A 72,089-nucleotide genomic window follows, 5' to 3' on the forward strand; every position below is an offset into this window, starting at 1 on the left:
CCATGTGTGGGCCAGCAAGGACTGGGGTTGGAGAGGGGCTGTGGCTCTGGCCTGAGCCACCACAGCATGATACGCAAGGGCTAGAACAGGGACAGCAAAGATGGGGATCCATTAATGTGTCTCATGCCCCAACCATGAGACCTTGGTGGCCTATAAATTGTGAATACTTATGTGAGTCTCTGTTGTGAAATTCCTGGATTGGGTTTCTTTTGTTGGCTTTTACTGGCTTCAGCAGTCAGCACGTATAGTTCCTCTTCTTTATGATGGATAAGTGGAAATAATTGATCGTCTTCTGCAAAATCTCATTTTTATCCATTCAGAATAAATTCTAGATGAATATTCTCCAACCAGTAACTCTAAAATTCACGTGTTTAATATTTGTCCTGAAACTCACTCATTGAAGGATTTGTGGTAATTCAGCTTAAAAAGCGTATCATTCCAGGAAGAGCAAATTCAGGGCTCTCAGGAAAAGTCTATTAGCCCCCCCACATCTGCATTATTACAACCCCAATATACAATGACTTAAATGGGGAAAAGAATATTGCAAATATTCTATTGGTATATATTCATTCAAGGCAAATTTCCCAGACACCTGTGAGCTGACGGAACAACCAGTGAGTGGAAATATTAGAAAAATTGGAATGGAAAATGTTACTTTTTTTTTTTTAATATTTTGTATTTAATTATTGGAAAACTGATGCTGAAGAAAGGCACTCAGTGCCCCTTACTAATAACACACTGAGACCCTGGCAGCTCCAAAGCTGTTACAGTAGATAGCCAGTGACTTCTGTAAACTCTTCCCCATCCATTGAGGCATCCTCCAACTCAGGTCTTTCCAGATTTTTTGCATTTTGCCGTCGTATTCCAGCCATTTCTGCCCATGGTTCCGTGGCATCTTTGTGTCCTGCCAGTCGTGTGTTGCCAGTGCCTGCACAGTGTGTCTGAAAACAATCAGAAGCCCATAAAGGGGCTGCCGAGAGCTGCATGCTGAGGAGCATCCTGGAATGCAACCCTGCCTCCAGCCACCTCCATCACAAACCCAACACTCACCTACCTACAGCCGCCAGCATAAAGCCAAAGTGCCCCTACAGGGGACCGTGTGGCCAACCGTGGGCAGATAGACCTCCTCTGGGGTTCTGCCTCCTTTGCCACGGAGCTAAACTCTGGATTCTGAGATGAGCCACACCACCTGCCCCATCCAAGGCTGTGCATCTGCTCAGCAAGCTTTGCTGGGCTTTGTTTAACACACACTGAGGTTGGGGTTATGAAAACTATACTGTCTGCTGCAGGCTAAGGAGAGCCATTGGAGTGCCCTTGATGACCACAGCACAGGACAAAAGCGATTTCCCTTGTTAGGCCATAGAGACTTCAGAGGTTAAAAGCTGTAATTTTGGTGTAACAGAATCACAGAATTGTCAGACTTGGAAGGACCCTCTAGAGATCATCTCGTCCAGCTCCCCTGCCAAAGCAGGGCTGCCCAGAGCGATCTCCAGAGAAGGGGACTCCACACCCTCCCTGGGCAGCCTGTTCCAGGGCTCTGCCACCCTCACCCCAAAGAAGTTCTTCCTCATATTTGAGTGGAACTTCCCATGTTCCAGCTTGTGCCCATTGCCCCTCATCCTGTCACTGGGAACCACTGAAACCTTGGTATTCTTTCACTGAATTTCACTGAATTTTTAGAGTTGGAAGGGACCATAGAGATCATCTAGTCCAACTCCCCTGCTGAAGCAGGATTGCCTAGAGCTTGTCAGAGCATGTTACTCAGGAGCATCCAGGCGGGTCTTGAAAATCTCCAAAGAAGGGGACTCCACCCCCTCCCTGGGCAGCCTGTTCCAGGGCTCTGTCACCCTCACTGTGAAGAAGTTTCTCCTCATATTTGAGTGGAACCTCTTATGTTCCAACTTGTGCCCGTTGCCCCTCGTCCTCTCACTGGGAACCACTGGAAAGAGTCTGGCTCCCTCCTCCTTCAACCCTCCCTTGAGATACTTGTAAGCATTAATAAGGTCTCCCCTCAGCCTTCTCTTCTCCAGACTAACGAGTCCCAGCTCTCTCAGTCTTTCTTCATAAGGGAGATGCTCCAATCTTTAGACATAAGAAGAATATTAGTCCAACTAAATAAATTTCCCTCACTAACAGAAAATGTGCATGGGCTGTTCAGAGATGTCAGCCTGCAGAACACAGCAAAACCATTCCCTGTGTCATGTGAGCAGTGTGACCTCCTGGCTCAGCAGTTCCTGCCCCTTTTGGGCAGGCCTTTGCTCCAGCATGTGGCTTATAACCAACCTTCACCTAAGACAACTGAATACGTGCAATTTTTGCCTTCTTCCAAGCTTCCCAGACTTACACTGCCTCCTTCAGCTGATCACCATTCGTTTAGAGCAATTCTTCCCATGCTACACTTCCAGCCAAGTTTACCCCAAATTGTGCAAGCACCAAAACCATGCTAAACCTGCAGTTCAAACACCTGCACCCCGTGCTTGAGCGTCCTGGCATTACATTTGTGAGATACACCTCATTGCTGGGAAGAGTGGTTTTGCTTTTCCGTAACGATAACCTGAACAGAATACTAAGAAAGGCAAAAAAATGCAGCAGTGTCACATCCAAGAATCAGTGCTAGAGATATGCAAATAAAAACAGTATTCCAAAAGGCTGGAAATGAGTAGCATCCAAAATGAGTGATCTTATAAACTGGGTTTAAAAAGCAGCAATTTTTCAGGAGCATTAGTTTACATGAATTAGATGCATAAATGGCTTTCAAGTTCAGCTGAAGTCAAGTCATTCTGGAGAGCGAATGTTGTATTTTCACTCCTTGGCTGTTTCAGCTGTTCGGGAAGGGTAGGTACCCACACTGGAACAGGAGAGCACCTAGGTGTTGCACAAGAATACAGGAGGCACGTGCTGACCAAGAAAATAGAGTCATAGAATCATAGAATGGTTTGGGTTGGAAGGGACCTCAAAGATCCAGTTCCAACCCCCCTGCCCTGGGCAGGGACACCTCCCACTAGAGCAGGTTGCTCAAGACCCCATCCAGCCTGGCCTTGAACCCCTCCAGGGATGGGGCAGCCACAGCTTCTCTGGGCAACCTGTTCCAGTGTCTCACCACCCTCATAATAAAAAATTTCTTCCTGATATCTAATCTGAATCTTTTTTCTTCCAATTTAAAACCGTTTCCCCTTGTTCTATCACTACTCTTCCTGGCAAAGAGTCATTCTCCAGCTCTTCTATAGGCACCCTTCAGGTATTGAAAGGTCGCTATAAGGTCTCCCCAGAGCCTTCTCTTCTCCAGGCTGAACAATCCCAGCTCCCTCAGCCTGTCTTCATAGGAGAGGTGCTCCATCCCTCTGATCATCTTTGTGGCCCTCTGCTGCACCTGTTCCAGCTGGTCCATGTCCTTTCTGTGTTGAGGACTCCAAAGCTGGACACAGTATTCCAGGTGGGGTCTCATGAGTGCAGAGTAGAGGGGCAGAATCACCTCCCGAGGCCTGCTAGCCACACTTCTCCTGATGCAGCCCAGGACAAAATAGTTGCGGAGAACATAATTCCTACACCCAAACTGGGGCTCACCCAAACGGAGCCCTTGCAATTAACTATTTAAGGTGCCACACGGTCAGAGTTACTGTCGCTAGCACTGGGGAAATGCTAAGAATTAACAAAAGTTTCCGTCTTCCCCTGGTTCCCATCCGAGGGGAGGGCAAGCAATACCACAAATAGTTCAGGAGGACAAAGAGTGTCACAGCCAGTGTCCCCTCTCTCAGCACAACAGCCCTTACTGGCCACGGCCCTAGGAGCTACTGCTGAACACCTCATGATTTCTCATTGAACAGCTAAACCCCACCATGCTCCAGCCTGAGCAACCACAACTCTAACCCATTCCTTCATTAAATGCTTTGCCATTCCTTGAGAATGAGAGGTGCTGTGGAAAATCACATTGTCCCATATTCCGTTGGTATTTATATTATTCCGTTGGTAAACAATATCGTATACATATTAAACTGGTTTATAGTAGTCATCTGTTCTTTTCGAGATGTGACAAGACTTGGAATGATTTGCTCTATCAGCAACCTCTGTGGTAAATTCCCTCGTGGGGAATGTGCAGGGCAGCCCTGCAGAAACACCCGTGACAATGAAGCCAGCAGAGAACTCACACATGACGGAATCCGCTGGGCTGACTGGATTTTGGGGACAGTTGGGCCTCAACAAACAATCCTTTCTTCTCGCTCTATAGAGGAGCTGCGCTGGGGCCTACTTTGGCCATTAGTCTAAGGAAGGCCTTTGTTGAACATATAGCTGCTTCTCACATTGAAAGAATAAATCACATTCTTATTCCGGGTATGTCTCCGCTGCATTCACTGATGTGAATGTTGTTCCGTGGCTGAAAAACCGGGTAAACAGCTTGCCCTGTGCTGGCTCTGTGCTGCTCTGGAGACATTACTAGCCCGGCAACCAAATTTCTAGCCAGCTTGGATGTGCCTGCAAGAGCAGCAGCCCCGGCACAGATCCGTACTGCAGAGAGGGAACACCCTCTTTTCAGGAATATATTGTTCTTCAGGCTGGATTATCTGGATATGAACCAATTTGGGACCCACTTTGCCCGAGGAGGAGGAGGAGGAGGGAGAATCCGATCTTTTCTATGAGCTTAAAGAAGCAAAACCCAGTCTAGGCATGTTTCAGGAATGGTTCTGAGTCCATAGGGTTTTTTAGGGTTATGCACACATATCTCAATTTCTCAAGCACACTCACTAGAAGCATATAGTGCATGCCCCCCCCCCCTTCAGTATTTAAAATCCACAATAATCAATGTTCCTAACTGCTTCAATATACTGCAATTCAATATTCAATCATCTTTACAATCAACATCACTCTCCACTCTTCAATTTGTTTCATCATGTAGTATTAACTTACATTTTTGCCCATCCTCATATCCTCACAGGAGAATGGAAGATCCAGGTTTTGGCAGACCGTAGGGACCTCTGCTGACAGCTTCTATACAGACGGTCATCTTTGGATGAATAGAAGTGGTCTTGCATGATACCTGAGCTTCAGTTATTCAAGATTAAGATTTCTATCTGACAGAGTGAAGCTGATGATCCATCATCACTCTGGCGGAAAGGCTCCCAGTATCCAGGCAGGACGCTACAGCCTCATCTGAGCTTCTGAGTGACCCTTAAGCATAACAACAAATACATCACGTTAGTCTGGGGCACCTACAGACAGAATTATCCATTTTGCCATTAAACAGGAGTTTGTTTGACTCTGGTAAAAAATTCACATATGTGTCCCATTTACTTCCCATTTCACTGAGCCCTTTCCACGAAGGGCTGTGCTACAGGAGAGGGCCATGGCTGCAGCATAAGGGGAGCTGCTGGTTGAACAGGGAGGCTCTTGGGGAGAACCCATCCCCAAAGGGCTCTCCTCATTTTCCCCATTTTTCTTCAGAGCTATAACAGGCAAATTCCTGTGTTGTGTTTTAGTCAATGTGTGCATTTGTGTACTTCTCTGCACAGTTATAAAATTAAATTTATTTTTCTAAGAAACAAATAACTCCTCTGATGACCCATACATCACGCAACCCCTTCTGCTATACCTGTTGCCAAAAAAGGTAAATGGTAGACGCAAAAATATATATAGTGAAATAATTTTTACTCCCTCTTTCCACACAACACACTTCTGCTGCCAGGGAATCACTGCAGAAAAATTTCCAATAACCAGAATTATGACCAACTCTAAATTAAAATTTCTATTTCAAAGTTTTTCTGCCTTATTTTATTATTTATTACATTAGAGCTGCCTTGCAAAAAGATTATGCATAATTATTTGCAACAAAAACAGCTCACTGTAAATGCTAATGCTAAATGTCTGTATGTTTTAAACCTTAGATACACTAACCCTTTAAATTATTGTTTCAATTATAATATTTCATACATGCACTCGCTCCCTATTTGTGTAAGAAATTCCAACTACAAATTTTTGCCATCTGTTTCTTTTAGTTCATGCTCCTTTGTTCTTGCATCTCAGAAGAGTCCAACTAACCTGGTAGCATTTATCCTGCCTATTCCCTTCAGAATTATCTCTGACTCAATGAGACGACCTCATAATTTAATCTCTTCTATGGACCTGCTTTCTCTAACTTTAACAAACAATTAAGTTCTCTCTGCCTTCGTACCACACTAGCATCACATTTGAACCTTGTCTGGTTGTGCAATAATGTGGTTTTTTTTAAAAACAAAACAAAACAAAACAAAACTAAAACCAGAGACTGGTCTTTTGAGCATTACCATAATATTGTCATCTCTTGCCAACATCAGATTACACGAATCCTCTGTATCTGCATTCTGCAGTTTGCCATGATTACCTTGTTATTTGTTCTTTGTTGTTGAAAACTCTTCAAGCCTTACTGCCATCCATGGGTTTGTACTGTCTTTGACAGCGTATTTTATACATTCTTTACGCGACTGCAAGCTTGTGGTCTTTTTTTATTCTCCAAAATACTGTTCACTGTGTCTTCTCAGATTTTTAAGTCAGCTTCTGAAAATTACCCCTACTTCCAGCTAAAAATGTCATTGTTTATCTTTATTTTCTTCTTCTAGGGAGGATTTACTTATACCTAGTGTTTGGAACTATATAAGATGATGATGAATAGGATACATATTCCTTAAAAGTATATACGACCCAAAATTGCCTGTACAGAAACTCCATATGTCTAATTTTTCTTACTGGGTTTATAATAGAAGAATTTGGGCTAGATTATATACGGTGTGATGAACACAAGCACTAGCAAAGCACTGGGAAACCTTGCTTTGGCAGATTCTTTCTCCTCTTCGACTGCTCTACTTGTTAAATTTACCATTAAATACCCTACTCAAATAGAACGAGGATGTGGCCTCTCATCTCTGCTCCTCCAGATCCGGCCTCAACTGGGTCCCAGTTTGGTGCCCTTTTCTCTACAGCAAACTAGGAAAAAAAGCACGTCGTACAGGAGGATAATAGAAACAGTTATGTGCAAAGCTGCCATTCACAGAACTATTCTCTTGTAACCACAGACTATCCAAAACATGTCATGACTTAAAAACTGCCAAGAATTAAAAGTCTCTACTACACTTGAAGTCACCAGGCATTTCCAGCCAGCCATTATTTCCCATGACACGTTCAGCATCTTCATGTCTCCTCCTCTGCGTTTTAAGTTCTCACAGAAATCTGAGTTGATTTTTTTTTTTAAGTCCTGGATTTTGTCAGTATTCAGAGTCTGTTTCTATGTCTCTTTTATTTGTATTATTCTTATCTTCATTGAGAACATTGAGTCAAAACGTTTAACACCTGGAAAATACATTTTTCTCAACCAAACGTAGGTTACCTTTGCAATGTCTCAAACTCTACTGCTTTCTCCAGTGACCTCCTTTCTTCTGTATTCAGAAAAAAAAATCTCTTATTTATCTTAGCCCTTTGCACAAACTTATTTTATTTTGGTCCTTTTGCTTACACTTATCCCTTTGTTCTGTAATCTTTCAATCTTCCCTACCAGCTTTATCTCACAAATGATTGATATATGCATCTCAGCAGTCTCAACTGCTATTTAATTTATCCCAAATAAATATCCACACTGGATGGCAGGTATAATTCTCTAGCTACAAAACTTCAGCTTTGAAAATCTCCTATTTTATTTTCCATCCATACCTTTCCATGATCCTCGTGCTTTTTAGAGATTTTTTTCTTTTCCTCATGCACTTTTTGATTTAATTATGAAGCTAACCTGGTTATAACACTTCATATCAAGATATTCTCTCATGCTTATGTCTCCACTCATGGTATATTTATTATGCACACCTATGAAAAGGATTGTTCCCTTTTTAATCCAACAAAATTGTGTAAAGAAGCAATTGGATAATGTTTAGTCTGTGACTTGAGCTACACACCCAGACTGAATTAAAGCTAGATGGAGGGGCAATCCAGGTAGGTTGTGTGTTTAAAGGCCTCTGTGTGAAAGAAAAAGAAATCTATAATGTTACCCTCAGGATTTCAGGCAATGATATTCCAAGTCTGAAAGAGAGGGAATAAAGAAACTGAAAAAGGATACACACCACTGACCAATCAATTGAAAAGTACGGTAAATGGAAAACAGAAAACTCCCTGGATTTGCCTTGTGGGCTGATCGCAGTGGCTTTGTATAAAAAGAGAGAGCACTTATGATCCACTTTCTACTTGAGACATATAAATTAGTTTTTCTGAAGGCGTAACCCACTGTAACAAATTCTAAAGTGGTGTGGAAACATCCCACCACTCCTCGAGACGAAGACTAAATGATGCTGTGTCTTCCACGTCTCCTGGCTCAGGCAAACCCTATCTCTGGAAACTCAAAAGCTGCCAAGAGGCACCAGCCTTTATTGCAAAGCTGAGGCACGCTGAGGATGACTGCAACCTTTATTAAGACTCAGGAGAGTCTTACTGTTTGGTTAGGCCTCACAGTAGACAAGTTACAAAGGCTTCTGTGCTTTGTGCTGTTATCTGAGGGAAAGAAACCTGCCTCCAGGCTTTCAATGAAGGAAAGAGCAGCTCTCTACAACCTAACTTCCAGAAGGAAACCTGGTTTCCAGGCTCCTTTCCAACACACAGTGTCTCACCACCACCCGCACATCTCCTTTTATTGACACAAAGCCCACCTCATTATTTCTGGACTTTAAGTAGATCATGAGGAGCAAATTAGTGAAAACTCAGCATGTGAGGGAGAAACTATCCGAGGCAGGATTCCTCAAGTACTTATCACATGGCTGGAAAGAGGAGAAGTTCCAAAAGGATCAATGTGTGGCACGTAGTGTCAGACCACAGCAAGGGAGAAAGAACCTCTCAGAAGATCAGCCATTTTAGAGCCAGGAGGCGATGCAGGGAGCATTCTCTGACACCTTTTTAAATACACATAACACTGTTTATTTCCCCTGTCCTGAATCTAATTTTCTCTCAGCTCCAGGATTATTGTACTGGCATCTCTCCTAATATATTTGGCTTCATGACAATGTTCAATAATCAATAGCAAAAGAAGAAAAGAATGACACACCAGAAGCAAAAAAAACCCAAAATGTGAAGGCTTGTCAGTCAGGCCTACTGTCTCCTTCAAGAACTTCCTCTGGAAACGTGGTAGAGAATGAAAGAAGCCTGTGCAGGAAACCTGGAGGACTCCACACTCCCTGTCAGCTCTCTCCAACTAGACCAACAGACACATTTAACCTCATCACAACTTCTTCTCTAAAACGTGAATTGTGATTAATCTGCAGTAGATTCCTTGCACAAGAAAGATCACAAAAGGCTCTGCAAGCTCAGTCCTAAAAGACAGTAAGTGAAATACTCTCCTCTAGAACACTTTTCTCAAACAAGTTGAACTTACTTTGCAAGCCCACAACTCACCTTTTTAATACAGGGACACTTCAGGCCATAAAAGTAAATAGGCAAATATTAAGTGAGGTGACTCAAACATTTACGCAAGCAAAGCCACTCTTATTTTGTCAGAAAACAAATAAAGTTCAGCGTTGGCAGAGTTTTATAAGCCATCACACTTCACTTTGTTTTTCCACTTCTTTTTCATGACCCAAACTTGAAAGGCAAGGTAACCTTGGTGACTGGTCGCACACAACTGCTCAGGAGTGTCCCACAGTTCTCAGGACTTCATTTGGTCAGGACATAAGGAGGCCAACTCCTCAGCAGGTACTAAATACAGGAACCTAAATACTACAAGTGCGTGTTGGGCAAGTGATTGGGATAAAGAAAAGATCAAATGGAAGCTCAGCCTTTCTTTTTGCTCTTGTAGAACATGCACAAATGATACTCTCTGTTTCTTAAATAACTCCAATATACATAAAAATGTGAAAAGTGAAGCCTGAGGTAACTTTGTTTATATTACAGGCATTGAAAAGTCCTACCTTGATGTCTCAGTCACGTCATGTTTTTGCTACTCAGGTCAATTGCTACCAGGTTTCTCAGAAGCTGGAAAAAGACAATGGAAAGATAAATCCTAATGGACTGGATAAACATCTTCCTTTGAAACAACGCAAGAATTGCACAGGGTCTATATAAAAACTACTTAATTTTAATGACAGATTTATGTCATAACAAATAATGTTTTAGCTTGTGACTCTTGCTTGTTTTGAGTACAACTTAAGTGATATAACTGGATAGGGAAGACATTGAAGCAGAGAGCTCTGTTCCAAAATAAGGCATGTAAAGGTTGTATGAACGTTCAGTGGAGAGAGCCCTAATTCATTACAGAATGGGATTCATATACTTACACAGTGAAAAGCTTGGATTAGGCACACAACATAATTTCCATTATGTTAATGTTGCTTTAAAATATATTGCACGGAGTGCTGCAACAATCAAATTATCAATTATAATGTCTACTCAGAGTAGAAAAGTGTTGCAAACAGAGGGCTGATTACTGCTTCAGTACTTCCAATCTGCATACTCATTGTTTAGTACAGGGAAAACAAATTATCTTGTGTTGGCCCTAGTTCAAATTTAATTAAATGAGTGCAAAGCAATTATAATAAAGTACAATAGTATAGTAATGAAAGGAAAATAACTCATTAACCTATTAATCTTTATTTATGTTCCTCTCAAATAAGTATGTAATTTCTTTATCACTGCATCCCATAAGAAATAGCAGGCTCTCACTGCTCATGGTCTGCTTCAGCAGGGCTTATTTTGCTAAAGATCATTGTATGACTTCACTGTTACTATTTATATAGATTTTATTTAATGTGTCTGATTTTTCTCCTCTCCCTTACACAGTATATTTTAAAACCCTTTCCCACATATCCGTGATGTAGATTATAAACCTGTTCTCACCCCTCTTTTCTTTTAACACTTGTCAGTTCTGAAAGGTAAACCTCTCTAGGAGCATTGGTATGCTTCTGTCATTGCGTAAGGGAGGGAGCGCTCCCAGAACATCTGCTATAAAAGACGGTCTTACATTAAGACATAAGATGAAAGCATATTATTTTTAAGAGGACCTGACACAGCTAGTGCTTTCCAGTGTTTATGGGTATAACAACATACCCCATCTTTGCAAATGTGCTTTTTTTGGTCCTTCATTCCAAGTTTTATCTAGGTTGCTGGGTTGTTTTATTATTCTGACAAATCTCAACTTCCAGGAAAAACAATATTTTTAGACGATTAGTCAAATATTATACTGTGGTGTATTATAATCACGCTAGCTGTATGCTAGCTACCATTATTACCTTATCTCTCCACAACTGGTTTTGTTTTCCTTGACGTTTTACATTCTAGTGTGTACATTTAATGTCACACACCAGTGCTTGGCTTATTGCAGCCAGTCAGGGTTGACTCTGTCCTTTCACCGAGCTGAGCCACTCACAAAAAAAAACCAAACCCAACCAAACAACAAAAAAAAAACCAACCACCATCAAAACTAAGCTGTGAGGGAGCAGCAAGATTATGAGCAAAAACACATTTCAAAATTATTTGCTAAACAGCACTTTCTCCTTTTTTAGGCTGAGGAAACTAATACCATCAAATTTTTTTCTACTAAATAAAACACAGGAGAGATGGTACTGTAAGCAGTGACTGAATATTATCCTGGAAAATAGGCAAAAATGGTAACTGCCATATAAACTGTAAGAAAATTAAATTAGAAGAACTACAGTTTTAAAATACAGTCTCCACATCCGCATGCACAAGTGTAATTACACTTACAGAAGACCAGAGGTACCTGTGTAAAATATATAATCAACAGAAATATAATTCTGAATATGCATAAAGGATGAATGAAGGTTCTTTTTGAAAACTGGGAAGTAAAACCTGCACAAAAGAGTTTGCAAAAAGTCAGACGTCCCTTGGTTTTTTCCTTTCCACGCACGGACGCTGTGCAGGCAGGGTCCAATCTTAACTGCCTCCTAAGAGTCAGGCAGAACAGCTTCCAAAAAGTTATTAACAGATTCTCTGAGAGGATTGTAGAGGTGCAAATTTACAGCTCAGATGGCTGAGAAACATACAAGTTCACCATATCTTTCCTCTTCACACATAGCAAAAAACTTCTGCCTTGTAGAGTATATTTCTGGTTTCACAATCTGCTGCTGAGAACTCTGTTAGCAAGAAATGGAACTCTTTAATCTTAATGACACTTAATGAGTCACTCTATTCTTTGCACATTTTTAACACTCAGTTCTTTATTTCACACTTATTGCTCAATTCTTGCTTTTATATTATTGCAGCACTAGCACTGCATTAATACAGCTCTGCGGAGAGCCGTGTGTGGCTCTATTGTGTGGCGTGGGACAAAGGACATTGTTGGTGGTGACATTGCTGCTGACCTGCTGGCACGAGTGATCAAGAGCTGCAAAGCCATCGCCAATAGGTGGCACGTTCGCATTTTGCAGAGTATAGTACCATAATTCTTTTTTTTTTTTTTTCCCTTTGTTTTTGTTTGTTTGTTTTGACAATGATTCATGTTTTAATTACAGTATTTCAACATGTGAAGTAACTAAATCATTAAAAGCGGAAGAAAGACAAAAAATAAATTTTGCTATGTACAATCATCAGAATCTCACACGAATTGTCATCTCTTTTAGTCCAGAGTTAAATACTTGTCATCAAGCTAAATTAATGTTTATTCTCTGTGTAGAGCAACCACTAGAGGGGAGTTTGACACTCATGTTGCCAGTTCACAACTACATGCTAAACGGCAGGGAAAGGTAGAAGATCAGAAATCCACAGTAATTAAAAAAGACTATCATGCCAAGCCCACAAATTCTCTCCATCTTTCCAGATTACTGAGTGAGATGATTTCTATCTGACTTAATAAAAGTCTAAAGTCTGCTGCCAGTTGAGCTGACTCTGTCCGGCTCTCTGATATATAAAGCGAAGAAATGAAACTGCAGTGAGCTGAGGAAGAGAATATGAAGTGTGCTTAATAATGAAGACAAATATAAAATAGAATTGCCTGAGATGAGACTAGACCTCACACTCACTGGACTTTGCCAGCCCTAGGACAGTTACACGGGGGCTCTTTTTCTTTCTCCTGCCTGCAAATCACTGGCCTAATGCGGCATCTGGTAAAAATATACAACTTGAAAATACACAATAATGTCTGCTCTCTGCACCTAAAATGTATACTGAACTGCCCTCGATGTTTCCTCCTGTGTGCATCTTGGTTTTATTTAAAGTGCATTCCCACTGCACTGTGCACCACAGGGAGCGACAAGGTCAGATTTTCAGAAAGCATCAGCCTCCCTCTGCGACGGGTATAACGCACATCACCGGTGAATTTTTCCTTTAATGCAAACAGACACAGTTTCACTCAAGTCAACTTACACCTGAAAAAGATTTGGCCAGATCAGTATAAATCATAAAAGTACCTGCCAGGACATCAGGCACATTGCTGAATGCTTGGCTGTGGTGGGCACAAGGACACAGCTCCTCAAGTGCCTGGGCACCGGGAGGTACAACCAACCCGTGACTCCTCTCTGCTTTGAAATCCTTGGCACACCTAACTCTTTAGCCAGAAGGACTACTTAAAGCCTAATTGATATATCCTATTAGTCATACGCAACCTCATCCTAACACAAGTTCTTGTATCACAGCATCATACAGAACCCCTCTAGTAAATAAAAACCAACAACACAGAGTCTGAAACTTCCTTAATATTGTAGTTTGTATGTCTGTGGATATTTTCAGGTGCAAGCATATATCTGTCACAAGCAGAATATATATACGTATATGTGTATATATATATACACACAGACACATCATTTTTTCATCACTGGGTCTCAGATGTGCTTCTACTGATCTTCAGAATAATGGAAGAGCGGAGATTCAAAATAATAAAAAAGATATTATATCTTCTAGAAGAAAGAAGTGAATACACTGCACGCTGCTTGTCACAAAGAATGTATTTAATCCATGCTCTTATTTATAGCATCAAAGTGTTTTTGACAGTAGTAAGGAGAGCAGAAAGTCAACAAACATGAGACAAAGACAAGAAACAAAACTGCACTCAATTTAACTCAAACAGTATTTAAAGGGACACTGATCATGTAAGAAAATATAAAGTATCTATTTAAAAGTTAAAGCTCTTGCCTATTATGATGATACTCCTGTTGTGCACCATAACATACTATTCACCTAATTTACTCTTAACACCTACCACTGACCACAATGGAAGTTTTCTGGCACACAATTGATGCAAGTGGAGAATCTGACCCTATATCTGAAAACCTTCCATTAAAGAAGTAATTAGTGTACACAGGTGTTGTTTTTCCTTAGTAATCGATGTGCAACTCTAACCACTTCTAAAGGCTGGCCACTTGCTTGACAGATAAGAATTTATTTTCCTCAGTAATGAGCACAATTTCATATGGATGGGTGCTTTTTTTTCCCTCCACAAAACAGAAAGGCAATCTATATTTCAGCATTCAATCCTTCTCATGCCAAAACCTCAGGTGGCCCCTTCGGAAGATCTGCAACTCCACTGAGCTTATGCAAGATACCACAGCGAGCCTGACCACGAGGCACCACCTCAGGCATTAGGATGCACTAATTACTGAAGATTTGGAAAAGTGTTGAGAACACCAAACACTTGGAGACTACTGCCCTCAGTGTTCCTACTGAAAAGCTTCCAGGAGCCCACAAATATTTCCAGGCAGGCACCAGAAACGAAAAGGCAAAATCAGAGAATCACCGAATCTTCTAGGTTGGAAGGGACCTTAAAGATCATCTTGTCCAACCGTCAACCTAATTTTGACAAAAACAGACACCCACACAACAAACGAAAAGCAACACCATCACTAAACCATACCTCCCAGCACTACATCAACCTGTCTTTTGAACACCTCCAGGGATGGTGCCTCAACCACCTCCCTGGGCAGCCCATTCCAATGGCTGATAACCCTTTCGGTGAAAAAATTTTTCCTAATATCCAGCCTGAACCTCCCCTGGCGTAACTTGAGGCCATTTCCTCTTGTCCTGTCGCCTGTGACTTGAGAAAAGAGACCGACCCCCATCTCTCTACACCCTCCTTTCAGGTAGTTGTAGAGAGCAGATGACTAGAAGGCATTTCTTCACATTTACAACCTAATAATGACAATATTTTGCACACCAGCTCTCATGACCAGAAGGCATTTCTTCACATTTACAACTGAATAATGACAATATTTTGCACACCAGCTCTCTCTCCAAGGGCGTGCTGCAGTTGAGGACAGTAAGAGCAGGGACACAACGCCCAGTGATGGGACCAGCCTTGTAGAAGTGACCACGGTTTGGCCTGCAGCTCTTGCAGCAGAGAATCAGTACTTATGTCCATCATCAGAATTATCCTTTGTAGATTAATTCCCAGCATCAAAATTAAGAATGTCTACTCTAAAACGAGATTTCAAGATCACAGTGTATTAATTGACCATGAAACGACAATGAGTCTGCAAGGTCACACCGTCCATCCCCCCCAAGGCTTAAAATGATATGAAAATATTTCATGAAAATAGTTGAAGTGCCATGTTAATGCTTGCATAAATGTGCTGCAAACCCTGCATCTGGAATATTCCACAGGTTGTGTTCTGTTCAATATTCTACATCTCGAAGATGGTCACACACATGAAAATGGGGTGAACATGGACATCAAGACCAAATCTTACAAGGACTGCTGAAGAATTTGCCAGCCTCACAAAACAAGTAGCTCTAGCAAAAAAAACCCCTTGAAGTCACTATTTACAAAGTGTGATTCATCTGTTTAATGGTGACAGAGAATTCAGTATGTAGTCCAGATGGTCTCACAGATAACAAATCTAGCTTGGATTTTTGACGCTGCGGACAGGCTGTCTGACTGGCTCACACTAAGACAGACAGACAGGTAGATTGATGGATAGACAGACAGACAGCGACCTTCTCTTCTTGAAACAGTTTTGCTGTTAATACATGTTATAGAATAAAAAATCCAGCTATACATAGACCTCACTAACCTACAGAACCAGTACAGGAGAGACCTGAAAACATAAGCAGACTATTATTTTAAGTTGACAAGTTCAGATGTTTCTGTTGTGCCCTTAGGAAAGAAAAGGGCAAGGACTGAAGACAATTATTTTAAGCTGACAAGTTCAGATGTTTCTGTTGTCCCCTTAGGAAAGAAAAGGGCAAGGACTGAGTTTTAAAGCCTAATCAATAATAGATTTTAATCTCTAAGCTAGAACAGGACAGTTCTGGGCTAGTGCAGCGATTCCCCAACAGCTGGTATATGTGCTTCAGAGTACTGCAAGTTTTTGGCAAAGAAACTCAACTGACTCTGGATTCTATTCTCAGAGCTGCCTTTCCCCAACTTTTAACCCAAGGCAATTTACCTGACTTACGTCTGTTTCTGGTTAGCCAGCTGGTAAATAGAGAATATAATTGCATCCCTTATAGGGATGCTCATGGTGGGGCTTAATTATTGAACGTCTTTAAGATATGTCGAGGTTCTTGGTGAGGAGTTGTGCAATCCATTAATAAATAATGGAGGGCACTAAAGAGGAAGGGAAGCACAAAGCTGAATTGTTGCACAGGAGAAACGTTAGCCAAACCGAGGCAGCAGAAACGCAGGCAAGTGATTAGTTGATGTGATGTGAAAAGGAAGAGAGCAAAATCACTAAATTAATTGCACTAGAAAACATAAAGAAGGAAAATGGGCTAAGTTGAAATGACAAAAAAGTAAACTTGGACAAATGGGAAAGGACAGACCTGGCAAAACAGAGTAAGTTGTGTGTCACCAGAGAGGTGCTGAGATTGGACTGAGCCGGGAAGCTCAAACTGACTGGAAGGAGAACTCTGTGCTTTACAATTCAAGCTTCATTCTGTTCCAGTTTGCTCATTTCTTTACAGCGTGGCTTACACAGATTGTTCTAATGGATGGCACTGCCACAGGGCATATGCCCTCTTCTATCTCATCTGAAGTGGGTGGTACCTCGGGGAGTTGACAGCTTCTCCTGAATGTGTGGCATTTCTGGGACAGACATCTGCACAGACATCTCCGAAACAGCCTAAGGGAAGCAGCATTGACTCCCTTCACCAGCCTGATCATCTGCAAATTACATCACACCAACTACTTTCATTTCCCCAGCATAATTGCCGTAAGTGATCCATTGATTGCTATCTGACACTTAGCTTTTCCCTTTTCATTTCCCAGATGTTGCTGGTTTTGTCATCACTCTCAACTCCATTCTATCAGAGATGTGACAACACATATTAAAGGGACACGACCATACTGCAAAGGAAGAGTTATGTCAGATAAGTACAGTAGAGAATCACAGTGTTTAAACAGGCTTATCACAAATGTAATACTTTGCAAATGAAACACAATTAGCTTACTGTTTATTCAGCTCTCATCAGAAAAGTTGCTTTCCATACTGGATTTCTGCACTGCAAAGGCCATGCACTTCAGACAGAATGGCAGCAAACAAAATCCTTTCCCCTTATTTTTTTTGAAGTGCCCTGTGTTTTTTCTTTTTGAAGAACAAAAGATATTTATTTAAAGAGTGGGGTTTTTTTCTATAAGTCCTTGTTTGATTCTGAAATCTTTGGATAAAATTAGATTTATAAGACCACCAACTTTATCTTCTGCTTCTTTCACATAGTTTTAAGTTATTGCCTATTCGTACTACAAATATAGTGACTACCCATTGGAGCTATCACTGGGTTCAGTTTTCCAGCCCCAATTTACATTTAGTATTACAAAAGAAGTGCACAAAAATGAACTAATGTGAGTTAGTCTGCACAGTAGGAACTCAAAGACAAAGATTTTTTTCAACTTTTTTCTGCAGTCCAACCTAGGGACCTAGCTCTCAGATTATTTTTTAGGAATTGCCTTGTTTCTAAATTTACACGAGTAGCACATTAGGTAGGCAGGGTACTTTTTATGTCAAGAAAATTGAGGGGCTGGAAGACAATCAAAGTCCACAAAACCTAGCCTTATACTAATATTTTACTATGGCATCCCTCCTGTACTGAAAAAAGTCCACAAAACCTGGCCTTATACTAACATTTTACTATGGCATCCCTCCTGTACTGAAAATGTACAGTCTAACTGGGGGCATAGGGACCAAAGATCTTTTCTACCAATATGGGTGGGTTCTTCTTCTCTAATGTACAGAGATAACCTATGCTTTTTGAGAGCATTTTAACCATACTGAGGAATGTCCCTGGAACACAAAGAGTCATTAGGTATTGTCCTGGTTTGAGGTAAAACAGAACTGACTTTCTCTTCAGTAATTTTACATCTTAGCTAGGCTTCTTCTAACCCTCTGAAATTAACAGTATATTGTGGAAACACAGAGTCATTAGGTATTGCCCTGGTTTGAGGTAAAACGGAACTAACTTTCTCTTCAGTTATTTTACATCTTAGCTAGGCTTCTTCTAACCCTCTGAAATTAACAGTATATTGTGGAGAAAACTGCTCGTTCTCAGAGTGATCGGACCAATGTTTGTACTTCATGCCAAGGAACGGGGTACAGAGAGGCTCTTGCCTCCTGGACAGGAGAGGTGACCCAAACCCAACCAACTGGGATATTCCATCCTATCTGCCCCATGCTCGGTATAAAAACTGAGGGATTAAAGGGTCAGTTCTTTCTTCAATGGCTGACATCCAAAGAGGACCCTGTCTGTTCATCTCCCTTTGATCCCAATCCGTGTGTTCCTGACTCCAGAGCTGGAACCCAATTCCCATCCATCACTGAGTCCAGACTGGGATTTCCCCAGTGCCTGCTGGTGACGTGATTGTCATCCTGGGAGCTTGATACGGTTTTGTATATATTGTATTTATTTCATTATTTCCTTTTTTATTTTAGTTTAGTTCATTCTAAACTTGTAAATCTCCTTATCTCTTCCTCTCCTCTCATTGGCAGGGGGGGAAGGGCCATCTGTCATTCTGATTGACCAATTCGACCTAAACCACGACAGGTATACCACGAGGAAAAACCCATCCAGCAAGGAGAAAAGGTGTTAGAGGAAGGACCTCATGGTTCTTTTCCACACTGCTGAGTCCATGGTGCATACCCTGAGATGCACTGAGCAGTTAAATGATTTTGTTCCAGGCAGTAAATTTTGAAAAATCATTTGGCCTCATCACTTGGTGCTGAACACTGAGTCTTGCTCAATCTTGCTCTAAAATGTATGAATGACTCAGAAGAATTCCATGCCTTTTAGCAATAAAATATTAAATACAAACACTGAGCTTACCTTCTGCCACTCCACTACTCATTTTCCTGCTATTGACAACGAAGGTGCATCAATTCCAATAAAACTTCATTCCAGCTTTCATGTTTTTCTTGGAAAAGAAAGCAGGTGAATCCTTGATCTGCAAAAGATAAATGCTATTTTGTTCTAGCCTGTCTGACCAGTCTATCAATGACAGTCATTCATCTGCTGTGGAAAAGTGAACAGTGCACCAAGAATTTGCTAACATTGCATCTGCCAGTACATTTTTCTTTGATAGTAAGCGAGGCATAATAAACCTTGATCTTTTTTATATGCCGGTTTTTGTTTGGGAAGTATGATTCATTGGCTATTTGCTACTACACATCGTTCCTCTACAGAATCACATTCTACAGTCACAACAAAGTTGTTCCTTGGATTCAAAAAACCCCACTATTTATTATTCTTAAAAATAATAATATAACAGCGAAAACTCCATGTGAAAATTTTAGGCTCACATTTTCAGTGCTGACACCTGCTGAGAGATGCATCAGAGAAAGAGGGCCCATTATCACCATAAGAACTCAAGAAAATTCCTTCTGAATTCCAGTAAATATATTCCTTTTCAACAGCTTATTCGAGATATATGAATGTGATGAAATTCTGTGTTCTGTGTGAGTGAAAGCGTTTTCATTTTCATTCAGCAAATAATAATCTGTAACCCTCAATGACATTAAAAAGAGTATTTGTCTTCGCAGTGCTCCATGGAAGTTGTTTGAACACCTCTGACAAAACTTTTCAGCCTAAAAGCTACATTGGTGATCATTTGCACACACGAGTGATCATTTAGAGGCTGGAAAAGTATTCTTGGACCTTTCATTGCCTATGTAATGGTATTTTCCTAACTGCATGCATTTCAGCGAGCCTGTTTCACAAATAGAACATACTACTGAGCTGCATTTTTCCTATAACACACTCATGACTCACCTTCTCCTATTATGCTTCTTCCAGAAGAACAAATAAGGCAGGGAGAGCACCAGTCAGTTCACCTCTTTCATCCAAAGCAGATGAAAAACTATTAACTCTATCACAAATGTCTTTCTTTTCAGATAACTCTTTCTTTACATAACAATTATTAGCTTTCCCCTGCAATTTGGGTCAGCTTCTTCACTTTTTTTTAAGAAAGGGAAGACAGGATAAAAAGGAGAGGGTCCAGACTAACATAAATACAAATAAGCCTACGCAGGGGTGTAACGTGATGGAAAGAACAGGTTTCAGCTTGTGCACGCTGCTGTATCTCATCTGGGGTTAATGGATTCACAATAACAGGCACATTATGAACCCAACCCAGTATGTCATCTGTACACAGATGAAATAACATTAATTAAATAAAATCACAACAGAAAATAGCAGTACTGTTCCCTGTTAAATATATGCTGCCTGTATATAAGAAAGTCAGTATAAAGGATACTTTGACTCCATTACTCTTTCCAACACTGAGATGCACGTGAAAAAGATTTTAAAATAATATGAGAGGTTTCTCTCACTCCCAACATTGAGGTTCTTCTAAAAAAAATAAGTGATTGTAAACATTCCTGTATGAGTAAATATTACTTTTGTTTTACGTATATTATTATACTCCCCTTGTTTTTCCATCTTGGCCAGCAGAAAATTATGATCTATTACACAGAAACATAACTTCTTATAAAGAAATAAAACCTATATTATTATACTCCCCTTGTTTTTTTCATCTAGGCCAGCAGAAAATTATGATCTATTACATAGAAACATAACTTCTTATAAAGAAATAAAACAAGTAGATACATGACATGCTGAGTAATGCAACGTATAATTACTGGATACGATACAAATTTAGGCACTTCCTATGTTTCATGTAGGAAACGCTTCTTCAACACTGTGCTAGTAATTCCTTGCCCTCCAGTTCTATTTTGTCTATTCCTTTGAGAAACTGTCTCTTCTAATGTACACACTCTCTAGAGGGAGACTGCAACTCTACTTGTGAGTATGCAAACAATGATATTCGCTGATATACCACAGACTTAATTGATTCGAGTCTGGAAAAAGATTTGGAACAGCTTAACTCACACAGTAGGTACATTGTGGAGCAACTTCCACTTATTAAACCACTGAAACAGAATGATCATTTAAACAGTAGCAGAGGCTCAATACCCTGAGCTTTGTTTGCTCAGTTAATATTAAAAGTCTTTCATGGATTTGCCATAAGGTATTTCAGTTTTCCCTTTTATGTATCAAAAACTGGTCAACTTTTTCCCCCTAATGTAACTTTCCGGAGAAGTAGCAAGAACAAGACAGAAAATCATCTTTAGAAACTAAAGCCAACACCCAACTTATATTTCCAAATTATTATGAATATTGTTATTTGGCTTTCATTTCATGGCAGCACCAAGGAATTCAAACTCCGAATCGCTATTCCCTTCCACAATGACAAGTACAAACAGCAGCAAAGCAATCCTTGCTCCAAAGCCCTCACAGGTAATCGAGTTATTAAAAATAGCAATACTGATCGCTATGGTCTGCCTGTAAGACCCTATTTAAATTCATCAGCTGATGCCACGTCAAGCACTACGTCATCGCAAATCATTCTGCAATCTGCCCAAGGACACCAGACCCACACATCTGACACACAGCCACGGGACTGACTTCACGGGACGTTGGACCGTGCTTGAGAGCAGTGTGTTCACCCAGAGCTTCAGCATGGGGTCAACTCCTCCTCGGCTGGAGAACTGGCCAAACAGAAACAGCCTCTCCCAAGAGCACGCAGCTAAAATGGGCTCTAATTTTAAGGTGCACAAACCTGAGCTACCATACATTGTTACTGAGTTCCTAGAAAGGGCTGGATCTGTTTGAGAGCAGCATGTTCACCCAGAGCTTCGGCACGGGCTCAACTCCTCCTCGTCTGGAGAACTGGCCAAACAGAAACAGCCTCTGAGAGCAGTGTGTTCACCCAGAGCTTCAGCATGGGGTCAACTCCTCCTCGGCTGGAGAACTGGCCAAACAGAAACAGCCTCTCCCAAGAGCACGCAGCTAAAATGGGCTCTAATTTTAAGGTGCACAAACCTGAGCTACCATACATTGTTACTGAGTTCCTAGAAAGGGCTGGATCTGTTTAGGATATTAGTTGGAGTTCATCCATTGCCTAAATTCCAGCAGGTCTGCAAAGTTTTACTTTAATAATACCATTCTCTTCAAACTTCACTGCGAAAAATGAAACAAAGGGATATTTATGTTCTCAGAATAAATCTTGCTACCCGAGTTTCAGAATTCCATGCATGCAATTCATACACAGAGAAATTTATGCACTTTTCCTTTTTCATAGTCATCTTAACTACACAGCCAAACACAGCATGTGAACTTGGTAGATCCCATAATAATTACGTAGGAGTGCAAATTCCAGGCTTGCTTGTGCAGTTCTAAGGCTTTGGCTTGTAGTTTCAACGTGGTTCTTTATGTACAGATTTATACTAATTTCTCACCATCAATAAATAATACTTCCTTAAACAATGCATTTCCTTAATCTTCTAGGCTTTTCACATATAAAGGTTCAGCCTTTAGCCATTCTGACCTCGGTAACTACAAGGTACATGTCACGGGTTAATAAAACCTACCATCTGTGCTTGCAAAACTACACCATAACACATTTTGCTTTATTTTTGTTTGCTATAGATTTAAAAGTTGAACTAGAATGAGAACCTTTTTTTAAGCTTAAGGGGAAACGTGGTCATGGAACTGAGGAAGCTTTGTGGCAGAAGGCTGTATTGATATCTGCACTTATGTCCTTATCAAGAACAGGTCAAATAATCCTTTCTTGGAATTACACGGTGATGAGTTGAGATAAATAAACCAGACCATGTAATTCATAATCCTTAACGGTAACAATTAATTTTCAGAATTTGTCTCCTGTGAAAGGAAGCACTGGTGTTTCAAAGCCATGATTATTTTAGCTCTGATGTACTCATACCACAGTGTGTATTGGCCTACTTCTGAACAGATCTGGAGAGCTAAGTAACTAGGCCTATAAAACTATACTCCCTGGATTTCATGTGAGTCTAAATGTAAACAACAGAACTTACAACTAATTGCCTTTTAGATAAAGCTGACTTAAGCAACTGAGATAACAGAATCCTACAATACTCTGGATGAAACATACTAAAAATGTGAATTAATAAGTTAGCTGATATTGAGCTCCAGATGTTTCTTACTCTGGCAACGTTCCTTAAGTGATGATAAGCAGATTTACATACTTAACTAATATGTTTATTTAAAGAAAATTTCCAAATCCAGACTAACATCCAGATTTCTTATTTGGCTTCAGATCAAAAGACATACTATCAATAAGGATGGCATCCAGGAAAACCTTTTCAACATCTGCTTAGAACTAAACAACAGATATTTGATTTTCTGCAAATTTAATTTCAGGCAAAATTTTACTTCATCCAATATTTTTTATATCCTCAAGACAGCCTGACCTAGTCATTTTGCATATTTAAATCTCAGAATGCAGCTCGTACACTGGCAGAGACAGCAGTTGCTAAGGAGAAACTCTGTTAGTTTGTAGTTCACATTTAAAATGCTGTGAGCAATTTCCCTTAGAGTGAGAACAAAAGCTTTTTGGAAGCAAAGCTAATAATATTGATGATTTAAAGAAACAAATTCAAAAATGTTTTATATGTCCCTTGTAATTTAAAGAAACTTAAGTAGACGGTAACAAAAATTGAAGCTCCACTGTTTCATAAGGGTGAGGAATGGAAAATAAAGTTAATATTACTGAGTCATAGTTGGTATTCTTTGAAACTCTCTCTTATGAGAAGTGCTTATTGATACATTTAAGGCAAATTAAGAAAAGACCAACTCAGAGCAAAAACTTAAAAGAAAATACTTGGAGGAATGGACACCGTTCCAAATTTCTTCCCAGGTTACAGAAAGGAAAACACAAATGTACTGCTCACTGGGAAGGAAAGGGTGTATTCCAGGGCTGAGCAAGGGCTCACCAGGTAATATAAAATATGGACTTCATTTTCAAACTTATTTTAGAAGAGAAATGAAACAAAGAAAAATGTTTCCAAGCAAGTTGAGCACTCGCATAAACTTCTACTGAAACCCAAGATAATATAGACATAGAAGAGGTAGATGCTAAGCCATGCGTTGTACCCGTAGATATACAGACTGTCTGAGGAGCGATGCCAAGGATGAGGAGAGATGAGAGGAAAAACTACCCAGTGTTTCTTGTGGTTCCTTGGTGTACGTGAGAGAACAGGAAATATGCCTACCAGGAACTGGGGGCAGAAGAAAGTCTTCTGGATCTGGATAACCCTATAACATGATTGGTCTCTAGAACCCCACACCCACAGCTTTCAACCTACTTTGCAAAGCATGTAAGTACAGGAAAATTGCTAATCCAAATCACCCTGCAGGGCCACGGCAGAATCAGAACTATAACATAAGAAACAAGAACGCCCTACCCACAGAACACACTCATTTTTTACATTAAAAAGAGAGTATATACTGCTACACTCCATTTGCTGTGGAAAAAGAAAGGCTGAAAAATGCAACAGGAACATTCCCTAAACTGTAATCAGAAATCAAAGGGAAATAAAGGGAAGTCAGCATTTATTACTTCATTAAGAATGTGTGCTTAACTGGCATTAAGATTTTGGAATACCTGGGGTTAACAATACTGCTCTCAGATGGAGCCAGACTTTCCCATTGATTTGTCTGTGTAGCTAAGTGGTAACAATCAGAAAACTCCACTGTATTAGTTTGTTAGTGAAAACAGTGACAATCTCAGGGTTTGGAGCTGGAATTCTCTGCCATGGAAGTTAGCTTACCCCAGGTGATGACGGTCAAACACATAGAAATGAAGGTGAAACATCTCACAGTGTTTATACATACATTGTAAATAAGCTTAAAACGGTGAGATTTTTAATTGCTAATGATTATTAAGGTGTTTTGTTCCTATGTTAGCATGGGTCTCTGCAGTCTGAACTTCCAAATTTTCCTGACATCCACAATGTCCATCGAGGAAGATACGCTCCTTTTCAAAGGAGCTGAGATTGCAATTCAAAGATTTGTCTCCAAGATGTGACGCTTTACAGCAGACACAGCAAAATATGTCCATGCTGCTTTTAGAGGCAATAAGGCTTCTCTCGGACCCAAGTAAGGCTAAGCCCTGCTCAGGGCTGTTCCAACCAAGGAAAGAGCCTGGAAAGGGCCTATGGATACTGGAGAAAGAAGGAGCAGCAGCATCCAGGTGTCGGGGTGAATGCTGGGCAGTACACCTGCTGCCCAGGTCATTTTTTACAGCTCGAAGTACATTAGGAAGCACTGATACAGCACCAGGCAATACATTCCCCCCTCCAGCTTCGGCTAGCCCCTCATATAACAACCACATCTCACAACATCTCTTCCTCTATATATTTCCCCAATTCCTCTTCCATTTACCACGCTGCTTCTACTATTGTCAGATCCTTCTATTATATTTGGTTCTTTTTCATTATGCTCCACATGTAAGTAAATTTGTCCCTAATTCTTTCATACTGACCTTTTTCCAGCAGTGATTCACATCCCCAATTACCAGTATTTGCCACAATTACAAAGTATCTTGTAATGTCAATGCTTTCTCTTCCTTCAGGATTTTAAATACCAGTAGAGTCACCTTTTATTTTCTTTTTTCATGGATTTAGTTTTCCTGATTTCCCTTTCTGTAATTAAGTTCCTCAAATCCCTGAACTGTTCCAGGTTGCTCTTTTTAGATCCTTCTCCAGCTCTATAACATCTTCCAAGCATGGTAACAAAAATGGATGATTAAACAGGGTTTTATTTCACTTAAAAATTTGTTTTACCACTGCGTCCTCTCATTCCATGTACTTCCACCTTAGAGGCTCTGGCTTCTCCCTTCTTAAAATTTGCGTTCTATAAAATGTATTTTGATTTAATGTTTTTGTCATCATTATTTCTTCTTTTAAACCACAAAAGAACCAAATATACATAACTTCTACTTTTGATTTACCCTAACTGCTAGTCTCTTTGCCTTATTACTTTAATTCCTCTTTGCTCAACTGTAGAATTAATGATACATTAAACTGTCCATAGTATATCCACAGCCCAGTGCGCCTGACTGCAGCAGCAAACATAAACCAGTAAGGAAGTTTGCAAACTGTTCCGTTATCACATGGAATTGTGTTAAGATGAGTTTCCCAACCGTGCTTCACACTGAGAAGGCACCAGCACACAGCCTGGATCTGGCCAGGGGACAATTTGGGCTAAAGCCCGTGCAGTGCCGGTACGGGCAGAAATAGAATGAGACAAATTTGTGCCTCTTCTCTTCCAAGGACCTTCTCTGCTCCAGGATCTGCTGATGAGAACATCTCGCTCCAGTTCCTGCCCCATCCTTCAGCTCCACTCCTCCATCTAAAACAGCACCAGCCTCCAATCCCATGGGCAAACCTGAGGCAAACACTGCCTGGGCTGTGCTACAGCCTGGGAGGGTAGGCCTGCTTCAGCCTCCCCTTTCTACTGGCCTCCTGGGAATTACCCCCTTGCTGGGCATCAGGCAATAAAGCAATTTTGGATCTCAAAAAACCCCCCAAAAGTGAAAGTGAAGGTAGCACACCATTGGAAAAATGCCCCTTCGAGGAAAACCAGCTCCTTTGCTGTTTAAACACCCCTCCACGTCAGTAAAGATGCATCTTTTGCTTATTTGAGTGCACCCCAAAATATGATGTTGCCCTTCCCATTTTGCAATTTCAGCCAGAATTCAAAGATGTGTAAAGCCACATACAATGAATTTGATTAAATGTGTTGTAAGTCATTTATCTCCTCGTACCCAGGCCCCACTCCTGAAAGAAAACACAGCTCTGTTCATTGCAAACCATAAAATATTTCTCTCTAATTATTCTGGCACCACTAGACATGGTTGGTCTCTCATAAATTAATGTAAATCATGTGAATATCATTTATTATAAAACATATATCTGCAAAGCACAGTAAAACCTTCTTTTCTCCCTACTCAGGCAACACCACGCATTGCAGTCTGTCCAGTTTAACACTGGCCTAATATTTAATATCCCAGCACGGTGCCAGTCTGTACTACCTCTGATTGCTGGAAATAAACCATTCCACGTGAACACAAAAAATAGATTCAATGGAAGAAACAAGAACTGGTAGATAACACTTCCAAAACTATTTAAGTGACACAGGAGCTGCATTCCCTCTTTCAAAAGTGACTTAGGGACATAAGAGATTTTGAAATTTGTCATAAGCTGACGATAATTAGGCATTTGTGTGAATTATACTTTTTATCTCCATTTAATTACTCACTTGTACTCACTTCTGTGATTAATTAGATTTTGTTTGGAAGCAGTAGTGCATTATTCCTAACAGCTTACTACAAATGATATACTAACTGCTTGCAGCGTAAGGAGGTTTATATAAGTCCCTTGATGGGGCTTAGAAGAAATCCAGCCTGTAACAATTCCCTGAGGAGGCACAGCAGGCAGAGGTGGTTACAGGGGTGCTCTTCTACCCTGGAGGAAGGACAGCTGCCAATCGGGAATGGGAAACCCATAAAAACCCAGCAAGCAAGAAGAAATGCACTTTTTTTTTTTTTTTTTCCCAGGCTTCTGTAAAGGAGGGCTGGGGGTGCTGTTGCTTTCTAGAGAAGAAAATCTATGCAGGAGTGAGAAATAAACGTTTTTGTTGTCAATAAAAGAAGTTTTGTTAGCTACCTGCTGTGGGATATGGGCACTATGAAGGCACTTGGGCCATCTGATCAAGGCATCAAATATTCTAGAGAGGAATTCCTGGCATAAGTGGCAGAGAAATTGAAATGAGAAAAAGAAATGCTATCTTGTCCTAAAAGAATAACAGGAAGATTATTACAAAGCAAAAGCTGGGGGAGTGGCAGAGTGTTCTCCTTCCAAGACACAGCAGGGAAATCTCCTACAAGGTCACGGGCAGCTCTGGCAAACAGATAAAAAAACAGCAGCACTTGAGGAGAGGAGGCTGCGCCAGGTACAGGTGTACCTGGGGTACAGGTGCTCTGTCTGCTTCCCTTCTGGGCTGAGTCCATGACTTTTTAATGCTGCTACCAGTTTTGGAAGAACTCTGATTGTAGCTGGGTATCCCGTCTGCCTCTCCCCGGTCTCTATAACCTCCTCTTCCTCCCCTGCCTTGAGCACAGCTCCCTCCTTCTTCCCCTTCCTTCCCTTGTGCTGCCCTGGGTGCTTTGCTGCTGACAAACTCAGAAAGTTTGAAGAGTTAAAATGGAAATGAAGACAAGAATTTAACAAACCAAAGCGATTTCCATATCAAACTGGTAGTTTTCCCAGCCTGCCATTCTAATAAACAAGTGTTTCTTTACTATTATAAAAGTCATCAAACCGTGGTAAGGGAGACAAAAATCACTTCCAATCTCACCTGGGGGCTCGCAGCTAACACCACAATTACACATGATACTATGCCAGAAAATACTAAAGCAAATATTAGGAGGGGTTTTATTTATATTTATTCTGTCTGCGCAGCAGTGTCAGAGTTGACAGCTCAAAAGACTGCGTTTTTCCCAAACTCTTACTTTTAATAATCGGCAAACATGACTGAAGGAAGCAGTAAGAAATCTAATAAAAATGAATGCAGAAAGGATTAAGGAGACAGCTTCATGACAATTTACAGTTCTACATAGCAGTCTCTTGCTAGGAGTTGTGATAAGATAAATCTTGTTTACAGTGTGTTAATCCCGTGTCCCAATAATGCTAGTAGGCAATGGATTCAAGCCTTCCCGAGAAGAATGGAGCTGCTTTTGCATTAAATGAACAGCCGTGGGTAGCAGCAGCCTGAATGAGAGTGAGGAAGGTCAAGGGTTATTCTAGATTACACTTCCCAATGAGTCATTCTCACCTCTCCTCTTCAGAACATGTTTGATGTAAATTGTTTGGATGTAAATTATAAGCAAAGCTTTATTTGAACTTTTCTGGGTCAATGATTGACTTTTATTGCTCCCTACAGAGAGAAATTTCAAAGTCAGCTTCCAGGTTTATTCATATAATAGAGATTTTATGCATTTTCTATGACTAAAGAGGACTCTTAGTCCTCTTCTCCATTGTGAAATATCTTTAGTCATGAATAGACAGCATGTTAATATAATATCAGACACTCTCCTAGATCAATTTCAACTATGAACATAAAACTTTGTATTTCTCTTGCAGAGCCAATAAGAGTTCATGGACTATTACCTTTTTATCTCTGTATAGGCGTTAGGCCCTATCGCTACTTACCCGGGTCCAATCACTTCAAAATATTAGCTAATTAGACATTACCCAACCTATTGACCCCAAAAGGTAATGATTTGACCCAGACAGGACATATTACTGGAACTCAGAAGCCAGATTGTATTTCTAGATCTGATATTTAATTGTCTGGACACTTTAGGCAGCTCACTTCACCTTCTGTGACTGTTTCATCTTCAGCCTTTCTTACTCTGTGTTGACTGTAAGAGTTCCAAAACTTTCCTTTTCTATATAGATACCTCTCCTGCTTTATATTGCAGCATCAGTATTCCACTAGAAAAGAAGCAATAGTAAGAATAATTTGAAAAGTTACAAGAACCCTGCTCAGAGCCCAATATCTGCAGGTGCTGTTACTGGTAATAATAATCATTCTTCTGCTACAATTTTTTTAGTCATGCATTTGAGGATTTGAAAACTTGTTTCTCTATGGGCTGTGCTATTCATCAATAGTGAAAAATGAGTTGTCCTTTAGTCACCTTTTATCTTCCTTCTCCCCAGCTCATTCTTAGAAACAATAATCCAAGTTTCTTCTCTTTCTGCCATTTGAATGCCTGCACTCTGTATTGACTGCTAACCAATCTGAAAGCTATGAAGCTGTATTCTTTTTAATCACATCTGTCATTACAGGAGATGGTCACCTTAGCAGAAAGATCACTATAATGGCTTGCTAATGGGCTATTAAGGGGCTTTCAAGTATCAAGATGATCATCATAAGTAAGAACTGAGAGCCATTCTTTATTTCTGTGCAAGATTAATTTTTCCCCAGTAATTCCGTGGATTAATAATGCAAGGTTTGTGCACCTCAGGAACTGCTTCACGGTTTCTTACCATATGCTATGCAAATTCAATAATTAGCTCTTGACTTCACAATTTAAAAATAAGGTACTACTAACTCCATTTAGGCATGGGGAAAGTACCAAGTTGAGCGAGCATTCTGAAGGAAAGAATTATATGATATTCTTCATAAAGATCTTGATTTGATCAGAGCTTTCAGAATTACCTCAACACATATTCAGTTAGAGTCCATAAACATTTATAAATATAAAAGGCAAAAATGCACAAAATATTTGTAACCCCATTAAATGGCAAAAATGCACAAAATATTTGTAACCCCAAGTTTTCCTTTATCATTGCTTTGTTCTCAGATGAATTTCTCCTTGGAGAGCTTTGCAGTCTATATAGAAATGTTCTATATTCTGCCTAAGCTTGTGCTCTCCGAGTTGATATCCCTTCAAAAGAAAGCAGAAAACACTGAAAGTGGCACTAGACATTCCAATGTGAAATATTGAACTCATATTTTTGCTTATATAACAAATGGAAACGAAAAAAGTGGGTTCTTTCCAGTCCCAGCTGGTTATACATCTTATAACAAACTGTCAAACAATTTGACTTATATGTCAGATTTTGCTTAGGTATAGTTCTCGGTTTTTTCTGAGTGGAACAGGTACCCTTTGCTGACAGGCAACAGAATAAAGAGGTTTACCTACACTTGGACCTTTCATCTTTATAGGTTACTGTTCCAAAGTTCTACATAGAGAAATAAGTAATATATATGTACAAAGATATAATATTTTTTTTTTCAGCCAGCAATGCACTCGTTCTGAAACACTTCTTTCCAGTTAAATAGTTCTTTCTGCCTTCTTTTGGATCTGCATCCTGATCAGCATGGTCAGTGTGCCCTATGTTTAAAAAGGTTTCCTGAAGCTGAAGTAACTCTTGTGATTCTGCCTATGTTTTCTGATAACCCAGAGTCACCCCATGTGGCATTTCTTCCTCTCCTTGACTATTGGAAAGGAGGGGTAAGTGTCAGCAGGTGTAAACAGGAAAAAGGAGACGAGTGGCACCATTATAGCATTGCTTTCACTTGAGAGGGGCTACTTTTAGACAAGAAAGCACTTGCAGCAACTCTTATTTGATTGGCATCATTGTCTAGTGAAGCTGGCACACCATCTTGTGAGCAGGCACGACGCCATCCTAACAGATGGGCATGTGGATAGGAAGCCAAAAGATAATGTATGAGTACCAAATGTGTGTATTGGAGGGCAAGTTTCCCAGTCAGGAACATCAGAACGGCAGTTTATAAGCTTCTGCACCTATGTTTAAGGGAGATAACATACACATTGCATCTTTACAATAGATGCCTGGGTGACACACTCTGAAACAATAGGAGGGGACCCGTGAGTGTGGAATTCAGCGAGCGTGGAAAGAATTACCAAATTTGTAACTTCATGTAAGTAAAAGAGCCAAGTAAAACCCAAAGATGGTGTCTCTAGAGTTGCAAACTAGGATACTCTTTACAGTATATGATATTGTACAAAGATTAGAAATGCTACACTGAGTCAGAGTAAAATTCTTGGTGATGGCATTGACCAAGAGGGGACAACTGAAGACCCGGAACCAGGGACTGTATGGAGGCATCCTCTCCAAGGTATATATATACCTCCCAAGTGAAACTTTCTCAGCTGGAGTTTTTGTGTGGACCATCACATTTAATAACAGCTGGACTTAATTCACGTTACATCTTTATGAATTAATTTATACTTTTGGCTTCCACAATATCTTACCTTAATGAGTTCTACAAGTGGATTATTCAGCATAAAATGAGTGAGCACTTCCTTTGATTTCTGTTAAACTCCCCACTTGATCAGTGTCATGGGGCAGAAGCATAGTTCTTATGTTGTCAGGAATAACACAATGGAAACAAGCATAGGCAATTTGTAAGATCGGGCCTAAAATCTAGAACTTGGTCATTATTTACTTCTGTCCTACCACCAGCACCACCACTGCCATAGCTGATCTGATCAGCAGCAATATTATGTGGAATACAATATAAGAAACCAAATCAGTGGCATGATAAATATTCATGAGTGATATCAGTCAATTCAAGCTTGGTAGTATTACACATCTTCTTTAAATGGGCTTGAAACACAAGGAAAACAGATCACACCAAACAATGCCATGTTATACTTCAGTATGAAACCACATTCTTTGGTCCCCTGCTTCATGAAGCCCTAAAGCACAGGAGTAGAACATAAAAAATAACAATGGACCAGGGAGACAGAAGTTATGCCAAGACCTGAGAATGTGTATTTCTGACAGACACTGCATCTTTCCCGCTCAGCCCACTGCATCCTAACAAAATTACATGGAAGCATCCATTCACATTCTCAACTCATTGCTAAACATTCTCTTACCAATAGCCTTTTTTTTGCCCTACTGGTAGCCAAATGATAAACAAGGCTGTGACTATAATCTAGATGTTTTTGTACCACCGTGTGGATTTTTTAGTAGTTCTAAGAGGTATGCCCTTAGACACCTAAGGAAGGACACAGAAACATTCCCTTTTATTCCCACGAACAGCAAGAAATGGATAACTGCCCTAAGTTTAATGCTTCGTATTTTATATCAGTAAAATTTCAACAACATCACAGAGCACAAAATTTTAAAATACTGATAGCACGTAAGTGATACTTCCTTTCCTGTACAAAAAGGACATCTCTCTGTCAACGTAGCATCATTGTAGCGTATTGCAACACCATAGATCAAACTACAAAATCTAAACTTTAGGTTTTTAATCTTGCATAGTATTTTCTCCAGTAATGCCATTGGATTTAAAGACTCATAGTATACTCATGTTATTACTTCTGTAATGCTAAATACATGCATATGAAAACTCTTTGTTTTAATACCTCTGACTTTTTTCAAACCCTCTTTCTTATACCTTAAGACATTTTAAGAGATGTTATTAGGCTTCATCTCCTAAGCTTTTTTTCCCCTGAGAATAAATTCAGCCTGCTCCATTTCCCTTCTTTTGTACATGTTTCCATACAAACACACTGAAGCACATTTTATTCCCAGTCACAAAAACCTGAAAGAGAAAATCTATGATCCTTTTTGCTGTATGTTGGAGCATTTTGCTATCTTCTTTGGTACTCGCAGTAGAATAAGTGATAATCAATAGTGATATCTGCTTGAATCTAGATGGTTTGATGCAAGTGCTTTTGAAACACATCATGGTGCCTGATTTGCTGTAACTTGGTCAGCCCTTCTTACCTCTGCAGCAGCACTTTATCTAAATTATACCAATTGTTAGTTCAAATCTATTAAAGGTTATTATTAGCATTTCAAAATAGAGTTGTACAAGGCTGGTTTCTCTCTTGTTAAAACTGCCCAGCTGGTTTAGCTCTTTTAGTTCTTTAGCTTCAAATCTGAAACAATCCATCCACAGAGACCAGATGTGGGTGTCAATAGCAACTGTCATCTTTTGTTTCTGGGTCTCTGCTGTAGGGAGACTTCTCCTCTGCTTACAGAGTCTTCCAAAGAGCCAGGGAAGTAAATTACAGTTATGTTGCATTAAATTACTCCAGAACACAGAGTTCTCCTCCAAGCCTGAAATAGTACCCAAACCCTAAGGTCCTTTCACCTATTTAGTTTGTTTGAAGCTTATATTTATAACTTGTTAGTCCTGGGTCTCTATGTTAGGAGGCAATTTTGATCACCATTTAAAGCTACAAGATTTCACAAACTGACTAGGACTATATTTCACTCTCTGGCCTAAACATACTAACAACTTTCTGACCATTTTGTGTGCAGAGACATTATTTTGCCACTAATTCTATCAAACCAGCTACAAGAGTTTCTGAAAGACAATAGAAAACATTATTGCATTAGCGATTTTACATGATTTATATATGTAAATGCTCACATAACGCCCTTAGAAACATCCCCAACACTGACATATTTTAAAGCTCAGTGGATCTATTATATGTATGCAAAACATGTGCTTCTCTTCTGCAATAGGTTCACTTATGCTGGAACATAGGGGTATTAATTAAAAATATTTTTTACCAATATTTTTCTCAAAAAAAATGTATATGTGAAATATTAATACTGTTATTTTTAGAATTCTCATTTTGTTCCAAATTTATCGCAGAGTATTCTTTTTTAATAATTCTACTTCCAATGCTTTTATGCTTGTACCTAACTCAATTAATTTAATGTGAATTTGGATCCAGATAAAATGCTGCTTTTACAGAGTGTATCTGCCAGAGTAGAAATTGTTCAATACTAAAATGCCCACCCCCTAGAGAACAACTTCTGCAGGTACTTTATAAACAACTGCTGGGGTTACTCAACCTGTTAATTACCATTGAAAATTCAGCCTGGTGTCCAAATTCTGTATGTTACAAAGAATGCTTATGCCAGAGTTGTCAGCAGCAAGCTGCCTTCTCCATCCCACCCCCACTGCCACTCTGAAATGCCCTTGAAACTAAACAGATACAGTGTCAGTGAAGAATAAAATGAGGAATTCATGGGAACACTCATATATGGTAGGTACACACTCTGTAACGACACACTCCTGCTCTGTAAGCAGTTCTTATACATCAGATGCTCACAACCTAAGTTACACACCTAAAAATAACTGCTTATGTCAGGAGGTTGTAAAGCAGGAGGAACAAGTACTACTTGCACCCAAGTCTCAAAAACCAAATGGATAAATACTCTGGCTTTAATAATCGCAGCAAGGACCATTTCGGAGCACAATTACAATTGATCTACTGACGAGATTGGGTTCAGAAAAGGCTACTGACAAAAATCCGCACCTCAGGATAAAGTTAATGAGGCTGTCGAGGGAGCAGCAGGGCCAGATTTAGTGCCAAAAATGCACCAGTCACACTGGAGAGCCAGGGAAGGTGAAGAAAAAGCAGAGCTAAGTGATAAGGAAGAGCGCAGCTCGCTGACAGATAGATTTAGACCCCTTAAGTCCAATAAACAGATGACAAAAATTGTTAAATCAATTCGTAAGAATTATGCTGAATCCTGACTAAGATGCACATCAGACAAATCGCACAGCATTTAGAGGTGGGAAATATAAGAAGTCAAGGAGGTAATCTACGTGTCACATGAAATATGAACACGGAAAGAGCTCTCTCGGACTCCCTGGAAGCAGTTCAGTGCCTTCGTGCTGAGCTATAGCGAATTTCTACCGTCACCATGATGAAGACACCCTGGCATCTTTTCCCTGGCATTTCAAAGGCACAATATACAAACAACTGCAAAGGATCTTGAACTCAAAAGGGACCCTTCATCAGGACACACTAAAAGCTCAACTAAAATTTTCCAGTTCTGTTTCCTAGGGTTTTTGAATAAAATTTGCCAACCGTTGTGGGAGGTGGGAATAAATACATACGGCATATGTACAATAAATCACTAAGTTATAAGGGCTCATTTATGTTACATATAGTTCAGAGGTGAAGGCCACTCTAAGGCCATTTCAGTGAAATCCTGACACAAGAGACCACGGCAGTGTCCATCGTGAGTCTACTCAAGTCTTCACCAAACCAGGTTGGAAAGTCCATCTTGGGATCTCATCAGAGAGATCACTCTCAACGCCAGAGTGACCAATTTCACTTACTCCCAAAATGCATGTGGTCCAAACACCACAAAACGTTTCATTCTGTGCTTCAGTCAAATAGTTATGAAAGAATGTAGATTTTTTTTTCATAATTCTATCAAGCTTTATATCTGTTCAGACTTCTTATTTTAACAAAACTGTAATGGTGTCCAAGGATGACAAAATCTAGTGTTTGGTATACTTAAAGGACTAAAAATAAAAGGGCAGTAAAATTTACAGAGAGTAAAGTTATTTAAGTTTCTCAAGTCCTGAGATAACTATAAGTATCTTTCAAACGGCTTAATAATCTTGGTCAAAGCCACTGAAGAAAAAATTCAATATTGATAAATGAAAACTAAAGTACATTGTGGAGATAATGGAAATTAGTCATTCATCTTCACAAGTTCTGAGCCAATATATTAAGGGAAAGGCACCTAACCAATATTGTGAAGCCTGAAGGATAGCCTGTAGCAGGAACAAAAGCTTGTAAACAGGAAAAAAAAAAGTTTTACTATCTAAGGAAAAGAATGAAATAATGTGGATTAAAAACCCTATAGATTTTCTGCATCTCATAAGGGATATTGAAGAAATGGGGTTCACAGAAGCAGAGACAACTACGATGGAAGCAAAGAAAAACTCTTAGATAAGGATAAATTGCTTTTTAAACTCTTATTTTGTTTATTTTCTTGAAAAGAAGACAAATAGGAACAGGCATGACAAAAAGTGTATTAAGGAGTAATGAAAGCTATAAAGAAGGTCAACTGGGAGCTTTTCTTCTTCTCTTCCATAATACAATAAAATGAGGTAGTTATTAAATTGAAATGGGGCAAATTAGGAACTGATAAAAGGAAAATAATTTTTCTCACACAACACATAATTAGATTTTGGAACTTCTTGCCACGGCATTTTGCTAAGGCCATAAATTTAACAAGATTCACAGAGGGATTAGATTTCACATAGATAAATTCTTGAGATACACAGTGGCTGAAACTAGGAATTTTACTTAATGTTGACAAAGAATTACTTGAAGTGATTTAAATCTCCATATTTCAGCTATTAAGACAAACTTAACGAGCGCTTCACAGATGACCCCTATTAGTCAGAATGTTGGACTAAGCCATAGTAGAGCTCTCCTTCAGTGCAGTAATTCCCAGATACTTATGTTTCAAACATTACTCCTCGTGGTCATAAAGCTGAAGGTGTGAGCTTGCACTGCCAGGTGGATAAAGACAAGTTTGGGGCCAGGGAGCAGAAGGGAAGGGGATAACTTTGGGAGTGAACTAAAGGGCTTCCCAGTTACTCCAGTTTGAGGTTTGCAGCCACAATATACCACAGCTGAGGAGAGATTCTCCACGGAAGAAACATGCAGAGACTTTTTTTTGTCATCTCCTCCGTCTTTACCAGCTACTTTTACTGTCATCAAATCATTTTTTAAATGCCGACAATGAAACATTCCGATGTGGCAGTTATCATACTAGAAAGTACAGGAATTGCTTACTTAAAAACCTGGAAAAATGTGATCCTAGGCATAAAAAGCCAAGGTCTGTTACATCTCTTTCCTAAATGTTGAAATCACAAGGCCCAAGGATGTCACTGGATGTCTCTCTTTTTCAGTGGCAATGGTGCTCAAGAATGATCTTTGGCCATTCTAAACAAATAATATGCACATTTTACATTACTTAACGTAAAGAGCATTTTTTTTCTGAGTGGAAAAATAAAACGCTAATTCATATAGAAAAGGCAAAAAATAGCCTTTGATCAATTTATCACAAAACATAAAAATGTATTTCAAGTACTGAGAATTCACCCATTTATGGGGACACGGGTGAGAGAACAGCATTAGAAATCAATAAAATGGAATCAGGAGAAGAAGAAAAAGAAAAAAAAAAGAAAAAGGTTGACAATTTCAAAAACAGACCCAAAACTGGAGAGGAGGTCCTCTACTTGGTAGTTTGACCCAGCAGGTATACAGAACTTTTACCAAATATCTGTCTCCTCACAAGCCCACAGCAAGCCTTTGTTGGCCTATGCTCTGTGATAAGATACACGTGGGGTTTTTAAGTCCCCAGAATTTAATTTCTTTTTGCTCTTCTAACTTACAATTCTTTATTGAACTTCAGTATTGATTTACTTCCAAATCACATACTGTACCTTCTTGCGCTATTGCTTTTTAGGTAAACACTAACAACAGTACAAGATGGAGCTGATCCAAAGTGTTTGCTAATTCAGCAGTGGTGGGAAACCTACGTGTTTTCAAGCAATGCAAATTGGTTTGGCTTCTGCACAGCTCCTACTTTTTTCAAACACTGATGGCAAAGAACATTTCCCAGGATTCATATCAAGTATTCATTTTAACAGCATTAATTTATGATGTGTGTTATTCCATTCTACCCTGCACAACATGACTTATTTAAAAAGCAAGCAATTTTCCAAAGTAAATACTCATTTTCCATTCTAACAGTGATGCTCTTTGTGGATTTTAAGAGAAAGGGGCACAGTGTGGAAAATATCTTTTCTACACTTTTTGCTCTGGGATCATTCACGGTACTATTAGGATATTTTAAATATCTATCCCTTCCTGCATCATTTTATAGTTAGCTGCCACACGGTGTCTATTGTAAAAGTGGAATTATGAAGTAAAATTGTGAGTTTCTAAAAGAAAGCTCTTAATTTATTTGTACTGCTACTATTTTTGTCTGCTTCTCTGGCCGCAGAACACTGTAGATCGTTACAGGATCACTCAGCTTAAGAAGAATATTACTTATCCATACAATGTTGAAATAATTATCATCAAGTCACTTAACCCCCCCTAATGATTTGGGGAACACATGCATGTAACTGTTTGTGTTGCAGGGAACTTGTTAACTCTACCTTCTGCGGCCATAAAGCTGCTGGGACTCCATTTTTTGGTCCACATACTCCCTTTTCTTCACCCTGTTAAAACCCATCACCAGGTAACTGGTAGAATTGGTAACTACAGCACAAGGGAAGCTTGAGCTGTTGCTGAAAGCCAAGATTCACACTGTGAGCCAGCTTTCCATCGTGGTTACAATATATAATACAGGGGGTGGGATTTCTGGCCAAATTTTAGGTTCCAGACTTGAGCTCTGTCACTTGAAAGACCATTTAATTAAAATACATACAATAATATTGGAATAAAAGCACTAACTCAGACAGGCCCTCAAAGACACTGTGGATTTTGAATGGAACACAGTTAAGTTTGCAAATTGCCCAAATGATTGAACCTGGACAATTGAAGATTCTGGGGTTACAAAGTAGAGTGTCTGAGGACAAAAACATTGGCGCTTTGGAACAAAACATAGTCTATGAAAATTCTCAGGAAAAAAAAAATGTTTATACTTCATTCCTAAAAAAATCCTTTCAGAAATACCTTTTATCCCTAAATTGACCTATTATCTCAAAATTTTTAATTAACTGCCAAAGAGAAGGTAAAATACAATAATTCTGTGGTGATGAATACTCATGTTATACTCCATCTGTTTTGATAACTAATAATGTGAGATCCGCTAATTAAACACCCTCTTAAAATAAATTGAAATTCGCATTAATTTTTAATTCACTCAGTGTTATAGCATGGTTCTTAATACAGCAGTGCTCTGGAACTTGTATATAAATGTGATTTTCAGAAACTGGGTCAAAATTGTGCCCTCTGTAACATGTAAACACAGGTGTGCACATCCATGTGTGTGTCTGTGCACGGGGGGAGAGAGCTCAGCATCCTGTTGGTGGCTGTAAATTACCACCAAAACACATCTCAAAAATGAAGCAAGAATTTCAAGGAACTCACAACTTTTTCTAGCTCACCGATAACATAAAATAATATGAGTATTTCTACTTGATAGTTTACACTAGAGAACTTCAAATACTAGGCAAGATAATTATATACATGAGCAACGACAACGTATTATCGTGACATGAGGAGAAGCAAATCAGGCAGCTGTGCAGAGGCAGATGCTAGGACATCTCCACACGTAAGGGAAGCCAAGCAGGTGACAAGATTGAGCCCTACTATCACACAGGCTATAGCATGCAATACTGGGGTATCTGCCATTATGTGACAGATCTTCACCTGAATGACGTGGTAAAATTGGAACGCTTAAGCCTCCACTGCAGTTGGCACTGAAAATAATTTCTGATTCACTAATTTATTAATATAAACAGCATGCTAATAGAAATTGGTAAAGAAAGGCCTTGGCGTTATTCACATTCTGGGCACTAACACACTGTGCCAAAAGGTACCTTCAGTATGAAAAAGGGTGAAAATGTACTAAAGTCATGAAGAACGCGTGTGTTCTTACAACCATTCCACTAAATCCACGAGTAACTGATCACCTATGATGTTTTACAAAGATTAAGCCATTTACCATTTCTCTAACCACATCAGGGAGGTCACAGCCATTAATACTGCTGTATTAGTAGTATTTGTCCATTGGGATTGAATACTGGGAAACATTCATGCTGTGCTGCTACCACATAGATACATCCTGCAGGTGAACCCCTGGCACCCATCAGTGATGTACCCTGCAAACCACAACCCCAAAACTGGCACCCTCTGCCTGAACTAACTAAATTGGCCAAAAAAAAAAAAAAAAAGTATTAGATGCATTTGGGATGGCAAGAATAAGAATAGCAGAGTACAAAATAATCTATAAGGGTCAGCACATCAGAACATGCTGCTCTGTTTCATTTTCACAGTAGCTACAGCTTGTGTGAAGCTAACAGTATTCAGCACGAATAACACTTGGAAAATTTCAGAAGACAAATTGCCTCCTGCAATGTGACATCAAGGTGGTGTAATGAATTTCATAGACAAGTTTTATCTCCTTAAAACGTATTTGAGACCTGAATGTATACAGGAGATTCATAGTCGAACGCAAACCCAACCTGAGTTTATGCAAGAAATTATATATGCATCAGATGAAAATTCTGAGAAATAGTCATTTCTTAATGACTACAAAAATTTCTACTGAGAATTCAAATAGCGTGGCATGTATAAATAAATATCATGTGCAGTTTTAAATTACACTCGTTAGTCAAAAATTCAGTTTCTGGAAAATCCATACATGATAGCATTTTCAAATATTAATAGCAGCACCTTTCAATAGATGTTTCAAATTTCTACTCAGCTAAAACAATTATGTCTATATAATTATTTTTTTTCTACACTGCCAATATCTATTTTGTTCGTTTCTACTAAAAGACAAACTAAATCAAGGGTAAGCTAAGCAGCTTGCAATTTTTTTTGTTCTCTATACTTATTTTTCTGCTTCTAAAAATATTCTTTTAATTCTATAAAACAAAAGTAGATTTTGCTCAGCAGTGTTTGCAAAAGTGCATGCTGAAGGTACTGGGTTGGTTTTTGTCAGTTCTGGGCTTTTTAACCAAAAAACACATGAGAAATTAGCATTGTTAGCCTTTCACTCAGAGAAAAAACCAAACTATTTAATAAAAGTATTTTCAATATTTTGAAATATGTACAGATAGTATTTCAAACCACTCAGATTTTCCCATGCAAGATCACCTTTTGAAATAACGTCTAAGAAAAATCTCACTCTTGAGATATTTTTCTCTTTAAATTTCATCCTGACCTTGAAATAAACCAAATGAATTCTATGGAGATCAAATGGTTGCTAAAATAACCCATTTATAAAGAGAAAGCTACATAGCCATAGAAATACTTATAAATAGATGGTGGATATAGAAATAAAAAAATCTGATTTTGCAGAAAAAGCCTGATTGTAAGAGATCTGCAGCTGTTCTCAACCTTTAGCATTGCCTATGTGAGCCAAGAGATTTTTGTCTAATACTGAAGCTAAATTAACTTCATGGCTCTTTTTTTTTTATCCCCTTGGGTAAACCTGTGACGTACACAGTATCAGGCAAAAAGCTTACCCTCGATTTCATTTTCCCAAAATTGAAATGCTTCAAAAAAATAAGCATAAATGTATTTCAAAATCCAATTGCTTTGGCCCTAAATGTAGCTTTTCTTGGCAGAGTGCACTTGTTTTTAATCTGAATGCTAATATTTTGCAATGTGGCATCAGATATAAAATATTAATCTACGTTGTGCCAGAGATCTATAGTATTTCAGTACCAGTCAATCAATAAATGATTAGAGAAGCATTTTTTTGTTTCAAGGGAACATTATTTAAACTGCAATATAATGCTGCAAATTATTCTATAGATGATATGTACCATAATGTCTAGAGCAGAACAAGCAAATTCATTACAACTGTCTCACAGAGAGGGGAAGTAGGGTAGAAGGAAAAATTGTGTGATTTTAGATCAGTCTTTAATATGTGTAAGACACATATGGGCAAAGGCTATACTGAAGGAGGACAAATCTCACTAAATTCTCAAATAAGATTAAGATCTTTATAAACACTTTGAAAAACTTTGAAAATTTGAAGTATTAGGAGACTGGGAGCTTCAATTCCAACTTTTATTCCTACCAGCATACCCTGCTGTAAGGCAGGAACAATTTAATGTGTTTCACTACTATGTGAAATATACTATTTATAAAGTTAATCTGGTTTTCATCTGTAGACATATGCAACATTCCTGACTGGATATTCTTTTGTAGGACTGTAAAACAAGCTGCAGTATTAATTCTTGGATGTTGACTGTTTTTCTTTAATATATTGGATTATATTTGATTCATCAGAGCTAAGTAACCTAATACTCACATGTACCAGGCTGATAAGCCCTACGCAGCCAAAACTCATGGTACAAACTGTGAGGACTAGAGAAATTGTCACATTTATATCAGGGAAAAGTACAACTTGTACTAAAACCTTACCAGGCTTTTAGCTGCCTACTAGCTGTGAAGATGTAATGAGAAAGCTGAAGTTTTCTTCTATTTAAGCAAAACGGTTTTCCACACACTAACAGAGTATTTGCATCTGTTTGAATAGCTAGTTAAAAAGATAATTTTGAAAAACACATTTAAGATCATTTTATACAACAAAACCCTGAAAAGAGAGTTTACTGCCAATTTTTTATGAGATAGGAATTTTAGCAGAGAAAAATACATGCATTTGACAGTTTTTTGGCCAATAGGTTTTCTCCGAGTCCTTTAAGTTTTTGAATCTGATGGAAAGCCCTGTCTTTCCACAATGATCTAGCTGAACTACTGCCTAAGTGAACTGAGACACCACTACTTGGAGAAAGCTATTTTTTAAAAAAAGTTATACATTTTTTCCTTCTTTCACCAGTGTAAGCATGATATCCCCAGTTACATTATCTAATAAAAGAATCAGCTGGGTACTTCCCCATTTACAGGACAGGTGCATTTCCTGCTAATATAGCTTTCCACCCCACGTCCACCAGAACTAGTCTAGCCAGAATAGCTTCATTGTTCCAAGTCAGAGCCTTCTTTTTTTTATTAATCCAAGTCTAGTGCTTTTTCTATTATTATTTCCCCCAATATATCTTCTGAGTTGGTAGGGAGCCTCCATAAGATGTTTCATGGACCTGCTACACAGTTCATGAAGTCAGACCACAATAACCTTTTGGGTCAGGTAAGGAGACTCCTTTCTGCTGTTCCCAACTCTGTCCCTTGCCTTCCCAGAAACACGAGACCCCAACTCACCAATTCATGTAACGAGTTGGGAAGGGTGGACGTGGCTGAGGGAAGGCTGAAGATCTTACTACAAGGGTGACATGACTGTCCTGTGTCCACCCACGCAGCAAAGGAAAGGTGCCAGCTGAAGTCTGTAACAGAGAGAAAACACAAAAAGTAGTTATTTGACTGTAATGTATCCTCTTCTCTTTCAAATACCGTGTATATTGGGAACTCACACTTTATAAAGAGAAAAGGGCCAAAGGGCTGTATTAAATAGCGGTGTTACAGCACAGGAACGTGAGATTAGCACAACCTCCGTCTTTCTTTGACATCTACAACCATAATTATTTAAGAAATCTACTCAAGAGGGCGAGGGGGCTGGTCACTGGAGCAAAATGCTGCTACTGGAGCAAAAGACCAAATTCCTCCAGAACTAAGGGGCTGGTTTTCTGCAAGTTCTATGGATAACAGTTGTGCAGGCTTGAGGAATGGTTATTACACATGGATCCTAATGTTAACACCAGAACATACATGTTTTCCTATTTTAACTATTACAGTTGAATTTTTCCATTTCTGTAGTCTTTTCATTTTGCTATGTAGAGATTGATTTACAGTGTACTTTATAATATATAGTCACTATGATAGTGCTAGCTTGCTGTATGTGTTTTATATGAAGTTTTACAGAGAAGCAGCTTGTTTATTTCATGTCCTTTTACTGTGGATTTTTATTTTAATAGTGGGATTTGGTTTTAAAAAAAATTAATGATCTTGTAAGCATAAGTAGCTGACCAAGGATTACTGAACACAGAAATAATAATATTATCAGTTCATTGCAGGATCACAACCGAACAGAAAAAATCTCTGGAAGTTTTAAAGGCTCTCTAACACTATAACCACAAACCCACAAGCAAATTCATTTTGCTGCACTCCATCTGCAGAATGTGTACAGGGGAAACAGGTTTTTTCAGTGGTTCTTTCATAAAAAGCCTTGCCAGTTTCAGCAGCGCAAGAAGGTAGCTTAAGTGTCTTTGGATTCCTAGTTCTTATTGTGATATACACACACACTCAGCAGGGCTGGTGCAGTTTTAATTCAATGGCACAGTGAAACATCAGTAATATCTGGGGCCCTACTTCATTCCCTGCATTCTCTCTGCCTAGTGTTATTATATTGCATGTTTAGTTTCCTGATCAGGTCCTTAAACACCTGATTTACTTGAGTCTGAAAAGCAGTAGAAAAAGATCTGGATTGGTGAAAATAGATTGCACCTCTTGTGAGGGGGTTTGTAATGGAGCTGGAATTCCAGCTATTGATGGAAAGATCAAATTCCAAATCGGGCAAAATTTAAATAGCAAGAGAATAACTTTTTACATTCTTTTTAGCTCTTAGACCCAATGCGTTTCTTAGTTTATTGACACAATTCCCAGGGCTCCCCCAAGCAACTGCACCAACCGCTGAGGCATAGAAGTTGAGAAACACAGTAGTCCTCAGGGAAACCTTAGCTGGAAAGTTAAGGGGACTAATGGAATTTCTGTATGAAGAAGAAGGTGGCACTTTTCTCCCGGAGCTAGTTTTGGTGTAGTTCTCTATTTGCTACTTTTAGTCTGTTAGGATATGCATTATATACCATGCGATGTATCATTCATTTCCATTCATAATTACATGCAGTATACGTTAGCACATGCTTAAGTTCTCCGTATATATCTCAGCCTAACAATCAACCCAAAGTCACTGTGTATAAGGAAACAAAAACATGATCAAAACTAGAAATAAGACACAGAAGACAGAGAAAGAGCCAATACTGCAAAACGGAGCGGAGTGTAAAAGCAATCAAGCAAAATAAAGGTGGAAAATAAAAGGAATGTTGTAACAGCAGCTGAGATAAATTATAACATTTTTAAGTACAAAGATACCAGAGGTTATTACAGGAAACAGCATGACTTCTAATGGCATGGGTATTCTGGTGACAGAAGAAGTAAACATACAGTAGACACTGCTTCTAGAAAATGACATGAATCATTCTGGGAAGAAAGAATAAAATCTGCAGGAAGTCAGGAGCACTGCAAAAATTGAACATCTGAAGACTGACAAAAATGACAACATCAGAAGGCTTCTAAAGAAAAATACTTCACAATCTTGGAATGATTTAATTTTAAGTGGCAAGACACAGAAGAAACATTAAGAAATATCTTTGAAAGCAAGAAGACAGGTGACAATTTCTGGCTGATAATATCTTCTCCCAATTACCACATGCTGCCATAAATTACTTCTATTTCCTAATAAAGGTTTGGTTTAGTATAAATAAAAGCAAACCCACTAATATAGTAGTTTATATGTTGAAAACACTGCACAATCCCCAATCAAGCTAAATTACTATTATACTACCAAGATGATATGCATGTTATCGCAGAGCAGTCACTGAGTCAGTAAAAAACCTAAAAATTCAAGAACTGATAGTTCATTTCCTCCAGTCAGTGAATTTTAGCCTTCTCCATATGGTACCGTCAGCTTGCAACAAAGAAAATGTAATATCTTGGTATAAAGTATTGGAAGTAATTGCCATCCACAGTTGCAATCTCCAAGTTAATATCCTATGCTGTAAAACTGATGAGCATTTTGGACTGATATTCATAATGAGCAACTTAAACTGGCAGGAAATGCAGACAGGCTTGAATGCATACCCCAAAGCCTGGAGGTAAACCTATGGCTTACCTGTGCCGAGATCGTCCTATAAACCATGTTGCTGGAACAGAGGGAAAGCTAAACTGAAAAATAAGTGCATTTTTATATACCTTTTGCTTTTGCACTGCATTCTTACGCTCCAGCTGGTTTCTCTTACGACCTACATCCTTAATGACAATTGACAGCTCAGGAATTTTATGATCTTGATTCTCATTTTTATAATGGATTTCTCGAGAAGAAATGTTGTTTTGGGACAATCTGACTTGCCAAAGTATGGCAGACCCAATGTCTGAATCAAGCATTCCCAACACGTGATTCATGTAATGTTATTACCAGTCAAGAGATTGCTCTTCATACTCGCAGGCGATGCAGCAGTTACAGACTGCCTTCTGGGTTTAGAAACAGAAGGATACGTTTTTTTGTGACCATCATTTATTCCGTTGCATTAAAAACCCAACTTGGCATCTCTCGCACTGTTTGAATGCAGTGATTTACAAATTGCCTATAAAGAAACCCCTCCTACACTCTTGCAGCTTCTTTGTAACCTATCTTAAAGGCAAAAATAAAAGTTTCATCTTTGTCACCTCGCTTGGGATTTAGACATTCGCTATTCGCACGTATCGCCAGTAGAATTTAGTTCTTCCTTGTTACATCTGGATATTTCCTGAACCAGCTTTCATCCTGCCTCTACTGACGATTGCAGAGTTAGAAACCACCTTGTTACAGCAAACGTGCCGCTCCTTCCAGACCCACTGCCTAAAATAAGGCACAAATGCTTCCTTCTTAGTGCTTCCATTTTTCGATGTCACTTCACTGGAGACACCTACAGCCACAGCAAATCCCTTCCTCCCACTCCGAGTCAGGCCCCTACATTGGCCTTACCATTGATCATAATCAGTTTGTTGCCATTAATTACACAAAGCTATGATTAGAAACTGACACATTTTGAGGTGCTTAAATATTTATAAAGCTCTAGAGCAGAAGATGCACATGGCATTTGCCTTACGTATAGGCAGCAGAAATATGTGGAAAGAACAGTCTTGAGCTTTTCAGTCATCTGAAAAGTAATACATTTTGTTTGTTTGTATTTTCTAAAAAATCTATTGCGTTATGTTAAATACCCTGAGGGCTTAGCATAAAACGTGACTGGAATGAATATAAAGAAAAAACTTTCTGTCTCATTAGATGGCCTGAGTTTCAAAATCTGTTCTAAAAGTGTTGTAAAGTGTGTAGTGTTGTAGATTAATGCACTGAATACATTTCCACAGTGCTTGATGTGTTTCATAAAAGGTCCATTTCAGAAGTGTGCTGTATTATAGGTGAACAGTCGCAGTAAATAATCTTGTTACAGAAACCTAAGCAATTTTTACAAGGCGTATTTCTGGCTGACTGAACAATTTATTCTCCAGATGTCACATTGTATTTTTCCAATATAAAATGAAACAGCTTTTTTTTTTTTTAGAGTTGGGTTTTTTTTTTAAGGCAGACTCTTTTGTTTCGTAGGACTGGATCAAAAGTACTTCCTTAAAGAGAAAGATCTATTATTAAAAGCTGTTGCTGTATAAAATTTACACTGTATGTGATTACTGTATGTAATTTAACATTTAATTTGATTTAGAGGTATAAAAGACCGCACCAAAGTGTGAACATTGCTGAGGATAGCTGTGTGCACTTCAAAAATAGGAATCATTAGCTCTCAAACTGATCATCCATGCTGATCCTAAAGGCTGCGAGCATCTTAACTAGCTCTATGTATAGTTAAAACTCTGTCACTTCAGACATTACCCACTAATAAACCCATATGCCATATTATAGGCCCTGGAAGATTACATGATAATGTGATATGATAAGAACCGCCTGTCTAAAAGGCAAGGGCAATTAAAAAACATTTTCACTAGGCAGATATCATCAGCAGCAATAAACAGGGTAATTTTCCAGCATATATTTACTTGGCTTCAGAGAGGAAATACTTTAACAGGAAGCTCTCACCCAGGAAAATTCACAGAATGTCAGTAACCTATTTTATTGGTGAAAAAAAAATGGAAAAATAATCCCATGCACTAGTAAGAATCACATGTTTCTACTTTCTTGTCCTGTTTTCTTGATTACACACATGGAAAATTAGTATCAAAGGATAAATTGCTAGATTTTTAAAAATATTCCCCTTTTTATTCTTCATTGTCTTTTAATCATATGTTTCTGTTTCTCTTTCTATCCACAAAGCTGTCTATTCATCTAGACCCATATAAGAGTGCCAAACAGTTGAATCCCAGAAGCGTTTGTCTATTAATATGTCTGCTTAGAGAAAACTGCGTCAGAACCAATTAAATAGCGACAGAGTTCCAAAAGCTGCTTCTTTAAACGAAGCTGGCTTTTGCAGGAAACAGACTCAAGATACACTTCAGACACATCTGGGTCCTCCTACATCCAGGGTCATGCTGGAAAATACTACCTGACTTGAATCAAATGGTTTTTTGCCCTTCCCACCCCATTCAACCTTTGGTGAACGTTTCCTTATTTAAAACCTCGAGGCAACAACCTCAAAGAGCAAAGAACTGCCCCAAACCATGTATATAGAGAAAACTCAGACAAGGCATGGATTGAGTTGATCTCTCTTTGAATAAAATGTTTTGCATTGGTCTAATGTCCTTCTCTCCACATGTGTTTGAGTGAGGCACTAACAAACCTTTCCATGTGATGATAGAGTACACATAACTAACAGAAGTACAGCCAGGGATGAATGAATTCTGGATACAACAAACCTTTTAAATCCCAATTTCCCCTATGGTATACTCCTGTGGGTAGCTCCTTGGCTCACATATCTGCTTGAAGCAAAGAGGGATCTTTGTTCTCCCATGCTAACTTTCCTGGTGAACGTTTCCTTATTTAAAACCTCGAGGCAACAACCTCAAAGAGCAAAGAACTGCCCCAAACCATGTATATAGAGAAAACTCAGACAAGGCATGGATTGAGTTGATCTCTCTTTGAATAAAATGTTTTGCATTGGTCTAATGTCCTTCTCTCCACATGTGTTTGAGTGAGGCACTAACAAACCTTTCCATGTGATGATAGAGTACACATAACTAACAGAAGTACAGCCAGGGATGAATGAATTCTGGATACAACAAACCTTTTAAATCCCAATTTCCCCTACGGTATACTCCCCTGGGTAGCTCCTTGGCTCACAGGGATCTTTGTTCTCCCATGCTAACTTTCCACATATTCTTTATATGTGTGCATCTCCTAGGTGTGTTACACCACTTTCAGGAACTTATCTTAAAACTACTTTTAATTGATTTCTTCTTTAACATGAAAATGGATGGCAACTAGAATTTTTAGAGATACTTGCATGGGTATCCATCTACCTTTTAATTCCTTACATTCCTTTAATAATCAGGTCCTCCATGAAAAAAAAAATATGCAAGTGTATTAGCTAAATCCAGTTCCACCAAAAATTTAGGATCTTGATTTTCCAGTGAGTGATCCATCTGATTTGAGACCTAACTCCCTATTCTGTATTTAGGCCTCACAGCTATGAATTTTAGATGGTGCAGAGGCGATGGGTATCTGGCTTTCATAAGGGACTTCAGGTGTGGTAACAGTTATCAGTTGTGACTGTGAACAAAGATTTAACTTCTAAATAATAACTGCGTGGATGCGAGAGACTCACAAGACCTTGCTTCTGGGTTCTTACCTGACAGCACTTAAGCAATACCTTGAATTGCAGCCCAATTGATTTAAAGGGAGAAAGAACCAAGTTGCAACATAATTGGAAAGTACCGAAACCTGCTTATCAAGAAAATTCGTTTGTGTCCCTGTAGATTTTTCTATTTTTGTATCCAGTGATACATTAAAACACAATGAAGCTTATTTCAGAAAATATTTTTTTTGTTGAGTCTTTATTTTTGGGCTCTGTGTGACTTAATGGAGCTAGGGTCAAAAAAATGTCCCTCGCACTCTGAGTTGGAGGTAGGAGTTTTGGGCCAGTTTTTTTATTTAGAGAGTTCACAGCACAGTCCGGACCAGCTATGGAGAAAATGCAGTCTTCTCCAACTGCCTACTTTAATCCTGACTGCAGAAAGTTCTTCTGTTAAAGAAACATAGCACTGAAGATTTCACCTATATTCCTGTCATTCAGCTGAAAGGTGACAAAGGTATTATAAACCAAGGCAAGGTGTTTATATTCCAGGATAGAGTGGCATTTGGCTAAAGAGTGATGACAGAAAATGTTTCTTGAGCTGCTCTTGGCAGGAGTTTAGCATCAGGGAAGAATCTAAGACCAAAGTATGGACTGAGTTAATTTGCTCTCAGGCACAACCATGAACTCTTTTCTGCTAAGGATCACTTTTAGACCACTTAAGATAGCACAAACCGTGATTTGGTATCAAGTTGGTACTGAAAAGAACCAAATGCAGGACTGATTATTGAGGACCCCACAGTTAAGAAGCTGAGGAGAAGATGGGACCAGCTGCATCAAAGTTTGCAGGGAAGTATGTTCCCCACAGTAGGCCCTATGTCCTGTATGACAGGATCCTCCATGTATGGTTCCAGTTTCACCAGGCCCAGCCTAAAACAACTTCATGACAGAGTTGGGATATTTGCTTTAGTTATGACAGATTAACTCGCTTCTCTCTGAAATTATTCAAAAATAGATTTAAAACTGGGTAATAGTCAATTTGCAATGCAGTTTCAGCATAGCCTCTGGAGAAGGAATTCATTGTTTAATCTCACTCTCATGATGTTTGTTTTTTCCCATTGTCACTTGAATTCCCACCCATGCTTCTCATCTGGAAACAGAGGTCAGAAAAATGGAGAGAACCGATGCAATAAGGAGAGGATTTGAGAACTGGGGCGTTGGTCATAGTAGTTACAGCTGGAAGTGCATGGAAAAGCCATGTACAATGATGATGGTTCACTAACTCCTCAGCTTCTCATTCACTTCCAGTGTCCTTCAGCAGGCTTTGGAATTCCATTCAAGTCCATTATTTTTGGGGGGTTGAATTGCGATAATTGGTCTGGACTCTCTTCTTACTTGAGAGCTGGAAGATCTCTGCTAGTCTTATTAAGGTGATAACCTGTCAAATACATGAACGTGCTCTGATATCCACAATCTTGACAGCCAGTCCCCTTTGGCCTACAGCGGGGAGTCTACCAGAGTTCCGCCTTGAAAGTCCAAGGGAGAGGAATGAGGAAATGAGCTTGAGGCTTTTCTATACGTGACCCATTATTCATACACAGATACCGGTATGCACCATGAAGAATCCTTTCATTGCTAGCAAGCTATCAATGACTACAAAATAGCTATTTTGACTTTAGCTTTTTACACCAGCTCAAATGGATTTGGATGAGTTTTTCCTCAACTAAGTGAGACTCAACACACGATCAGATGAAAGTCAAGCAATACCTACAGGACCTTTCCTGGTTAGGCCTGCAGTACAAACACCAGCACCAGCTGTGTGGTTTTGTACTCCCTGCTGCTGGTTCATCCCATAGCTGTTTGATCTCTCAGATACAGCCACTTCAGATGGAATCCTTTTTTTTTCCCAGGGATACTTCCCCTGCATGAAGAACAGCCCTGCTGAAGGACTCCTTGGGCAGAAGAAGTGGAGAGATCTGTCACACTGCATGAAAGAAAGACCTGGACCCTGCGAGTCCTGAAATGAGGCAGAGCTTTGGGAGTCATGAAAGGTTCCACAAACACAGGAGTTACACAGTAATGGACTGGACATCATATCAACACTCCCAAAGCACAAGCCAACTAAATTAAATATTCTTATGCCTAAAATAAGCTCTCTGGGTTGTCTTTGCCTGCCTTTCCTTGTTACGTGCTTTGGAAACAGTGGAAAAGGAGACAGAAAGATAAAGGTCTATCTGTAGAGTACACTACTGGCTAGGAGATGGCCTGGAGGCCAAAATGAGCAGCATCATATAGCTGAGGGATCCAGGGGCCAATGTGATGGTCTCACTTAAAAAAGCTTTTCCCTCTGCTTCCAGGTTTTCAAGCATTAAAATCAACCTGAGGCCCCCTCCCTGCTGTTCCAGAAGCCCAAGAAATTGACTGGACCACTAGGAAGGTATCCACCACCATGTCCCACTGGGGAGAAAAATGTACCAGTGTGAGGGAGATGATGCCAGTAAGAGACTGGGACCATGAGGACCAGGTAAACACAGGTTTTTAAAACTTTAAAGTAATTAGCATCATCTTGCCACAAAAGTTTGCAAAGAGCAATTAATGAAGCACAAACTAAGAGATCATAACCTAAGGTATAACAGCAGATGTATTGAAACAGTATTAATTAGTATTTCTAAATATTCTAAAGGTACTGGTGAGCTTATAAAATAATAGAAAACTTCACATTGAGGCAAATCGGAAGGGAAGCCTTTCACGAAAATACCTTTAATTGGCCATCATTTCCCGGGCTCCTGCTTTCTCCAACTAAAGACACTTGTTTCCCTCTTAACTCTGCCTCCCACACAGTCCGGTCTTTCTTTTCCCTGATCCTACAATGAGGCAATAACACTGTGCTCATCAACTATCCTATTACCATAGAAATGATAGCAACGTCACAAATTCAGCAGCCTGATTCCTTGACAGGGTTGATTAGGAACAGATGATGAGCTGGAGAAAAGCTGAACCCTTGATTAAACACAAATAGCTCTTATAATGAACAAATATAGGAAAAAAATATATTTAAAATCATGTAAAGAATGAGTGTCTTCATATTCTAGATGAGAAAGACTTTTTGCATTTCACTGATTTTTAGAATTGTTTGAATTTGTTGGCAAAGTTTCCCAATTTATTTTTAAATCCCACACATATAATTAATTAGTAATCATTTGTGCTTCAGAATTCAATAAAAAAAATAAATCAGTGTAGGTACAGCCTGTAAAACACTAGTTAGAACTTTCCATTTCTTTGACAATAAATATATTTAGTATAAATGCACTACAGCTAAGTACACGCATCCATACAAATACAGATATACCATACACTCGTATTATTTTCAACCAGATCTAATTGAATTCAAAGGATGTGTCATTTAGGGGCTTTTCTTGCAAGTTGTGACCATTCCCCTAATAAAATCACCTCCCAGGAGGTGCTCTGCACTTGCACAAGTCCCAGGAAACCGCTTTTCCCTATTCCCAGTGAAGACCTTGGCGTCATAGAACATGGACACACTCCTCTCCCACTGCTTCAGTACCTTAATGAACAAATCAAAGCTAGATACTTTATTGTCTTCTGAATCAAGACTGGTATTGAGCCTGCAGCCACTAAAGATGGCAAAGGACTATTTTTACCATTCAAACCATTCATCCCAAAGGAAGAAATACCTTACAGGAAAACAGAGAAGTGTTTCAATACAGTTCACGTTCAAGAGACTGTCTTTTCATTTTAAATTCTCACACTAAGCGTTAAGTGTTAAATCCTCAATTCATACTTTACTGGAGACTTGACAACTCCGATTTCAACCGGGGTTTATTTTACCAGTAAAAGTGTGCAGTAGGGTGTGCATACCCATTCCAGGCCATCCCCATTCTCAGGCCTGCTGCAGCGTTTCTTCTACTTCAGACTATTTAGTCAATGCCATTAATCAAAATCCTATAGCAGAAAATGCATGCATAAGTCCTACACATTTATTGCCATGGCAACAATTCAGGCTCTTGTTCATATGTCAAGCTACATCAGTGGAGATAAATTCTATTGTTTTCACACTGACAGTTCTCTCTGTGTTGGACTTAATCCATGGAAAAATATAGCTTTGCCTCTTATTAAAATAAAACACAGACCACCCAACTCTCCAAATTCTCATTCTTCACAAAGTATAAATGAACAACCTGAACAGTTATAAAATCACAGTTTGATATTTAGGTTCATGATAGTAATTAAAATGCAAAAAAAAAAAAAAAAAAGTCCATTCCTCATGGTATTGTTTTAATCTGCAGGATTGGTCAGGAATTTAATTCTTCATGAAAAGATGAGCTCATTGCTGTGAAGCTAAACAGCTACGATACCAGAGCACTGTGTTCTTGAATTAGATTGCAGCATTTGAAAATAAATGCCTTTAAGCTTTAAGTGAAGTTGATGCAATTCATTTTCTAACTTAGCTGTAGATACTGTATTTTTCATAACATAAAAATTAATGATTAATGCATAATATCCAGAGAAAGATTTTATATTTCATTTAGCTCATGACAAAATACACTCTCATGTGGGTGATTCACAAGTGTGAAAGAAAGATAAGCATCATTTTTCGTGCATAAGCCTCTACAGATTTACTTGTATGTGCTGTATTATGAGTAGGTCTTAATGCCTGACATAATTTTACATGATTTTACTGTGTACTAGACTACAGTTGTGATTCCTATTATTTCCACAGACACACCATCCTTCTCATTATCACAGCCTAATGAGAAAACAGTCTCTCGTTAATAAAATACTTCTAATGCTCCATACTCTCATTATTTCCTGCGTAGGGAGCATCACGCTTCCCGGAAAGGCAGAACCCTCGTATCGCCGCTAAAGACACGTCCTTTTCAATCTGACCCTTTTTTTCCCTTCCTCATGCAGATTTAAGTCCCTGCTTTTACAGCATGCTTCATATTGACAAAGCCTATTACCATGATATACTATACTGGAGTTCATTTCAACTAATATCCACCGCTACATCTGTTACTGTCAGTACCCAGTCTCGGCTCCCGTGTCACCGGAGATGAAGACAACCATTATATTTACTTATTGTCACGCCATGTTATGCCAGTATCAGGAACGGCTCCGCGTACACACCGTGTGTGACTTGCATCAAATATATATATTTTTAAATGGGGGGCTTTGTGCAATTTGTAAATATCCTGTGAACTTCATTCATATTAATGAAGCAGCGTTTGCACTTTACTGGCATTTTTATGCAAATGGCAGTAACTCTTTGTGTGCCGTGTCTCTCTGCGTGCCACAGGCCACAGCTCCTAAAGCAATACTGTTCTGTCCTGGGATGAGCAGCACACGCCGGGTACAGAGCACATCTTTTCAGGGCACCTAAAAGAGAGAACCCGGGCTTCTGAGGAGGCTAAGCACAGAAAAAGGTCAAATAACTTACCAAATAACTCAGTTTTGAATCCTGGCATGTTCCTAAGGAGAAACACTAACAGAGTATCTTTTAGGGTCTGTGCAGCTGAGAGCAAAATCTCTCTTCTGAACTCCAACAAGTTATGTTCTACAGTTCTTTTCTTGGCTCCAATTAAAAGCATCATGTTTCTCACTGCTTCTAAAGCCAGACATACACTAGGTTCAATAAAATAAATATATTTGTAAATAGGAATATATGAAGCAGAACAAAAGCAGCTTTTTTCCATACACGCGAATTGCACATCAAAATAAAATTTTAGTTCCCAGTTTAGCACTGCCCTCTGGTGATACATATCTTGGATACGTGTGTGACCCATTTCATCCCAGTGTATCAGGCCCAGATCTGGACAAGAACTAAAATCCAATTCAGGCATTTAGATGTAAGACAGGGATTCTATCAAGCTTTGTTTAACCCCTTGGGCTGTTAACATCCCAAAGATGTTGAATTTCTGTCCACTGAGGTCCCCAGCCCAAAGCTTGCTTTGTGCACAGGCAGAATTACTGCCATCTCGGTGACTTTGGATCAGTTCTGCTCTTGCAGATTCATCCCGTTGTCTCCTTCAGGAGTCCCCACCACAGAAGTGGGTTCAGGGCTTCCTAACCCGTGCCTGCAGGAGCAACGACAGCCTCAGCCATGCTTTATCTTTGGAGACTTGGGCATCTACGATCAAACAAGTGTTTTAAGCCATAAATTTGTCTCTAGGTGATTGTATCCGAGTTGCAGGGAGTCATCTTAATCCCAGAAGGCTGGAATTTATGAACCCTCCCTTTCAGCAGATGGTTTCCTGCAATGTTTACTGGCTGCTTGTGTATCTCATTAGGAGGCTCCAAATGACCAGGCTATGGCTGTACAGGCCAGTGTTTCTCAACCTTTTCAAAATCCAGTAAGCATTAAACTTTTTGAAAGAAAATCCTTGGACCATAGTGGTGTTTACTTACAATTGCATAAGACTAGGTTAATTTTCAATATTAGTTACTATTAAGAATATAACTTTCCTAACCTAGCCCACTGAAAAACATTAGCCCCTTGTTCCTATCATGAGACTAATAAGCAATGCTCCACTTACAAATGGATATTGTGTGTATCTGGACGGAAAGATTGTATGTAAAAGGGTTGGCCACATTTGTTAGCTGTGTTAAAATCCTTTTCAAGGCTCATTTAGGGAAGCTCTCGGGTACTGGGCTCCTTTGAAAATCTGGCCTTTCACCTGGGTGTCTCCTGCTGTTGTTGAAGACACACCAACAAGAAATGATACAAGGTGCTATCCTGAATATAATATTGTTTCAAGAACTGAAAAAAATGTAAGATTTTTAATGAGATATCATTTTCAATACAAGAAGATTCCATAATGATTTTTTTTTTACTACACCAACAAAACCGATTTGTGCATCCCAAGTCAGGGTCAGAGTTGTAGCTAAATGGAGAATGCCACAGATATATGAACCTGATTTGTCTCCTTAAATGATAATCAAAACAAAAAGAATGAACTTTCCCTCCAAGTTCATTGCGCAATACTTCACAGTATTAATCAGCGTTATGTCACAGGATTATTGCTTTGCTTAATAATGTGTTTAATGTAAATTTAATGTAAAAGATCCATGATAGAGGCAGTCAAAGCTCTATTAAAATCCTTCTGCAAAGTTCAGCCACTGCTTTAGTAGCTTTAGGCTAATAGCCTAATGTTAATTTGGATTCTAATCTATTATTTTGCATGATATTTAATGTGGTTTTGTAATTAGATTTTTTTTCAGACAAAGCAAGAAAAAACCCTATGGGTCAGAGTGCATGACTGTCATTAACTACAGTGCATTACTGGGACATGTATAATCATAACACAAGTTCTGCAATGAAATAATGTAGATTATACTCCAGTCAACAACCTGTGTCTCATTCTGTAAATGGAAAAAAATAGATGACAATCAAGTGATAAATACCTGCAGCTGTTCACACATACTGTTCCAATTTAAAAGGTTCCTACCCCCTTAGCTGGTCCAGAATATTAATTCACATATTCATCCCCAACTCTGGTTCAGTCAAAAATGAGACTAACGTGTATCTGATAAACTCGCTTCACTCCAAATGAGAGTTTGAGAACAATTACATGATTAATTGTTCTGGGAGAAGTGATGATATGGTAACCTCAAGGAAAAAGGGCACAAGAATATCCAGGCCAGGCAAACAGAGCACACCTCGGAAGTCACAGGCAGAAAGAAGGGCCATAAAATAGACAGATGCATCTCCTTTCCTCAGCTTCCTTCTAAATTCCCAACAGAATGACACTAATCTTAGAACAATGATCTAGAATAATAAAGTATTCTTTACTTTCTCAAACTCTATTAAGCTTTTATTTGGTTTTTCAGTATGAGAAATTACTATAAAGTAGAAAGAAAAGAAAGCTTATGATTTAAAAATCATTCCTCAATTCAGATGGAGACTTGGTATCCTTAGATAAAAGTGAAAATAAACTTAGAAATGCATTACTTTGCTCTTATTTAATTAAGGAATATGTATACGTGGCTTAATTATTTTGCCTATTCAGCTATATGCCAAATCTTGCTCTTGACAGTAAATTTTAACAAATTTTCTCTCTTCAGTGGATTGTCCTACCAAAAATACTGAAGAATTATTTCAGTTGGGAGACCTGAGATAAATCACAGCCTAATCTGATACACCTGGAAAATTTATTGAGCTAACAGTACAGAAAATAAAAAAGCTTCACTTTGAGGGAGTTCCAAAAGTATGTTGTCTTTTGAAAAAAGAAGCAAAGAAACAAAAAAACAAACCACAACACACCACCACAAGAAAGTTTCTAAAGTTATAGGCTCGTGGCTCTAAAAGGTGTTTTATTTTCATCCAGGACATAACCATACTCTAATATTAAAGTCACCAATTCCGTTGGAGAACGTGAAGAGAACTTTTGAGAGAAAAATCTGGTTAAATGTTTTTTGAATGAAATATGTCAGAAACCTAGACAACAGTAGACACCAGGAATAACACTTTAGGATTCTTCTTTTTAAAGTACTCAATATTCAGACTTGGTTTAGGGTTCTTTATTTTCATACTACTTGCTTAGGGCTCTGTATGCTTTTTGCCTTGAGGAAGAAAGTAGCTTTATCTGAACAACATATAACAACATTATCCTGGCAGTCTGGGCATATCTGGGAAAAGAACAATACTGCTGCTGTCATTCAGTAACAAAAATATGCCCCGATGGTACAGAATTTTGTGTTACAGAATTGAGCTTTGGAATATCATAAACATATACTACTTCCACCTGATGATGTATTTGAGAGAGGTTTTCTGTCAATGCTCCATGAAGCAGACAGCTGTTGATAAGAAGCCCATATCATTCTCCAATTCATTTCTCAAATAATTCTCCCCATGCTAGTGTTGGTGGAATAGATATGGGACATTTAATTACTTCTTCTCCCATCCCCTAAATTAGCCCCAGTGACAATGAAAATACCAGGCCTGGCTACAGCCGATACAGCAGCAGTGGGTTTTCTTCCAATAGGTCATTTTTCCCATACCTAAACATCTAAGATTCAGATCTTGTGCCTAAACACACAGTTTAGGTGTCCTCTCCTTCACCTGCTTTTTTGCAAAACATCACAAAAAATGATAAATTATATTTATGTCCTATTATATTTTAATTGACATGGAAAATTATGTAATGTGACTGAAACATGATTAGAAATCAGCATCTTAGTCTTCGGTCTACCCTATTCACAACTTGGTTTAACTTAATATACCTTAGTTGACCACTAATGAAAGGCACAGATACTGTTTCCACACTACAAAAATGAATTTGCATCTGTCAAGTGCTGAGATACTTTAGTTAAAAACACAAAAAGACTTGCATTTTTTCTAAAATAAGTAAAAAAGAGTAAAGCCAGCAGAGAGATCTCTGATAATTTTCATCTCAAGATAATTTTCAGTAGACTTCTAAGTTCTCTGCACACAACAGGCCCCAAAATGGGGGCTTTGAGTCAGAAGACTATCAAGAAAATAGGAAAGAACCAATCCAAATCCACAGGATTTACGATGTTACACCAAATTGAAGCCGAATCCCAGCACTGTCGAAAGTTTGCTTCCAGATTGTCAAAGAACAGACAGTATATATATACTGACAGTATAAAGAATGCTTCCAATGTGAGATTTGGAAAACTAAGTATTCCACTAGTCACTCCAATAACAAAAGTGATAATATTTTATCATACATCCTGTTGTCTGATGGCCAAGCTCCCTTTCAGCTGGCAATGATGGAATAAGTTGGCAAGAGAAAAAAACTTCTGTCATACAGAAGTTGGCATTATGCAAATGCCAAAAGTAATCAATTAGGTCAGAAAGCCTCCAGAAGTATCTTTGGGATGGAACAGCAGTCGTAGGCTTGGATGTCTTGTCTTCAGTGCTTTTAAATTCCACAGTTGTTGACCCACCCAGGTTTGTCCCTCTCCAGATTCTCTTCTAGAGCCGCCGTTTCCTTTGCCGGTCGCAGCAGCAGGTACAGATTCCCCCTTGCTCCATGTTCTAAGCAACTGCAGCACTTCTGTGGCACTGGGGATCACCTGAAGAACTACTAACCCCTGGCACTATGTCACCCACTGGCAATATGTTAAGTTCTTCTTTTAAGAGAGCTCGTAGGTTTTCTAATGTTTATCACTGAGAATTAAAATTGCACAATGTTCAGTGTTTCATATTCCACCTATTTAACCATGTAACAAATCTGGTGGAAAAAACATCACCCAGAAAATGATTTTTCAGATAAATACTTATATAAAATCTAAACCCGAACAATGCCCAAAGGCTGGGAGGGGGAAAAACATTCCAGAGCTAACTGCAGTTTTTCATAAAACACAGTTAGCATGGATTTAATGTAACTAAGTCAAGCAAGATATGATTGATTTATTATATTGGAATCCATTACAAGTATTCCATTGCAGTTTTAAAACCATATAGTCATTAAATATCTTTGAAAACACACATTCTCTACCATCATTATAAGATACTCTTGACAGCACATCATTTTTAATGGCACCATTATAAACAGGCTTCATAATGGCTCTGTTTAGGAGGTACCAGAATTGGAAGTCAGTAATATACAGACTTGTATTCCACATAATCAGCTAACAGAGCACTGAAGTAAAGAAGAGTACACAATTAATATACGAATAATTATTTTGTGTAAAATGAAACGCATTTTAAATAGTGTGTCAAATAGGCATTAAGACGGAAAAATGAAACAGTGAAATAGATTTGATGTACATTACTTACAAGTACAACATGAACTACTGCTGCTGATATATGATCTAAATTGGAGAGGAAAGAATTAGCCCAAGGCTAATTGAAGTGATAATGCTGGTTTCTAATTGCAGCAAAGCATTATATGCTGCAGATCCAGTACATGTGCCTTAAAACATGGCTTCAACTGAACCCCTGCTTTTGTTTGTGGTCCTTTCCAATAACGGGACATTTGAAGAACAATTCTTCATGGCTTTTGTCCCTTGAACTGCACTGGGCTGATCAGGCTTCAGCTGACATTAGTCAACTTTACAGTAAGGAAATCATGAAACGTAAAGGATCGCAGCAGCATTGAAGTTTACCTTTAGTTAAGTAATAATTTAGTGAACCAGGCACTTGGAATGAAAAGCAGGTCCTAAATTAGGTACACAATAGGTAAGAGAGATTTATATGAGGCAAATAGGAAAAGAGAACTCTCCTACTGCAGTGCAACCCCTCGCTCACAGCGGTATCAAGAGCAGAGGTCTCCTGGTGCACCATAAAGAGTAACGGGACTGTAGCAACACTCATCAGCACAACCTGGGGCAAAACACTCATCCAGACACCTTCTCCCTGCAACGCCTGGCAGTGTAGGGAACAGGATTAACAACTGAAAACAAGATCCTGCAATTAAAGTCTCTACCTGACCTCTATTGCCATGCAGACATATTACCATAAAGCCATAGGGTATTTGTAATTATTTTTTATGATGCGCGAAGACATAAATTGACATCCAGGAAGATCCTAACCAGCCATGTGACTTGTCATAACTAAAAAAGAAATAAAAACATCCTGTAAAGGTCCATTATTACTTCAATATAAAATTCTTGGCTGTAATGTCCTCTGGGTAAAGTCTGCTCTAAACTCTAGTTTGTGTAAGGCTTTGTACAGCCCAACTTGTCTCTAGCTGACAGTAGAAAGTTACAGGAAGATACTCTCTTAAGATAGAGAGGTCCTAAATTTTTGTACCAATGCTTAAAAGGAAGAGGTAAAAAACCCCAATGTTTTATGCCTTTTCTGGACTGGAACCAATTCACACCTCAGTGCAAGTCAGAGCAACACCTCTACTGCCCTAAACTAAAAATAAATTAATTTACTACTGCAGTCATAGCACATATACATACGTACGTGTGTTTGTCAGTAAATACATGTACATGTATATACAGATATCACTCTCACCACAGAATCTCTAGTGCTTGGGAAGAGGCTTATGTAGAGTTTTTAAACCAGGTCTCCAACAGTTTCATTTCCTACATTACGCCATCTGTGGCAGTGCTGCCCAAGAAAGGGAGGCGGTGCCTACGTAAGGTGATAAACCATCCCAACTGACAAAATTTATTACACACCGCTGTATTTGTGAAGAGCTGGCTTATAGCCATACTGAGATAATCAATTTAACAGTACATTTATCTACAGGTATTAATGGCTGCATATATTTGCATATTTGTATGGTGTTCTTATGCAATCCAAAATAAGGAATTATAGACATAGTTCCAGAGCCTCACCTTAACGGGTGCTGACAGTATGTTTCTCTGATTTTTCTAGAATAGAGAAGATGCCTGAATGTTCAAATTAATCATAATATGGTGGAACACTTACTTTTTGGCATATGAGCAGCCTGTGTCCACTAAGACTGAGGTTTTTGCCTTTTCTACCACTAGAAAATTACCTTTCTATGTAATTAGAAAAATATCTTTCCCCTCAACACACCTTCTACACTAATTATGTAAAAGACAACATACAGAAAACCACGTCAAATGTGAGACTAACAATGTCGATAGTAAGTATGTGAATGTCCTTTTGTCAGCACTTTTCCCCAAACTGCAGCCAGGCATAGCTCCATACATTTTGTTTGCCATCTTGGCCTTATTCCCTAAACTCCTTCTCCCCTCTGCTACGTCAACCAGAAGCATAAACTTTATTACTTGCATATGTGAGATCCCTGCATTCTCACAGGTGTTACTACTTTGCAATATTACTTGGTTTAGGATATTATTGACTGTCCCATACAAATGAAAAAGCGCTTTTCTGTCTCTAACACAAAAAGGATTAAAAGTATTTCTACTTATTTCTAATTTCTAGAATTAATGCAAAAATGCCTTTACAATATAAAATATCGTTTACTTTAGTAGTCTAATTCTGTCAGTACCACCAGAACTTCATAGCTAACAACGCCAAGAGACAATACATACTCTACTGCAGCTGCCATCTATCACACAGGGGAGAGGGAGAGGCCAGGTGTGAATGTTTTAACGGTCACATCTTAAAAACACTGTGTAAAATAGGAATATTACTATCCAGGGCTGTTGTAAGGAAACATTTAGTCATATGCGTAAGGACTTGCATGCTACAGAAATAATTTTTACAGAAAAACCAATCAGAATTATATTTTGCCAGAATTACATCAGTTACAACTTTTTTTGGGTCAGAATTACTGTTTTTTAGAACAGTCCAAAAAAATTAAGGTATGGGAAATAATTCCCTAAACTCCTTCTCCCCTCTGCTACGTCAACCAGAAGCATAAACTTTATTGCTTGCATATGTGAGATCCCTGCATTCTCACAGGTGTTACTACTTTGCAATATTACTTGGTTTAGGACATTATCAACTGTCCCATAGAAATGAAAAAGCACTTTTCCGTCTCTAACACAAAAAGGATTAAAAGTATTTCTACTTATTTCTAATTTCTAGAATTAATGCAAAAATGCCTTTACAATATAAAATATCGTTTACTTTAGTAGTCTAATTCTGTCAGTACCACCAGAACTTTATAGCTAACAATGCCAAGAGACAATACATACTGTACTGCAGCTGACATCTATCACACAGGGGAGAGGGAGAGGTCAGGTGTGAATGTTTTAATGGTCACATCTTAAAAACACTGCGTAAAATAGGAATATTACTATCCAGGGCTGTTGTAAGGAAACATTTAGTCATATGCATAAGGACTTGCATGCTACAGAAATAATTTTTACAGAAAAACCAATCAGAATTATATTTTGCCAGAATTACATCAGTTACAACTTTTTTTGGGTCAGAATTACTGTTTTTTAGAACAGTCCAAAAAAATTAAGGTATGGTCAACCAGAAGCATAAACTTTATTACTTGCATATGTGAGATCCCTGCATTCTCACAGGTGTTACTACTTTGCAATATTACTTGGTTTAGGATATTATTGACTGTCCCATACAAATGAAAAAGCGCTTTTCTGTCTCTAACACAAAAAGGATTAAAAGTATTTCTACTTATTTCTAATTTCTAGAATTAATGCAAAAATGCCTTTACAATATAAAATATCGTTTACTTTAGTAGTCTAATTCTGTCAGTACCACCAGAACTTCATAGCTAACAACGCCAAGAGACAATACATACTCTACTGCAGCTGCCATCTATCACACAGGGGAGAGGGAGAGGCCAGGTGTGAATGTTTTAACGGTCACATCTTAAAAACACTGTGTAAAATAGGAATATTACTATCCAGGGCTGTTGTAAGGAAACATTTAGTCATATGCATAAGGACTTGCATGCTACAGAAATAATTTTTACAGAAAAACCAATCAGAATTATATTTTGCCAGAATTACATCAGTTACAACTTTTTTTGGGTCAGAATTACTGTTTTTTAGAACAGTCCAAAAAAATTAAGGTATGGGAAATAACCTTATCTGATTGAAGACTGCATCATAACATACATGAACAACACAGCCTGAATCTGGATATTCTGCAATTTTTGAATACTTGACTTTTTAACCTGAACAGCACTCTTCTGGTATACACCGTTGTTGTATGTGTAGTATATAATAGAATGACCTTCATCCATAGCGTCCTTGTAGAACAGAAGCATTTACTATAGATTTTATTATAAATGCCTTAATGAAATTCTAATCAATAATACTTTAGAGAATGGTAAAGAAACTGAATACATCCATAAGTAAAAGGAGATGTTATTATCTCAGTTCAGTAACTATGAAATAGAAAGATGAAAAAAAGTCTGTTTTTCATATTAGAACAGAGCACAGCTGTACAGTTATATAATAAAGTATCACTTGTATCCATGGCAATAGGGAGTAATTGATGCACCATGGTTATTTTTATAAACCCAAACAAAAAAATCCAACTGGAAATTTCTTTGCCAGTTTCTTGGCATTGTATGTTTTTTATCTGTACATAATGTACAAATTTACAGTCTGAATACACTCACTGATCTGACTCGTTGAATAAAACATGCCGGGTTTTGCCGCATATTAAAGAAGATGGGGATCTCATACCCAACAACCAAGCCTTTCATGAAGGATTTCATGAAAAATATTTATTGGAATAAGATATATTGTTAACTTAAATTCAGATTGCAGTGCCTCCATGAATCCTTTGCCTGAATTATCAGACATAGGTAACCACAAGTCAGTTGCTTTTTGGAGATTAAAAATGGGTATTCTCTTAGAAATGCCAGCTGCCATTGTTTATCAGGTATCTCACTACTTTGGAAACTGCATCACCATTTGCTTGAGCAATAGCCCTATTACAAAATTTTTCATGAGACCAGCCTGAGAGATACTTTAACCATTTGGAATGGAAGAAGGCAAGGATGTGTATAAAATCCACGTATCCACAAGTCTACTTTGTTGCCTCCATCCTGGAATTTTCAGGTTTATGTGGCAATTCATGGTAAGTGGGCTTGACCTTGGTCCCTAATGTGGGACACTTTTACCTGATGTAAACTAATTTTAGCTATAACTTCCTTTCTGTGATTCAAAAATTGAAGCCCTTTTTAATGCAATTCACCTCCTCATCACCTAGTGACTATTCTTAATTGTTTTCATATTTAATGAAAGCAACTAAAAATAGTTGCTTCTCCATTATTTTCTCTTTTTAGGCTATTTCTTCTCCTTCCCTCCACTACTATATCACAATGCCTTTTTGTCTAGGGATACTGAACAGGGGATTGAAACGCGTTAACAAAAGAAAGGTTATGGACTGTGAGTCAGCAAGAACAAAAGAAGCAAATACATCATGTACGAGCTAATAATATTTAGATAGGGAGCCCAGAATTTAGCATTTTCATTATATTTTTCAGTTAGCATGAAAGTTTAATCTTCCACTAATCATTTAAAATGTAAAATAAACAGGACTCTCAGCATATCACAGTCTATACTCAGGTCCCCAGGAGAGTGAAAGCCACAAAAGAAACCTAACAATATGATGCTATATATTCTGAGATATCGCCATTCAATCTGATTTGCCACATGCCCATACATTTTAATGCTGACTTCATTATGAAATCTCTTCTTGATTAATCATTGGTGAACAATGACTAAATTGCACTCCAGCATCAGCTTGAACCGGGGCATTGTTAGCAGCAACATTCATTTGAAAAGCGTACCAGATGGGCCGAGGAAAGGTCAGTATGGTACCACCACGGCGACAATGGACAAAGCTCATAAACTGGTGGCAGAAATAGTTGAACTGAGACTACAGAAGCTTTACAGACCACGCTGTGAGACTATTTATTTTTGTTTAAATCATCTTAAAGAAACACATTATCAAAATATTTTATAACATTCACCGCCTCGCTACTGTCAACAAAAAGATTAAAAGGCTCAAAAAGCTACTGAAACTTCTGAACTATAAATAAGTATGGAGAGACTTTGCTATGGACTTCTGCACATTAAGAACAATTAGCACATTTAATTGTATCTTCTATGACTGTACAGTTTTCCATGGTATTTGCACAGCTGCTCAGCATCCGAACCAGTCCCCATCTCAAAGGTTCTTGGGTCCTGTAAGACTCAGACCATAACTTGGCTCATGCACTGCAATTCTCTCTTCCAGCATGGGCTAGTTTATTGCTCTTACCATGAAGACTTGCTTTTACAATCTGTAACAGATCTTTCTTTTTAATCATCACCTACATAACCCTCACTGCTCTGGAACAAAAGGTGTACCATCATTTTCCCAATTTAAAAACTGACAACCAGACAACCAACAGATATTTCCAGAATAAAGAGTCTTGCTAAGGTGCTGGAGGACAAAGTTGTCCTAAAACCTTTCACAACTGCTGTTTCAACACTGGAGATGCCAAAGAGCATTCCCAATCCACCTAAAATTTTGACAGACATCCCCCTTTGTTCTAACCTTATCTCAGGCTGGTTTGAGTCTTGAGTTTGGTTACAACCCTCTTGGAGAGCTCTCCCAAGCCCTTTGGGAGTCTTATCTGCTCGGGGCGCTTGGCGAACACCTACTATGCTTCTTCCCATGCCCTGTTGAGCGCGATACCCCAGGCCCATTCCCATAGCCAGGTAATGCAGGGGAATGGAAGGTCTCCATAAAATACATGGAAGCCCACACAAAGCCTCCTCAGATCTCCTTTCACCGCCCAGCAGGCCACCATCACCAGCGATAAGTGGTCACAGAATCACAGAATCTTCTAGGTTGGAAGGGACCTTAAAGATCATCTTGTCCAACCGTCAATCTAACTGACAAGAATAGACACCCACACAACAAACAAGGAGCATCATCACTAAACCAGACCTCCCAGCACTACATCAACCTGTCTTTTGAACACCTCCAGGGATGGTGCCTCAACCACCTCCCTGGGCAGCCCATTCCAATGTCTGACAACCCTTTCAGTGAAAAAATTTTTCCTAATATCCAGCCTGAACCTCCCCTGGCGCAACTTGAGGCCAAGAAGTCTTTAGCCCAGGCACGCCATTAGCAAGTGTTTTTTAAGTGAGCAGCAGCAATTGCTGCATTTGGCAACACTAAAAATACCGTTACTACAATGTCTCTGCATTTCCTTTAAGCTCACACGCCCCCGAGTATCCAATAAACACTGCTCATTTATTGACACCGATCTGTCAATTGAGCAAATTTGAAAAAAAAAAAAGAGATCATTTAGTATTGGCTTTTTTTTTTAACCACAATGAGAATTTTTATAACATTATGGTAATCTATACACTTTACTACACCAGACATATTTCAAGGTTAATAAGTTCTGGTAAATTGGTATTTTGAAGTTACTAAAGAAAATGTCATAAAATAACCTTATATTTGACATTTTAAGGTGTGATAAAAATTATCACAGGAAAACTGTAATCTGTGACTTCTAAACACCCTCTCTTTCCTCTAATGAACAAATGGAGGTAAATATTTTCTTAACACTTAAATTTCCCTTTCTTCTGTAACTACCTTTCTTCAACATCAAAATCTACTTCATATAACGAATGCATGACAAGTAGCTGGCAGACTAGAAATTTTATTATTTTTTTAACTCTTGAAGTTGTATACAAAGGTACAGCCTACGTGTACACAGAGGTATAGTCTGAGGTGTTTTAGGAATCTTGGGCTTGTTTCAGCAATATCTGATAGATAAACTTCAGACAGTAGCAAATTGGCTGCTGGAGCCATCTAAAACTACGTGGAACCAACTGGAAAGATGCATTTTTCTGCTAAGCTATGAAGGCCTCACAGCTAAATCTGGCAATTACAGGACAGGAAAGATAAAGTTGCCCACCCAGTAGCTCGTAATTTAACCCAATATATCCAGTCTTGTTACATACATTCATGGGTCTTAAATTAATGCAGAAAACAGTGAGTACGGTTGAGACACTCCTTTTTTGCTTGCTCAAGGGCTTTTAAACCAAGAGCAGCACATTATATAGAACAATTGGTTTTGTTTTCAATAAGGTTAATACCCTTTCCTAAAGGATCACAAATAGCCCAAGTCAGATGTTGAATTCATAAGCAAGATACAAGGGTCATCTGAAAGACTGCAATAATCAAAATCTTATAAAGGAAAGGCATAGCTATATGAGCTCCATATCCAAGTGACATTCAAATTTTGCATATAAGATTTTTCAATAATATATAAAACCAGAAAGTGACTTTTAAGACCTGTTTTATATTAAGGAAGTATTGCAGTAGGTGTGATAAATATTATAATATGGAATTTCAAGAGGACTGCTTCTAGGACCACTGTGCTCACTCTAGCACTGATTGTAAAAGAGCTGTGCTGTACTTGCTTGAGAGCATGATACGCTTGTGGTAGCACTGCTAGCTGAAGAAACCACCTTCAGAGGACTCAGAGGACAAAGCACTTAGACCCTTCCCTGCACTGCTTACAAATGGATAAACCCACACTCCTCCTCCTTCACCTCCCAGCCCACACTCTCCCACAGCAGACAAAAGAGACATTGTCCATGTCAGGTTGTGCTTAAACAATAGAAACTGAGAGAGAACCCTTCCCTGCAAGCTCACAGATCTATGAAGACAACATTATACAACCTTCCTATGCTTAGTCAAAGCAGGGGGAATTCTCCAAAGGTCAACACGTTTTTGTGAAATTTGGTTGTGGATCCCGTATTGTTCCTCTTTCCACCTACATGATGATGGGGCCTCTGCTGTAGGTTGCGGGAGAGCAAACGCTAAGAAGGTTTGCTGTTAGGGTTGAATGACCATCTTATATTTGTCCTTCAGAGGAGACTTAAGCATGACATACTCAGTGGAGTCTAACACAAGGTCAAACTCCTATTGCCCACACTTGGCTCCTCTGGTCTTTTTTAGCTGGTGAATACTACAGATTTGCTCTTTCTGCTTTCTACGCTGGTTGTGCACTGCTGAATGGATCGTGTTGAAGGGATACACTTTCATTTGCCCCTGGACTACAAAGCATCTGGTTTTGGGCATTACTTCCCTTTCCACAGTCTAAATCTACTTTTCAACACAGCACCCTCACATCAGAAAAGAGGACTCTGGATGAGGTATATCAACACTGCCTCTTCCCAGCACCGCCAAGGAGGACAGAAAAGGAGAGTCTTTCAAGTTTTCACAGTACTAGAGGCCAAAGGGAAGAAAGTATTTTAGTTTTATAGGAGAGCAAGCACTCTCCTATAAAACTAAATTAATTAGATACTTACTAAATTAATTAGATACTTACTGGTTAAAAAAAAAAAAACAAACAAAACACTGACAGAAAAACATGTAAGGTACCTGTGGCACAGAGAGTACTGTTTGGACAAGGGGTTCAGGAAAGGACAGATTATAAAGTGGCTTTCTCTGGCATGAAGAGGAAGAAAAGTAATGTTTACCATCTGTGAAACATGATGAGATTAGTTATTGAACCAGTATTTCTGAGTTTCTGGGGTTTGTTATCAACTCAAGAGCTTTCCTTTTCGGAATCGCTTTTAGGAAGTATTTTGTTTGGTGACTACCTGAAAAAGAGCTGAGGAGAGGGGACTAGTTTGTAAGGAATTTTTCCAGCAAGGAAGTGAATATTCCACGCTTCTATCTACATCTGATTCGCTGTGTTCAATCGTTCTGGTGTTCAGTGATTGTTGACTATCACTGGGGAGTTTTTCATAATGGAAGATGAATATAATGCCTCAGGGATTTTCCCGGTTTTGTGCTGCCAGAGGGTACTCACTGTGGGCACAGTGGGATGTATCAACTGCCTTTAGGATTTCCTCAGCTCTGGTTTCAGAACCATTCAGTTCATAAATTTTAGACTGCAGGGAAATTATGCCTCATGATGTGAACAAGAGCGTGCCTGGTTAAAGACTAGGTGAGAATATTATGGGAAGTTTCTTTCAAGGTCAAGTCTTGTAAATATAAATTTTACATACTATAAAATTTACAAAGACAAAAATCATTAATTGTTTAATGATTTTTTCATGTAGGTTCCTAAACTGTATGTTGCAATGGGATGTATATAAACAGTAGGGTTTCCTCCTGGATTGAAGCAATTACTTATAAGAACTTGGCCTTTCAAAAATATATGTTGTTTTGTAGGAGAACAGCCTTATTGAATAGAAGCCTTAATATTAAAAAGATGGGTATAAGCACCCTGCTTGTGGCACACGCAGTGATGGCTGATGACTTGGCTGTATATTAAAAACCACTCGGTGTGTTTGGATTGACTGCTGTTTTTACAGAGATTGCTCCTATGTACTGTAGCTCATAGGCTGTCGGATTTTTTTTTATTTTTAAAGATTTTACAGAGTGCTTAGGAGAGCACTGTAGGTATAGAAGCATTTCAGAGAGAATTGGATGGCAGGATGAAGGTTATTGAACTTGTAAAAATGCTGTGAGTCTAGGTTTTCCATTCCTAATACGTACGTCATCTGCATAACTGCATGGGCTTTGTGATATGATTATTTAAAAATCTCTTTGCAGCAGCTCTGTAAAAGGTTGACCACGCAAGGCCGTGTGTGCTTACAGTTTGGAAGCATAGACCTCTGGAAGTAACATCTTTCTGTGGAAAGATGGAAAGGGTGAATGCTAAAATATTTTTGGGACAACATGACAAAATTTGAATGTGAGCTTATTGCAGTGACAGGCAGATTAAAAAAAAAAAATAAAAATAAAAAAAGAGGAGCTCCAAGCTCCACAAACTAAATAGCAGTAGCACATCCACTGTAAAAATAGGGTGGGAATAGTTTTCTACATTGCGGGGGGGGACAGGAATTGAACCACTGAATGAATACTCCTTAATCAGCAAAAAAAATTAGAAATTTTTTTAGGCTCAAGTCTGAACCCAATAAAACCTGATGGAAGACTATCTTCAGGTCACCTGCTATGTATTTTTAGTGATCTCTCAATATCATACAATATTTTAATTTGACTAATACTCCTATTTTGACTAATGCTCCTACCACAGCATTTCCAAGTAGTACCAGGATGTCCAGAGATATACCAACTAAAGAAACTCCTCAGTTTTTAATGATTTTTTTTCTCCTAAAAAGATCTGGTTTAAGTATAACCTTAGGGACAGGGTTATAAAATGCAGATGTGTGTTTGATTCATACCTACCACTAGTCAAAAAGAATACCAGAGTTACAAGGCAATGTCCTACCCAAACTACGTGGCTGTCTTCAGCTGGAAAGAATGACTCCCATAAATCTTTTTCTAGTTATGACAATGGAACAAATACACTCAGATGTCACACTACCCAGCAATATTACCTTCCTCTCACTTAGAATTCCAACCAGGAATCAGCAAACTTCACCCTTGGATAGACTCATAAATAGTTAAGTACGCTCTATCAACAGACGATAAAAGGGAAAAAATAACCAATAAAACTACATAATGAACAACCAGTGAACAAACAGAGCTGTAGCACTCAAACACAGTCAAGTTATTGCCTAGGCTATTACAAGAATTTTACAGTAATATCATTTGATTTTCTAGCTTCACGGCAATTATATCAAAGGTCTTTTAGTCTTCTCAGATGTGTATCATTGCTTAAATTCTATTATGAAGTCAAGTGTGGGAATGAAAAACAACAAAAAGTTGTTGAAGGTCACAGATAATCGTGTTCAATAGCTTATTTGCAATTTTTTATCAGTTTTCTTTAACTCCTGGAAGTCAACTGATGGTATATTCTGCTTCCTACCCAAAGGATATTGTACAGTACAACTTTTTTTTATTGCCACTATCCATAAGAGAAGCTCAACTTCTTGATTCTGAATGCAAATTAGAATTTGCACAGTTCAGGTTAAATTGACTTTGGCTTCATCTCACAACATCTGAAATCATACTGCAGTTCTCCGGTGCTTTT

General features: G+C 38.8%; 1 protein-coding gene and 1 long non-coding RNA gene across 2 annotated transcripts in view; both read right to left on the reverse strand.

Moving 5' to 3' along the window:
- Positions 1 to 5,035, reverse strand: part of TOX3 (TOX high mobility group box family member 3) — a 103,004-nt gene extending 97,969 nt beyond the window's left edge. The window contains exon 1 of the mRNA XM_014942110.1: positions 4,903 to 5,035. Within this exon, the coding sequence (XP_014797596.1) occupies positions 4,903 to 4,920 (18 nt within the window). The 5' untranslated portion in view covers positions 4,921 to 5,035. The remainder of the gene's footprint in view (positions 1 to 4,902) is intronic.
- Positions 5,036 to 9,912: 4,877 nt separating this feature from the next.
- Positions 9,913 to 43,602, reverse strand: LOC106888216. The gene is made up of 3 exons (XR_001412068.1): positions 43,481 to 43,602; positions 19,198 to 19,315; positions 9,913 to 9,969 (listed from the first exon to the last, which is right to left on the reverse strand). It is a non-coding gene; the product is annotated as an uncharacterized LOC106888216 (long non-coding RNA).
- Positions 43,603 to 72,089: the final 28,487 nt, after the last annotated feature.

The sequence above is a fragment of the Calidris pugnax genome, unplaced genomic scaffold (assembly GCF_001431845.1).
Source record: "Calidris pugnax isolate Ruff unplaced genomic scaffold, ASM143184v1 scaffold28, whole genome shotgun sequence".
NCBI classification, from domain to species: domain Eukaryota; kingdom Metazoa; phylum Chordata; class Aves; order Charadriiformes; family Scolopacidae; genus Calidris; species Calidris pugnax.